Source organism: Pinus tabuliformis, chromosome 4_2 (genome assembly GCF_031772625.1).
Source record: "Pinus tabuliformis cultivar Carrire ecotype Pingquan chromosome 4_2, CPIR1, whole genome shotgun sequence".
NCBI classification, from domain to species: Eukaryota; Viridiplantae; Streptophyta; class Pinopsida; order Pinales; family Pinaceae; genus Pinus; species Pinus tabuliformis.
The window spans coordinates 872,573,327-872,645,415 of record NC_142304.1 but is presented as its reverse complement, the minus strand read 5'-3'; the positions used below and the strand labels follow the sequence as shown (position 1 = coordinate 872,645,415).

Sequence of the window (72,089 nt, the reverse complement as noted above, 5' to 3'; positions counted from 1 at the left end):
TCTTTTTATTCATTGCTTTGGCTTGATCATATTTTTTTGTTCTTTTTTTCTAAAGATGAACAAAACTTGAGAGTTTGAAACATCGATACTAAAACTATTTATGTGATGGATTTAGAAGAATTTCACATATTACAGAGTTCTTGCACCATACCCTTATGTTTAGTACATCCACTTATCCATGTGAACAACAACCAGATATGTCATATTTCTCTATGATCTAGATATCCAGTCAACTATAGAGACAAACATTTGACATATTTTGTTTTAAAGATCAAGATAAAGCATGTTCTACCATAAATCATATAAATGATTTATTGTCACCATCTCATTTTTTTTTTCTTTTCATACAATGTGATCCATGGTTGCATTGACTTTACATTGTAGCTAATGGAATTGTTGATGGCATCATTTACACTTATATTTAATTTTTGGAAGTCCTCAATGTGCTCCACCATTGACCCCTTTTGTTTGAGATTTATCGTTTGGCTAAAGAAGGTGTCTCTCTTTGTATCCTCATAATGTGTTATCATTTCCTTCATAAAAATTGACCTAGTGATAGTTTGTTTACGAGAGAAAAGCCATTGATACCGTACAAACTGATTGGGTTTTAAGTATAAAGTTGAAATGTGTACCTTTTGTGTTTTTTGCACATTATGGAGGTCAAAATATTGCTCCATCTGTAGTATCAATGTTACGGGATCCTTGCCATCAAACTTCGTCATATTGATTTTTGGAATATGGTGGGTCTTCAATACAACGTTAGGGTATGAAATCATGATTCACATTTCTTTTCTTCTCATCATGAGTTTCCTCTACTACCTTTTCACCATTAGGAAGAATTTCTTGTAGCAACTTTATGAAACATTCCTTCAAAGCTTCCATGTATTTCTTCAAATCATCCATTTTGTTTTTCAGTTTTTCTTCTAGACCATCGATCTTAGCTTCCATCTTAGATTCCTTTACTTTTTGTGATAGAAAAATGTGTTGTACTTGGCCTCGTAATATTGATATATCATGTTGCATTTCATCATCTTCTGCATGTGTCATAGTAGAGCTTTCAGGTTGCTTACTCGATGTTTCCATTTTTTTTCTTTGGGGCATCAATTAGTAATAATTATGTTTCACTATGCATTTTGTTAAAATATCTTAGATCTGCAAGAAGGCTAAAACCTTGAAACAAATTGCATCAATGTGTTGCCTAACAAATCATCTACAAGCATATAATAGAGTTATTGTTATATTTTATGGTTTTTATCCATGCAATTGAGTAATGTAAGAATTTTAAGGAGATATGTCACACTTATAGTTGCACCCTTCGAGAAATAAGTGCTAAACGAGCACAAGTAAAAGTTTTGTATAAATGTGAAGGAAACAAAGTGTAATAAGAAACACACATATATCTAGTAAATCTGTAAAGAAATCATCATGGTCAATACACCAATACTTGTAAATTAACACAAACTATTCACAAGATCTACAAACCACACAAAAAATATACAACTAGGGAGGTGTTGAGTTGATTTGGTGTGTCTTACCAGTCCAGAACACATACTATTTTAAAATATTAAATCACACAGAAAAAACTATCATAAAATACCCCAAAAATGAGAAGAAGAACTTGACATTAGAATTCTTCTATTAGTATATCTTGCACCGTCTTTTAAAATATTAAATAACAGAGAAGAAACTATCATAAAATACACCAAAAATGAGAAGAAGAACTTGACATCAGGATACTTGTATTAAAAATAAATGAGTCTTTTACATCAACAACCCTATGCATAAGGTCCAAACCAGAAATATGAAATTAGAATACATCCTCTCTTCCAGCATAGGTGTTTTTATACATTTTACATTACAAATATAGGTTGTAACTACCCATTTTCTTCAAATATGTGCATGATTAAAAAAATTGGAAATTTGTGCATTTTTAACAAATCTGCCTCACAAAATCTATTGCATCTCTGAGATCATGATGAATTTTGGAAAAAATCCCATGCCTTAATCAATTTTCTATACTGGGAGAAAAACCATGTCCCATAATTTTTATAATCGCTCTCATATGCACAAAAGTTGAGGATGAAGTTGGTTGTTTGAAAACTCCTATGAATTTGGGGTTGAACCATTAATTTTTTTCCATAAATCAACACATCCAACATGGTAGCCCTTTGACTCAAATGGGAGCATAAAAACATCACTACAGATAAAACCCATCTTCGGTTTTCTCCAGAAAGTGTGCCAATATATCGATCCCCAAATAAGTGTTGGAACTTCTCATTCATATAAAAATACACATTAAACCCAATCCTTCATGTTTATGTCAAAATGAAAAGGAAGTGCATGGTATAAGAGTTAAAATTGGTGAAAAAAGTGGGTAAAATAATGTATCATGGGGGGAAAACATGTATTAATATGACAATTCTAGGACATGAAAAAGAGATTTATGTCATAACTTAGATTTGAATTCAAGTTGGGAGGTTAATAATTTTCTTGCAATGACTCAAGCTAGACCAATTTGAACCATTTGTTTGCATGATGTATTTCTCAAGGTGGACTGGATTTTTATTTTTATTTTTACATTATATGTTTTTTTTAAGAAACCAACTAGGTATTTATACACTACTGAAGAAAAACAATACTTTTTAGCATAATGTGTTTCCCAAGGAAATCCACTAGGTATAAAACTAGATGTTGTGTCAAGAATCAATAATGATCTCATTAAGAGAGCAAGCATGTTATAAACAGGCTTTGAATTTGTGTAGCGGAGTGTAACACCCTTCCTCCCAACCACTCTAGCTACACCCACTTAATGTCTATATTATTATTATTATTATTATTATCATCATCACCAACAACAACAATAAAAACTATATAATTCATTTATTATTTTCTTAAAATAATTTATTTTAACGTTGGTAAGATGTCAATTCTATCAATAGATATTTAGGCATTTACGTATGACATAGAGGTTGTTTAAATTACTTTGTCTCCCTACAAACATGAAAGTCTACACTCTAGTCTAAGAAAAGCATTGATAAAAATATTAAGTAACTACTACAAGGCTACCCTAATGGAAACTACATTGAATATAATTTACCACTATTAAGGATTGATACATACAAAATATATGAAGGGTGAAATTGTGAAAATGGAAAAAAAACCACTATGAACTCTTAGAACTTATTTACTAGAGGAATTAGGCATGTAAAAAAATGAAATCAATAATTCCTAAAAGGCAAAGAAATAAACCACCAAAACTAAGAAATTAGAGAAGCCAGTTTGGTTGAGTAATTCATTTGGATGTAAATGGGATGTGCTTGTATTTCCATCATTACTCGTGTCACTAAAATTTCACCCTATTTCTTTTACAGTTATGAATAGAGGGTGACAAGAATCCTACCCTCTCTTTCCATCATATTCAATAAACCTAGAGGTCCATATGCTTAGCCTCCTAGCTAGAGAGTGCATGAGATATGAATGACTTTGTATGCTAGTATAATTCTAAAGTGTGGAAACAATTTGTGTCTCAGGCATGATGAATCTCACATCAAGAGAATTCTTCTATCTAAAATCCAATTTCCTCTTCATTTAGTGAAGCTCTATCAACTTTGAGCTCTACCTCTAACATCTTGAGGTTCTTTTGTCATGTTGGATGGCCTCCCTATGGAAGGATCTAGAGGCTTCCACGGTTTTTTTCTAACTGGGGGGGACACATTGGCGGGTAGCCTCTAGAACCTAGGTGTCGGGCCATAAGGGTGTAGTAGAACAAAAAATGGAAGACGTGGAGGTGACAGAGGAAAATATGGACCATTAAATGGAGGAGAAGGTAAGTTGGAAGAGTGGGTATGGATCTAATAGTAAAATCCATATTCCATAGAGAATACCAGGTACATAAAACAAATTACATACTCTAGTGCTAGATGTATCCAATTTCAAACATTAGTGACACACATACAAGAGCTATAGTTTAAAGATTATGTCGTCGTCAAAGTTGGACAGTTCTCAAATGCACAACCCTATTGAATAAAAGCTAGAGTGAGGTATGCATGGGGAGGGGAATGTGGAAGTCGAGTTGTATTTGGCTTATGAATTCCAGGTGATGATTTTTGGTTTTGTATTTTAATTTTAAAATTTTAAAATGGGTTGAGTAAGGGACATGGATACCAACGGACTAAGGGAGGTAAATTGCTTGGGAAGTTCAACTTAATTGTTGTACGAAGACTAGATTGTTTTTAGGAAAACCATTGAAGGTTGGTTGTTGAGATTTAAATGAACCAGTGTGGTGTTTTAAATGGGGCTGATAATGTGAATTATTGATCTGAAATGCAAAAATTAGATTGTTCTCTCTCCTTTTCAAAAATGATTAAAATGATGCTTCATACAAATTTGTTAATTAGTTGTTCATTACAGATGACTTCATCAGAAATGAAATTATTTGTAAAGAACTTTAAACAAAATTTACGCAAATCAACAAGATAGAGAAAACCAATGTTGATGACGGAGTTCACCCCTCCTAGGCTACATCTCTGGGCCCTGCGGAAGAAGGCTAGGCCGCTTCTATTTCAGTGAAAAAGAGGTATGTTACATTTGCTGCGACAGTTGCGGCTATTTCCCTAGAATGGAAATGCTCTAGTGCAAAGAGCTCTCGCAACTTCACATGGAAATTCAACCAATGAATTTTTCAATTGCAGTAAAACAAACGAGTCTTAGAATGCAGACTTGGGCCTCTACTGAAATCAAGAAAACATCAATAGAAACAAGATTACAAATCAAACCTCCCTCAACTTGACGTAAGAGTCAGCTTGTTTCTGTACTGAAATCGAGAATTTTGGCTACTTTATTCACCGAAAGAACCCTGTCAGTGTCTTCGAAGCACCTTGAAAGCTCTATCTAGGCTTTTGAATCACTCCATTTGGTTTTCGTATGACTCCAGAAATGTTGGAGCAATCAGTGCGCAGCAAAAAACCAGAGATAACAACAGCAAAATAAACCATACACAGAAGACACAGAGTTTAACATGGTTCACCCAACCATTCTGGGCTACGTCCACCAAACATAGGCATCAGCAATCTTATTATCAAAATAGGAGATTACAAGAGAATCAATTTCCTCTCAAATGCTCACACTCTCACACCAATCCGTATGGACACCTGCTTTATAGCCAAGAGAATCTAACTGCCTCATAAATCCTCTTACAACAGATATAGGCTGCATTAGCTCTCTCCCAACAAAATAGAGTTAATATAGCAACTCAATCTTATTGTTGTCACCTACTGAGATTTTTGCCTATTTTAATAAAACTGAAAATCTCAACAATCTCCACCTTGACAACAATTAGCTTGATGCCCTGTTTCTTTATTATTTATTTTTTCTGCAAGCCAAGAGAAGCCAAACACCAATGCAACTTCTCTAACAAAACTGGTTTCGTGAACATGTCTGCACAGTTTTCCTTTGTATGCACCTTTTCAAGAGAGACTCCCCTTTCAGTGATAACCTGTCTTACAAAATGGTACTTAATTGGAATATGATTTGATTTACTATGATAGGCCGGATTCTTAGCCAAATGTATTGCACTTTGACTATCACAAAGTAACTTGATGTTGTCCAGTAACCTACCAAACTCACCAAGCAAACCTTTCAACCAAACCGCTTCTTTGCAAGCATGCGAAGCAGCAATGTATTCTGCTTCAGTAGTGGATAAAGCAACAATGTTTTGTAGCTTTGACATCCAGCTAATAGCTCCACCTGCAAGAGTAAAGACATACCCTGAAGTTGACCTTCTCTTATCCAAATCACCTGCAAAATCAGAATCAACATACCCGCAAACAGATTCACTACTCTTATTGTAAGTAATACAATAACTACTTGTGCCTCTCAAATATCAAAGCACCCATTTCACTGCTGACCAATGTTCTTTACCTGGATTTTCCATATACCTGCTGACAACCCCAACTGCATGTGAAATATCTGGTCGCGTACAAACCATCGCATACATCAAACATCCTACTATATTGGCATATGGAATTCGAGACATATAATCCTTTTCTTCTTCTGTATTAGGACATAAACTAGAAGAAAGCTTAAAATGGGAAGCTAAAGGGACTAACACAGGCTTCACATTATTCATACCAAACCTCAAAAGTATTTTCTCAATATACTTCTGTTGTGATAGCCACAACTTACCATTGCTTCTGTCTCTGAAAATCTCCATGCCCAAAATCTGTCTTGCTGCTCCTAGATCTTTCATATCAAATGTCCTTGCCATCTGAGTCTTCAACCTGTTGATTTCTTCAATGCTTTTGCTTGCTAAAAGCATATCGTCAACATACAACACTAAGATAATGAACATGCCATTACTTAACTGCTTAAAGTAAACACAATGATCATATTCACTTCTTATATATTTTTGACTCAACATGAAAGAATCAAATTTCTTGTACCACTATCGAGGCGACTGCTTCAGACCATACAACGACTTCTTGAGCCTGCAGACAAATTTCTTATTGCGATGCTGAACAAACCCTTCCGGTTGTTCCATATAAATTTCCTCATCTAAATCACCATGTAAAAATGCAGTCTTAACATCTAGTTGCTGTAATTCTAAATCAAGCAAAGCAACTAACGCTAACACAATTCTAATTGAAACAATTTTAACAACTGGTGAAAATATCTCATGAAAGTCTATGCCTGCTTTCTGAGAAAACCCTTTTGCAACCAGCCTCGCTTTGTATCTGTCCTCTGTATCATTCACACCCCGTTTTACCTTGAAAACCCATTTACATCCCACAGTTTTCCTACCTTTCGGAAGTTCAACCAGATCCCATGTGCCATTCTTACCTAAGGCCATCATTTCTTCCTTCATGGCTACTTTCCATTTGTCACTCTTTGAACCTTCTACAACGTCCTGATAACACAAAGGTTCATCATCGTTAGCGGTCAAAGAAACTGAAGTAACATAATCATCATACCTTCTCGGAGGGCGTTTGATCCTTGTAGACCTCCTTAAGGATGTTTCCGGTGCTTCCACAATTGGCTGACTACCATCTGTAGGAACTTCTTCATGATCACCATCTGAGACCTGTTCATGACCTACATCTGAACCCTGTTCATAATATTATTCTGAAACCTGTTCATGACTAGAATCTGAACTATGGTCATCATGACTATCATTAGAAGTGCTGTCAAACTAAACGTGCTGAAAATCAGATACATCATCCTGTTTCAATTTATTATCTACATCTAATTGTACAAGAGAGGATTCATCAAACTTTACATCTCTGTTGATGATGATTTTGCGGGTAGTAGGATCCCACAATCTAAATCCCTTTGTTCCATCACCATACCCAACAAAGATATACCTTTTTGATTTCAGATCTAATTTAGTTCGCTGATGTTTAGGTACTAGAGCATATGCATTGCAACCAAACACTCTGAGTTTAGAATAATCACAAGGGTGTCCTTTCCATACCTCTTGAGGAATCTTACAACCTATCGTTGTCGATGGTGACCGATTTATCACATAACAAGTTGTAGCCATCGCTTCTGTCCACAACTCCTTCTGCAAACCAGCGTTACTCAACATACTCCTTGATCACTCCAAAAGAGTCCTGTTCATGCGTTCAGCAACTCCATTTTGCTGAGGAGTTTAAACGGTAGTCTTATGTCTCTCGATCCCTGCATCCTTGCAATAGTTTTCAAACTCCTTGGAGGTAAACTCACCACCATTGTCAGTTCTTAAACATTTTATAGTTCTACCAGTGATGTTTTCTACCAATGCTCTAAACTGCTTGAAAACTGTAAAAACATCAGACTTCCTTTTCAACATGTAGACCCACACTTTCCTAGAAAAGTCATCAATAAACGATACAAAATATGACGAGCCACCATACGAGGTTGTAGGTGTTGGACCCCAAACATCTGAATGGATATAATCAAGTATTCCTTTACTAGTATGTTTGCCTGTTTTAAACTTTTGTTTACTTTGTTTGCCAAACAGACAATGTTTACAGAAATCTAACTTTCCAGACCTTAGATTAGGAAGTAACTTGCGATCAGCCAAAATATTTAACCCTCTTTCGCTCATATGGCCCAACCTTTGATGCCATAGGCGAATGGAACTACTGTCATGTTCAGACACCGTAGACACATGAACTGACCCTGTTCTTCCTTCTAACTGAAACAGATTTCCTACTTTCTTAGCTTTCATTACTAGTAAAATACCTTTGTAAATTTTCATTACTCCACCTTGAATGACAGTTTTATATCCATTTGTGTCAAGTTCCCCTAGTGAAATTAGATTTTTCCTTAAATCTGGTACATGTCTTACATCAGTTAACATTTTGGTTGTCCCATCAAACATTTGCAACTGTATACTCCCTATTCCCACAATATTAGATGTGACATCATTACCCATGTACATGACTCCATCATTCACTGATCTATATGTCTTAAACCAGTCTCTATGAATACACATGTGGTTTGATGCACCGGAATCTAGCAACCAATGTTGATCATGATTTGACAAATTAACTGATAAGACTTCGTCGCTCATACCTGAACCAGATGCCGAACCTGTATCGGTCGTGTTCGCTTCCTTCTTCTCTGTCGATGAAGCTTCTTTAGAAGTTTGTTGTCGCTTCCAGCAATCCTTCTTCAAGTGCCCTGATTTGCCATAGAACCAGCACTTTACTTTACGTAACTACAAATGCTCAATGCAGTGATACTCTCTTATTGCCTGTAGTTTCATGGGAATTGAACAGAACCATGCTTTTATGAAATATGAATAGAACTTTAGATTCTTGTGATTGGTTTTATGTTCTATATATGATTCTTTGGTGTTAGATAGCATTATTTTTATTCTTCACAAAAGTTCAGGTTGCATTTGCCATGCTATTTGCTTTATAATCTGAATCTCTTTAATAAACCATTATTTCTCATTAACTACTAGTTGCATCTGTTTAGTCTGTTGAGCTTGATTTTCTCTATCCAAGTGAAGGTATTCATAGACGTTGGGACAGTGGCTATAGAATAACTTCTATTGATGCAACTTCTAATCAAGCTGCATTCATCCTGAGCAAGCCGAAAAAGAAATTGTCAAGTGAAGTACAGGAAACGCTTCGAACATCTTCTTTTCCCAACACTCATGTAAAGGTTTGATTTATACTACTAAATTTGATTCATCAAAGTCTTTTCGGTTATTATTTCCTCTAGAGAGTGGCCTGGATTGATAGGACCTTGAGGAGTAATCTTGGGTGGCATTGAAGGCCCTTGATGGTGAAAAAGAAGTCCTAATGGAAGGAAATGGACCAGGAATGCATATTTGAGCAACTTTCCTTTCCAACATTTTGCATTGTCAAATGTTCACCATTGGTAAAAATTTCTAATTTATCACATTTTCCTTTTCATATCTAACAACACGTTAAAAAGACATCAAAGAGACACTCACAATGAAAGAAGATGTTGTGTAGCAAAATTTGATCTCTGATTGACATAGTAGCATTTTTCTTTTCTGATTGATCAATAGGTATACAATAGTGACTGTGTAAAAATGACTTGGGATAGATTTGGACAAAAATGACCTATTCGAAAAGTGGGAATTCCAACAAATATCATGATGAACAGGAAACTCAACCTGATTGTACAAGTTCAAATGCAAAAATCTCCAGCAATATATTTGAATTGGTTAGTGAATATGACACGGTAGGTCATCGACAGATTAATGGATCAAAATGTAAGAAGTCCAAATTCTCTTTTGAGCTAGACCAATCAGAATCTTCTAGTTCTGATGAGGAGTTCAGAAAATTTTGTAGACAGAGGCCTACACGAAGGAACAATTTTGAATCATTAGGACTGAAGGTCAGAGCATATCCTTGAACATGAGATGGCCTTGCACAATAGTCTTGTTTACTTTAAATTAAAGGTCAATTATTATGCTCCGTAGGCAATTACAAATTCTCTTTGGGCACCTTGTCTCTCCATTGTACAAGCAATTGGACAACCCAAAACATAAGTCTTTTACTGTATCCGCTGTAAAATCAATCATCTAAGCTTTTACTTTCAATTCTTTCCCTTGAAAAAAATAAAGATTTGTGTTATTCTTACGTAAATACAAATGCTCAATGTAGTGATACTCTCTTATTGTATGTAGTTTCATGGGCATTGAACAGAACCATGCTTTTATGGAATATGGATAGAACTTTAGATTCTTGTGATTGATTTTCTATTCTATATATGATTCTTTGCTGTTAGAGGGGCACCTCTCTCTCTCTACACACACATATATCTATATATTTATGTTTATATTTTTTCCCCCAAAAAAACCTCTGGGGACCCCCTCGCTTCCTTAGAATATCCAGATGGATGATGTGTGTGCGTTTAATCGCCACAAAAAAACTTGGGGATCACCCCTCCCCATTCTTCCCTTGGAATATCCAGATGGAGGACAACTCAATTGCGAGCCACAATGGCAGCTGGTAACCCACCAGGACCCAATCAGACTCAAGACTCATCAGGACTTGAACCAGAGACCTCATGGCAAACTCCACCTTCAAACAGTCCATTTAAACTAATTGAGGTAACCCATTGGACTTGATTAATATTGAAGTAAATTGTTGTGGCCTTTGATCCATTAATGTGTGCATGGGTCATGAAACCATTTAATACAATTCTTCTAGGTGCAGCCACACATTTGATCACAACCTCTAGGTGGCCTCATGATTCCAGGAAAAGTCCTAATGGGAATTGAACTCGCCCATTAGTGGAAAATAAATTCCTTGCTGCTCACCATTGGATCTCTCTCTCTATATATATATTTTCCCTTTGAGAACCTCTTTCTTGGAATCAGAATCGAGGGTTGAATTTACTTAGAATTCAATCAGGAATCAAATCCCTTTCTTGGAACCTCTTTTCTTAGAATCAGAATCTAGAATTGAATTTACATAGATTTTAATCGGGAATGAAAGGAAAATTTGGCTAAAAATAAAGAAAAACATAAGTCTTTTATTGTATCTGCTGTAAAATCAATCATCTAATCTTTTACTTTCAATTCTTTCCCTTGAAAAAAATAAAGATTTGTGTTATTCTTATGTAACTACAAATTCTCAATGCAGTGATACTCTCTTACTGTCTGTAGTTTGATGGGCATTGAACAGAACCATGCTTTTATGAAATATGAATAGAACTTTAGATTCTTGTGATTGGTTTTCAGTTCTATATATGATTCTTTGCTGTTAGAGGGGCACCTCTCTCTCTCTACACACATATATCTATATATTTATATTTTTTCCCCCAAAAAACCTCGGGGACCACCTCACTTCCTTAGAATATCTAGATGGATGATGTGTGTTTGTGTAGTCCCCCAAAAAAACTTGGGATCCCCCCCCGCTTCTTCCCTTGGAATATCCAGATGGAGGACAGCTCAACTGCCAGCCACAATGGCAGCTGGTAACCCACCAGGACCCAATCAAACTCAAGACTCATTAGGACCTGAACCAGAGACCTCATGGCAAACTCCACCTTCAAACAGTCCATTTAAACTAATTGAGGTAACCCATTGGACTTGATTAATATTGAAGTAAATTGTTGTGGCCTTTGATCCATTAATGTGTGCATGGGTCATGAAACCATTTAATACAATTCTTCTAGGTGCAGCCACACATTTGATCACTACCTCTAGGTGGCCTCATGATTCCAAGAAAAGTCCTAATGGGAATTGAACTCGTCCATTAGTGGAAAATAAATTCCTTGCTACTCACCATTGGATCTCTCTCTCTCTATATATATTTCCCCTTTGAGAACCTCTTTCTTGGAATCAGAATCAAGGGTTGAATTTACTTAGAATTCAATCAGGAATGAATTTACTTAGAATTCAATCAGGAATCAAATCCCTTTCTTGGAACCGCTTTTCTTAGAATCATAATCTAGAATTGAATTTACATAGATTTTAATCGGGAATCATAGGAAAATTTGGCTAAAAATAAAAAAAACATAATACACCAATTATAACATGACAAAACTTAATGGTTAAAAGTATGTGTTTCCTTCTAAAAAGTAAATAATAATAATAATAATAATAATTAATTATATTAAATTAAAAATACACCAATTATAACATGACAAAAAAATTATTAAGTTTTCTTAAAACATGCAAATTATTGCTACCAGAAGGAAAAGATATTGCAGACAAAGTGCACTCATTGTTCTCCCAACAGTGAGATTTTACTGCTATATATTTTCCTCGCAATTTTACCAATGATCACCAGTCCAAAGAACACTTTCCCAATCCTCTGATTAAACACGCACTGGTCACTTGGTTTCTTGATTTTTGACCATCCACCCTTGCTTTCAACAATGTCCATTCAGATGTCGCTATTCTTCCCCACTCTATGCCTTACAGCGTTTCCTTTGCAACATCAAGTGAAAATGCTAGTTAAGGATATATGCATGCAATCAGTATCAACTAACAAACCAAATGTCTTATTAGCAATACACAATCTATGATACTGTGATAAATATACAAGAGTAAATATAAAATGAAAAAAATGTTAGGTAGTAGTTAGTACTCACGGCTTAGTTTAAATATAGCTAAAGTAGAGTTTAGATTGTTGACAACCTATAGTCTAAAAATATATTTTACATGGAAATTGTACGCTGAATAAAGTAATAGGAGTGAAAAATAGAGGCTAACAGAGTTGTAGATTCACCATATGCATAGTGGGGAAGGAAAACTTTCCAATTTCCCATAAAGTTTAAAACTTGGATTCAATATGTGATTATTGGAGTAGTTCTCATGAATATTTAAGTTACTGAAAAGTTTAACAGAGTCAGATAAATTTGTCTATATACATCTAATTTTATGTAAATCATTATGAAAAAATTAAATTGAAAAGCAAAATTTTATAAACACAATCTTTTATAAAATTTTAAATGACATTGAAATTTTTATATAGTTAAATAGATTTTATAGCAACTTAATTTTATAGAAACCATTATTGAAATAATAAAGCTAGAATTCGATTGAAGATATGGTTATGTGAGTAGTTACCATGAATATTAAGAAACATAGTCAAATATTTTTTATATACATCTAATTTTATGTAATCCATTAGCAAATTATTAAGGTTTACAAGCAAAACTTTATATACACAATATTTTATAAATTTTGAAACGACATTGAAAATTTTATATAGTTAATTAAATTTTATAGAAACTTAATTTTATATAAACCATTATTCAAATAATAAAGCTAAAGATGAAGTAATTGGAATGAAATTGAAATTTATATAAACTTATATATGATTTTGATATAAAAATTAAAAATATTTAAATTTTGAAACTACATTTTAGAAATGTCCACTGGGGATAGCTCAATCAGCAATGTCAGTGGAAATGAAGTCTTACTAAAGGAAAATAATCAATCTTACTTAAAAATATGTAAACCCTTCATGCATTTGAAATAATTTTTTTCATATTTCTCATTCAAACTAATATTGGAAAGTAATATTCATGTACTTTCCCCTTTGTAAAGGATTAACTTGTGCAAAATGAGTAAGGGAAAAGAAAACTTTCTCTAAGATTAGTAAGAGAAAATCCAACTCAAACTATAGATATGTAATGATCACATAATAAGAATGTAGACATTAAAAGTTCAAATAATAATGTTAAAAAATAACAAAATCTAATTTATAATGTTAAACTATAGACATCATGTAAATTTATTCAAATAAAAAAAACTAAATGCATAATTAGAAAAAGTAAGACAAAAATTAAGGAGTAAAACATTAAATTCTAATAAAAAACACAATTTGTTAGTTTCATGACATGAAATTTAAACTCTCATACAACTAAAATAACTATATCAAAAGTAAAACTCAACTGATCTTAGTTTGGATTTCACCACTAATTTAAGAAATGAGAGATTCCTGGAAGAATGAATGAGTGAATTGAGAAGAAATTCATTGGCAGTCTCGGTGGAATGGAAATTTTCCCAGAACATATATTGCAAAGCATTGGCACACCTCCCTATTTACCTAGAATTGGGCAATATAGTAGTCTCAATGACTCCATCCCCACAACACACTCTCCTCGTCTCCTCAAACCTTGCATTAATGAACCCAAAAACATTAAAAACCAAACGAAACTAATATAGTTACATCACCAATACAATTACAAGGAATGAAATAGTGGTCTTACCATGGTAAGGATGTTGAACCAAGTTATATAATATTTATAAATGTCAAATGCTACAATTTTGACCGCCGGTAAAGTTTTAGCCATGCTGTTTATTGTAGCCAAAATAGGGTGATTGCAGTCGGAAAGAACCCTAGTGAAAGAAGCTAAGTAACATGAACTGTGTGAGCACCTAACTGATATAGCTCCTTAAAAAGATAATCAACAATTTCAACATCATCAAAAATCAATCTTTATGGCGACAATGAGATTGAATGATGGTAAGAATTGTAAAACCCATTTGAGACCAAGGTTGAAAGGAGATACAATTGACATCACTAAATATCTTCTTTTGGGTTTTAGACTTGTCATACAAATGACCGTGGCCAAATAGAGTGATTGCACTCAGAAAGAACCCTAATGAAAGAAACTAAGTTACATGAACTGTGTGAGCACCTAACTGATACAACTCCTTAAAAATATAATCAACCATTTCAACATCATTAAAAATTAATCTCCTTAAAAATATAATCAACAATTTCAACATCATCAAAAATCAATCTTTATGGCGACAATGATTGAATGTTGGTAAAAATTGTAAAACCTATTTTAGACCACTCGTCTTATGTTAGATTCATACTTAAGATGGATCTATGTTGGTATTAGCATATATACACTTTAATATATATGTGTGTGTTTTTTTAATTAATATATATATATATATATATATATATATATATATATATATATATATATATATATATATATATATATATATATATATAATTTTTTATAATTGAATTTATTAAAATATATTTTTAATATAATAATAAGTAATCTTTAATTCATAATAGGATGAAAAATTATAATTCATGAAAATGGAAATAATAGAAAAAAATAAAAGGAAAAAGTTAAATAAAAAGGAAAAAAAACTAAGAAAAATAATAGTAACTAATAGAAATGGAAGTTACTAAACAACCCATAATAAGAGCTTAACCAATCACCTTAAAAATGAATAAATTTAAATAATAATAATAAAAAATTAGACAATTGAATTCTTAATGTTAAACTATGGATAATTGTCATAAATTTTTGGTCTTTGCTTTGACTACTTTGTCTTTGACAAAACAAATTTGTTGCTTATCCATAGCTTAACCTTAGGAATACAATTTTTGTCAATATTTAAATTTATTTAGTTGTAAGGTGATTGGTTGAGGTCTTATTATAGGTTCTTTCATTTCTACTAGTTACTAATTTTTTTTTTTTTAAGTTTTATTTCCTTTTTATTTAATTTCTTGATTTTTTCTTTTCATTTTGCTATTTTTGTGAATTATAATTCTTCCTTTTCAATTCAAGAGAACTTATTACCATATTAAAAACATATTTTAATAAATTCAATATATATATATATATATATATATATATATATATATATATATATATATATATATGAAATGGTATATATCTTAATAGAAACAATATTAGTTAATAATATTTCTTAATTTTTGGTGTTGCCATTCCACAAAAAAACATTTTAATATTTGTTGTTTTATTTTTGTGATGAAATAAGTGTCTATTATTTTTTAGTTTAATTAAACTATATTTAAGCTAAACGCAGGTACTAGCTACTATCTATCCCTTATTTTTTTATTTTAATTTGATTTCACTAGTAATGGCATTGGTACTATCTATCCCTTATTTTTTATTTTAATTTGATTTCACTAGTAATGGCATTGGTACTATCTATCCCTTATTTTTTATTTTAATTTGATTTCACTAGTAATGGCATTGGTATTTGGTATTTTTCCCTCAAATTATTTGTAATATTACTCAAATAAATATTTTAAAAAATATCTCTAGAAGAATTTTTCCTTGTATACATTTCAATGTACTTTTTTGCATAAGCTTTGATATAATTTTATTGTTATCTAAAATCAATTATTTTAAAGCTATGGACACTTTCAAAATAAAAAATATAATCCAAATTTTAAACATATAAATTTTCAATGCAACTTTTTTATTTTAAATAATGATATGTTCACACTTCATTTCAACCATATAAACTAGATGCACACAATTCATGTATGCAAATAAGCACTGACATGCCATCACGTGGCTATTGTTTCATTATGATATGGAAATTTCTCCAAGAGTCCTCCTCATGGAATGAAAGAGGAACTCCACTTATAGATGACATTTGTTTAAAAATAAATAATAACCAATAAATGAGATGCACGGGTTTCACATTTGGTTTGCTAACAATTAGAAAATAATAAATATGTCTCCAGAAGCCACTCACATGATTGGATAATAATTAGTAAACAATAAATGAATCATACATAATTCCAAAATAATTTTCATAACTTAGTTAACCATGAGTAATATTGATCCATTTTAAAATAATGCAATCACAGTTGTGTTACAACATCAATTCAAGTTTCCAGCCATCACAAGGTTCCACTGGCTCATGGTTTTTAGAGTTGCGGCAGTGAGTTGCAATGTAATTCCTAACTTACAACAATGGCGTGAACTGAAGTTATAGCAATCACATGAATCAAAGTTACAACAATGGAAATTATCACAAATACGTGAATTGGAGTTGCCACAACAGTGACAACATGAACTGTATTTGCGGCAATGGGAGTTGCAACAACATCGTGAATTAGAGTTTCAACAATGGGAGTTGCAACAACATTGTGAATTGGAGTTGCAACAATGTCATGAATTGGAGTTGCAATAATGGGAGTTGCAACAGTGACATGAATTATAGTTGTAGCAATAGAGTTCAGAGTTGTAGCAACAACATGAATTATAGTTGTAGCAATAGAGTTCAAAGTTGCAACAACTGTAAACATAACATCCCCTATGAAAACATCATAACTTTCATAACAAAACATTTGGCATGTTGTTTTTGCATATTAAGTCAAAGATAAATGAAAATATGATACCTTTTTAATGTGTAATCATAAAATCATCTAAAATACCAAGGAAATGCAACAGAAAACACCTTATGTCTAAATTTCACATACAAACATTAGAATGGACTAATATACAGTCATAGGAAAGTGAAAAGGAATTAATAATAGGGAAAAGAGTGTATAGAAACATGTCCATTACGAGGCATGTCATCTCTCCCTACTAAAAATGTTGCATGTCCTCATGCAATGTAATACCTCTTATTAGCCATACTAGGGGGACACTTCCTTTCCCCATTGAAAACCTATCCCCATTGTGAAAAAATTTCACTTCCCTCAAATGCTTGTTGGGAATTGTTATATAACATCTTTGAAACTTCAAAATTAACATCCTGGAACAAATTTAATGAGATTGTAACAACCATGTATAAGGCTTTCCATTGACAGTGTTGTAGGAGTAGTGGAAAACTTCTTTTATCCATTATCTACGAAGAAATTTCCTATAAAGTTCTGCAAGCATAATTATCCTATTTTATTATTTTCCCTCAAAACAAATCATGACCATCGGGTGCACAAATTTTGAGATATAGACAAACCCTTCCATGCACATAAAAAGTATAGTAGCAGCAATATTGTTATAAGAGTAGTAACAACAACATCACAATATCTAAATTCTTGTGACATGATGATGTTTCATTTCCTATTCTTAGTTTTGTGTAGCAAGAATAGGTCTTATTTATTTTATTATTGTTTTCAAACGTCCTTGTTGTTGTTTGCATATTAAACACACTAATAAGTTGGATATGCTACTTAAAATAGTAGATCTGAACATCATCATGGATAAACAAGAGATATATCACATTTATAAATGTGGGTTCTCCCTTTCATCTGGTTAATTTTCCATTGTTGGTTAAATTGGAGCAACAACATCTTATTTTTATGGCTACTAGTTCTTGTGTGGTAGTAGTAAGACCTTTTATTGTTCTTACTACTAGTTCTTGTGTGGAACCAATAAGGAATTTTATCATTCTTACTACGGGTTCTTGTGTGGTCGCAACAAATTCTTTTACTATTGAAAATTTTGAACCCTTCTCATGTATGCATATGGGAGTGGAGATTGATAAGAATGGTGAGGGAATGTTATAGAATGAAAAGGTAATGGTACCTCACAAAGTGAAGAGAGTGTCAACCTTTGAGAAAGGAAATGGAAATGGATGAGGAATTAGGATAGAATTATAAGTGTCTTTCCAAATACAAATCCACAACATTGAATGAACTTAGTTTAAATAAAAGAAAAAGAAACTTACCTACACCTACCTAATAGATATTATAACAATTCATTGATAAGTGTTATAGCAACTCACTGGTAGGTTTTGTGGAAACTGGCTGATAGGAACTGTAGTAATTGAAATAGAGCCTATGATGGCACTTGTAACAATAGAAACTCTTGTAATAACCTACATGGAAATTTACAAAAAATGTATATGATCAGGTGATCAGTCTTTAACTCAAAAAATAAAAGTTATTAGAAAGTCTTGAAACTATCGCCAAATAGAAGTGCTTGTCATTATGAATCCAACAACATTTGTTTAACCTCAATTTGACACCGTGTGCTCAAGTTATCTTGAGATGATCATTTAGCGAAACAACTAAAATTGAGAAGGATAGCGGACTCGGATTTTGCATTTCTGAGTTAGCAAGTTGACTCTGTAGGGTATGGCCTAGTGACAAGTTAGAACATGGCAAGTTTTGGTTCGTTGGTTTTTGGGCGTATCTGATTGGTTCATGGTTGATTGAAGTGGACCAATGAATGGGTGTCACGTGGCCCAGTCATGGGATGCAATTTGGCAGCCCAAGGTCACTTAAAAATTTGGTGTGGGTTAGTTGGAGGCTCGACCATATTCGGACCCCTCACCTCCTAGCTATCATTCTAATGCTCTACCAACTTTTCTCACTCTGGTGCTTGTTATATTCTGGGCAGAACCAATACTTGAAACTTTATGTCTCCGTCATTTGGAAAGAGGGGTCAGGATGGTAGTCCCAACCCCCAGTCATGTTATTGCCACACAACCCTCGATTTAGTTTTGGAAGGAACTCACCAAAGAGGGTTGTGGTAATGACCCTTAGCCTCGGTCGTGTCCACCACATGCAACCATGACACTGAGCAAAAGGAGCTATCGATGGTGGGGCTAAGGAAAGGCCTTCATCCTTGATCTGATGCACACCCATAGGACCATTGTTTGCAGATTTAAGTGCCAACGATAGGAGATTGAGGCAAGGGGCCAGCCCCAACTCCTATGGACCATCACATCACTGCACGCCAGGAGATACGGAGCTCAATGGGAAGACTAGGCTTTTAGTCCGACCTTGAGTTTGATGGCACTAATATGACCACATGTATGACATTGAGGGGATTAAGTGGCGAGGGTATGAAATCATGATTCACATTTCTTTTCTTCTCATCATGAGTTTCCTCTACTACCTTTTCACCATTAGGAAGCATTTCTTGTAGCAACTTTATGAAACATTCCTTCAAACCTTCCATGTATTTCCTCAAATCATCCATGTTGTTTTTTAGTTTTTCTTCTATACCATCGATCTTAGCTTCCATCTTAGCTTCTTTAATTTTTGTGAGAGAAAAATGTGTCGCACTTGGCCTTGTAATATTGATATATCATGTTTCATTTCATGATCTTCTGCATGTGTCATAATAGAGCTTTCAGGTTGCTTACTCGGTGTTTCCAATTTTTTTCTTCAGGGCATCAATTAATAATAATTATGTTTCACTATGCACTTTGTTCAAATATCTTAGATCTGCAAGAAGGCTAAAACCTTGAAACAAATTGCATCAATGTGTTGCCTAACAAATCACCTATAAGCATATAATAGAGATATTGTTATATTTTATGGTTTTTATCCATGCAATTGAGCAATGTAATAATTTTAAGGAGATATGTCACACTTATAGTTGCACCTTTCGAGAAATAAGTGCTAAACGAGCACAAGTCAAAGTGTTGTATAAATATGAAGGAAACAAAGTGTAATAAGTAGCACACATATATCTAGTAAATCTGTAAAAAAATCATCATGGTCAATACACCAATACTTGTAAATTAACACAAACTATTCACAAGATCTACAAATCACATTAAAAATATACAACTAGGGAGGTGTCAAGTTGATCCGGTGTGTCTTACCAGTCCAGAGCACATCCTCTTTTAAAATATTAAATCACACAGGAGAAAATATCATAAAATGCACCAAAAATGAGAAGAAGTTGACATTAGAATTCTTCTATTACTATAGCTTGCACCGTCTTTTAAAATATTAAATACCAGAGAAGAAACTATCATAAAATACACCAAAGATGAGAAGAACAACTTGACATTAGGATTCTTGTATTAAAAATCAATCAGTCTTTTACATCAACAACCATATGCTCAAGGTCCAAACCAGAAAAATGAAATTAGAATAACATCCTCTCTTCCAGCATATGTGTTTTTATACATATTACATTACAAATTTAGGTTGTAACTACCCATTTTCTTCAAATATGTGCATGATTAAAAAAATTGGAAATTGTGCATTTTTAACAAATCTGCCTCACAAAATCTATTGCATCTCTGAGATCATGATGAATTTTGGAAAAAATCCCATGGTAGCCCTTTGACTCAAATGGGAGCATAAAAACATCACTACAGATAAAACCCATCTTCGGTTTTCTCCAGAAAGTGTGCCAATATATCGATCCCAAAATTAGTGTTGGAACTTCTCATTCATATAAAAATACACATTAAACCCAATCCTTCATGTTTATGTCAAAATGAAAAGGAAGAGCATGGTATAAGAGTTAAAATTGGTGAAAAAAGGGGGTAAAATAATGTATCATGGGGGGAAAAATGTATTAATATAACAATTCTAGGACATGAAAAAGAGATTTATGTCATAAGTTAGATTTGAATTCAAGTGGGGAGGTTAATAATTTTTCTATAGTGACTCAAGCTAGACCAATTTGAACCTTTTTTTGCATGATGTATTTCTCAAGGTGGACTAGATTTTTATTTTTATTTTTACATTATATGTTTTTTTTAAGAAACCAACTAGGTATTTATACACTACTGAAGAAAAACAATACTTTTTATCATAATGTGTTTCCCAAGGAAATCCACTAGGTATAAAACTAAATGTCATGTCAAGAATCAATAATGATCTCATCAAGAGAGCAAGCATGTTAGCAAGAATGTTTGAAGCTAAGTTACATGAACTGTGTGAGCACCTAACTGATACAACTCCTTAAAAAGATAATCAACCATTTCAACATCATCAAAAATCAATCTCCTTAAAAAGATAATCCACAATTTCAACATCGTCAAAAATAAATCTTTATGGTGACAATGAGATTGAATGTTGGTAAGAATTGTAAAACCAATTTGAGACCAAGGTTAAAAGGTGATAGAATTGACATGACTAAATATTTGCTTTTGGGTTATGAGACTTTTCATACAAATGAATACTCTTTCAGTTTGTAGAGAAATAGCTGTAAAAGTTGTGGCATATAGATAAGCTATTTTGGGTTATCCATAATTACATGTAAAAATGGGTTTTTCACAATTTCAAAAAAGGAAAATGGCTCCTTCGCTGCTCGCAATTCTCTGGTTAAATGTGGTGATATAAAAAAATCCTCGGTAGTGGTCACTGGCCCTGAGTAATACTAATCAGCTAAGCTTGTGGAATCGATAATTAGGTTTTCCTCTAGTAATGAGTAGTTGCCTTCCTAGACAAGGTGTATCATAGGTATGTGAGAGCAAGAAAAAAAACTAATTAATGTAAATAGATTTTAATCTTCTTAACCGCATGACACACCCAACGAGAAGACACACCCCACCAGAGGGAAAATAGGGAAAAATATTAGCGTCATGCCCGCCATTATGAATGCTGGCCTGAAAAATTCAATGTGACAACCTCCATTACAGATTCAATGCAAAAACCTCCCCTCCATACCACTACCCTTGACTTTAAAGTGACTCTACATGATAGTCAAAGAACAAGGCATCGAGGCAAGTTGCAACTAGAGCCCAGCGCCGACAACCGGCCCAAAGAACCATGGTAATAGGTAACTAGAATTTTCACATTTGGTTTGCCAACAATTAGAAAATAATAAATATGTCTCCAAAATCCTCTCACGTGATTGGATAATAATTAGTAAACAATAAACGAATCATACATAATTCCAAAATAATTTTGATAACTTAATTAACCATGAGTAATATTGATCCATATTAAAATAATGCAATCATAGTTGTGTTACAACATCAATTCGAGTTTCCAACCATCGCAAGGTTCCACTAGCTCAAGGTTCTACTATCAACTCATGGTTTTGGGAGTTGCGGCAGTGGGTTGCAACGTAATTCCTAAGTTACAACAATGGCGTGAATTGAAGTTATAGCAATCACATGAATCAGAGTTGCAACAATGAAAGTTATCACAAATACGTGAATTGGAGTTGCCACAATAGTGACAACATGAATTGTATTTGTGGCAATGGGAGTTGCAACAACATCATGAAATAGAGTTGCAACAGTGGGAGTTGCAACAACATCGTGAAATAGAGTTGCAACAGTGGGAGTTGCAGCAACATTGTGAATTGGAGTTGCAACAACATCATGAATTGGAGTTGCAGCAATGACATGAATCATAGTTGTAGCAATAGAGTTCAGAGTTGCAGCAACAACATGAATTATAGGTATAGTAATAGAGTTTGGAGTTTGCCCAACGACATGAATTATAGTTGTAGCAATAGAGTTCAGAGTTGCAACAACTGTAAACAGAACATCCCCTATGAAAACATCATAACTTTCATAACAAAACATTTGGCATGTTGTTTTTGCAGATTAAGTCAAAGATAAATGGAAATATGATACCTTTTTAATGTGTAATCATAAAATCATGTAAAATACCAAGGAAATGCAATGGAAAACACCTTATGTCTAAATTTCACATACAAAAATTAGAATGGACTAATATATAGTCATAGGAAAGTGAAAAGGAATTAATAATAGGGAAAAGGGTGTATAGAAATATGTCCATTACGAGACCTGTCATCTCTCCCTAGTAAAAATGTTGCATGTCCTCATGCAATGTAATACCTTTTATTAGCCATACTGGGGGGACACTTCTTTTGCCCATTGAAAACCTATCCCTATTGTGAAAAAAATTTCATTTCCCTCAAATTCTTGTTGGGAATTGTTATATAGAATCTATGAAACTTCAAAATTAACATCCTGGAACAAATTTAATGAGATTGTAACAACCATCTATAAGGAGTTGCATTGACAGTGTTGTAGGAGTAGTGGAAAACTTCTTTTATCCATTATCTACAAAGTAATTTAGTATAAAGTTCTGCAAGCATAATTATCGTATTTTATTATTTTCCCTCAAAACAAATCATAACCATCCGGTGCACAAATTTTGAGATATAGACAAACCCTTCCTTGCACATAAAAAGTATAGTAGCAGAAATATTGTTATAAGAGTAGTAATAACAACATCCTAATAGCTAAATTCTTGTGACATGATGATGTTTCATTTCCTATTCTTAGTTTTGTGTAGCAAGAATAGGTCTTATTTATTTTATTATTGTTGTCAAATGTCCTTGTTGTTGCTTGCATATTAAACACACTAATAAGTTGGATATGCTACTTAAAATGGTAGATTTGAAAATGATCATGGACAAACAAGAGATATATCACATTTATAAATGTGGGTTCTCCCTTTCATCTGGTTAATTTTCCATTGTTGGTTAAATTGGAGCAACAACATCTTATCTTTATGGCTACTAGTTCTTGTGTGGTAGAAGCAAGACCTTTTATTGTTATTACTACTAGTTCTTGTGTGGAACCAATAAAGACTTTTATCGTTCTTACTATGGGTTCTTATGTGGTTGCAACAAATTATTTTACTGTTGAAAATTTTGAACCCTTCTCATGTATGAATATTGGAGTGGAGATTGATAAGAATGGTGAGGGAATGTTATAGAATGAAAAGGTAATGATACCTCACAAACTTAAGAGAGTGTCAACCTTTGAGAAAGGAAATGGAAATGGATGAGGAATTAGGATGGAATTATAAGTGTCTTTCCAAATAAAAATCCACAGCATTGAATGAACTTAGCTTAAATAAAGGAAAAAGAAACATACCTACACCTACCTAATAGATATTATAACAATTCATTGATAAGTGTTGTAGCAACTCACTGGTAGGTGTTGTGGCAATTGGCTGATAGGAATTGTAGTAATTGAAGTAAAACCTATGATGGCACTTGTAACAATAGCAACTCCTGTAATAACCTACATGGAAATTTACAACAATTGTATATGATCAGGTGATCTATTTTTAACTCAAAAATGAAAGTTATTAGAAAGTCTTGAAACCATCGCCAAATAGAAGTTCTTGTTATTATAAATCAAACAACGTTCGTTTAACCTCAATTTGACACTGTATACTCAAGTTATCTTGTGATGATCATTTAGTGAAACAACTAAAATTGAGAAGGGCAGCGGACTCGGATTTTGTATTGCTGAGTAAGCAAGGTGACTCTGTAGGGTACGACCCAATGACAAGTTAGAACATGGCAAGTTTTGGTTCACTAGTTTTTGGGCGTATCTGATTGGTTCATGCTTAATTGAAGTGGACCAATGAATGGGTGCCACATGGCCTAGTCCTGGGTTTCTATTTGGCAGCCCAACGTCACTTAAAAATTTGGTGTGGGTCAGTCGAAGGTCCAACCATATTTAGACCCCTCACCTCCTAGTTATCATTCTAGCGCTCTACCAACTCTGCTCACTGTGGTGCTTGTTATATTATGGGTAGAGCCAATACTTGAAACTTTATGTCTCCATCATTTGGAAAGAGGGGTCAGGATGCTAGTCCCAACCCCCAGTCACTTTATTTCCACACAACCCTTGGCTGAGTTTTCGAAGGAGCTCACCAAAGAGGGTTTTCGTAATGACCCTTAGCCCTCGGTCATGTCCACCACATGCAACCATGACACTGAGCAAAAGGAGCTATCGATGGTGGGGCTAGGGAAACGCCCTAATCCTTTGTCTGATGCACACCCATAAGACCATCGTTTGTAGGTTTAGGTGCCAATGATAGGAGATTGAGGCAAGGGGCCAGCCCCAACTCCTATGGACCATTACATCACTGCACGCCAGGAGATACGGAGCTCGATGGGAAGACTAGGCTATTAGTTCGACCCTTAGTTTGATGGCGCTAATATGACCACATGTATGACATTGAGGGGATTAAGTGGCAGGGGTAGGCATTAAGGCAGAACCCTCAACCCTGTGTGCCAATATGACTGCAATTTTTGGACTTGTGGGGTGGTTGGAAAATTTAATCATCCAACAGAATGCATCAGTGGAAAGCGAAATTCTCACTCATTTAACAAATTTTGGGGGGAAATTGTAGAACAGTTACACATAAGGTCCAATTTGTAGGATGATTGACAGTCTTGTTCGCGACAGAGGTGAAGAGCTCATAGATTTTAGAGTTTTAGGCCAAATTGAGCTCAGAAAGAGTCCACTTAGCATTTTCTCGATGTTTTGAATCCATTGGTGACCTCTAATGTCTAATTTAGGCACATCTAAGTAGCCTTTGTGCATGCTTTAGAATAAAGGTGTATTGATCAGTCAAGGTTTGGAAGAATTTCTATAAGGTATTTGGGCTTGGAGAACACCTTGTAGGGGTATTCTCACCTTCATAAGTCTACTACAACAATTGTAACTTACAGGGTTCAGCTTAGGTTTAACTTCTCTCAACATCAAGTTTTATTTATGTGCTTCAATGTGGAATTGAAGCGTTCACATGCATTTGGAGTATGTCATATTTGTAGGAGATGTGTTGTGTTGTTGTTTGTGAGAGTTCTTTGCAGGAGGACATTACCTTTTAGGGGTAATAGCCACCTATTTACTTGTAGAAAACATTTATGTACTTCATTTGATACTAAATATTTGAGTGGTGTACTCATGTTGACAGGCCCAGAGATGTAGCCCAGGAGGGGTGAACTCTGTCAACAAAAATTTTGTTATGCTCCTTATTATGATTACATGGATTATGTGTTTTTATGTTCATTATGTTAAGTTACATATGAATATTAATTCATGACTTCAAGAGACATTGGAAAAACTTTTTGTTTCAAGGCCCATTTTTACCTTGTAAAGTGTCAACATGGTCCTAATTTTTTTTTATTCAATTTTGGAAAAAAAAGAAAAAAGTTAACTACTCTAATTTTAGCTCAGTTTGGTATTAGAGCACCACTTGACCAAGTTGAAAAAATGGGCAGCCAAGAGTCTCCAAGAGCTACAGGGTGTATATGAGTGACCAAGTTGAAATACCAACGCTAGAAATCAAAGTCCCTGAAATAGCTGCGTACAGGGTGTATATGCAAGAGCATGTCCTCATTTGCAACTTTATGAGCTTTTCGCAGGAAAAGAAGGCTCTCAACTGGTGGATACAACAAACATGGCGCCTAGCAAAAGAAAGAATCAAGCTGCGGCGATCCAAACTCTAAATTTATTCGTGCAACAATACTCTAAATTTACCCAATTCATTCGTGCAATAATAATAGCAAGGAAATTAAAAATATAAAAGCCATTCAGGGCACATAAATTCAAAACTGAGGCAATTCATTCGTGCAATAATCCTCTAAACTGAGGCAATTCATTCGTGCAATAATACTCGGCGCATTCATTCTTGCAATACAAGGAAATCAAAAATGAAAAAGCCATCCAGTGTACATAGATTCAAAAAAATTCAAAATGTTAAAACCAGTGCACATACGTTCAAAAAAATTCAAAACGTTAAAACCATGCAATTGGAGCCCATTTCACTACACAGTTGACAGAAAAATAGTTACAATATTTATTAGAAATTCGACAAGCCCAATACTACTGAAGGAGTTGCTCCGAGATCCTTACAAAATTATTCAACCAGAACAAACCATTGGCCTTAAAGTTTCAAAGCCGGTCCAGTATTAGAAATTGACGAATCCAAACAGAAAAAAGTATACCACTACAAATGCTCGACTAATTCTCGACTACAATAAAAGCAAACACCAATTCCCTAGAATCATTCAAAGGCCCACTAATTTTCACGCCTGACCTCCGCCTCCTCTTCAGGAGTAAAATCATTCCTTATGTTGAAAGTTCTACGTATTTCTTCTGGCGTTTTCCCTTTTATCATGTCAGCAACAGTCCGACATGCAAGATCTAGCAGATTTTTTATGTTTAGGTAATTAGCAGCCTGCAAAAACCCAGAAAGCTTAATAAGCTTGAAAGTTCTAGCATTGAAGGATCTCAGAAATTAAAAAAACAATTAATTGATGGAACATTGATTTACTGGAGAAGCCATCGGTAACTGTACTCAGAGGTTCCAAACAATTTGGTTGGGGTAATTCAGGTAGATTAGACCCCTCAAAACAACAAATAAGAAAAGCGATAGTTTGAACCATCAAATAAGAGTTTGGGATAAGGTCGAACAAAGTCGCCTGATCGACTTTTACGAATTCTTCATCCCAAGTCTGATTTCTCATGTGCGCGGTTCTGAGCATCGACATGGTACTTGCAGTATTGGATGACCTTCGAGAGTATCTCACTAGAAACGTTTGGCAACGGAATAGCATTGGCGGTGCCAGTGTCCTCGATCATGTACTTGATGGTCTGAGATTCAAATGCCACAGCCTCAGTGACATCAAACAATTCGCCATCTGAGCTCTTCAAACTCACCTTGCTTTCAGAGGCCATGGCTTCCCAACTAAAAAGTTGATCCGAATCGAATAAAAGATGATCTGAATAAAAGGAAAGGACTGAATTTCTGTGTATAAGCGAAGAGAACTCGAGAAAGTATGAACGAACTTTTGCTCGATCAATATGAGATGAGCGATATGTGGTAAGGGCAATAAGTCCATATATTTATAGCCTGATTGATTACCCAAATAACCATGCCATGGGCCATTCGCTGCCTTTTTTAATTATTTTTTCTTAACTCTAGTTAACATAACCCAAATCTGGAGCTTTTAGGGTTTTCTTATTTTATTGTTTTATAGCCGCTAATTGTTTTCGATTCATGCTCCACCTATTTTATTTTAGTGTATTAGTGGGCCAAATTGCATCTGAAATTACTCTTTGCTAAAAATAGCTAGTATGTCCCATTTAGCTTAAATGTAGTTAATAAAACAAAAGAATTAACAAAGACAAAAAATCATCATAAAAATAAAACAAATAATAAAATATTATATTATTGAATGTCATCACCAAAAATAAGAAATATGATTAACTAATATTATTTATTGAGCCGAGGGGATGTGTAAGTTTATCCGCCATTTGTTCCCTTTAAAATAAAAATAAAAATTATATTGTAAATAGAAAAATAATGTTGGCTATAATAAGTAAAAAAAATGTGTTTTCAAAAATATTTCAACAAGAAATTTAAATAAACTAATTGAAGATCTATGTTAACTAATTTATGTTCATAAAATTGTTAAAATAAAATATTTTTGTGTTTTATATAAAAAGAATAATCAATGTGGGTTATCAATAAAATATTTTAATACGAATTAATATTGACATATACTTAAAAATACATTATTAATAATCAAGAAACATTTTAACTTGAATGTACATGTTGTGGAAATTATTTTAATGTCAATTATGTATATATTTACGCCGTAAGGCATTTCCCTTCGAAATCAACTCCCCCCTTATTGCACCGTAAGATTATTGCACCGTAAGATTATATGTTAGACGATTTTTACTAGTTGTAGTTCTTGTAACTTTATCTATCTTTCCTAAATTGCTGATACAAACAAACTGCTTCACTAAAAGGCAGTAAAACATTTTAAACAGGCTATTTAAGGGATGGGGTCCCAGCTTTCGTCTCCATCTCTTAGGAGCGCTCCTGGGGGGAGAAGCACCGCTTTGTTGGCTTCAGCATCGACTTCTTTATTGTTTTCTCTCTTAACATGAAGGAACTCCAGATTCTGGAAAGTGTTTGTGAGGACTCTAATTCTGCTCAGGTGTCTTGATAATCTTAAATCTAAGGGAGAGGATTTATCCACCATGACCTTAATTATGGACTGGGAGTCCCCAAAAATAATTGCATCTTTGATGCCCAGAGAGATGAGCATCTTGAGTCCCTGGAGGAGAGCCAAGGCTTCAGCTTGAATGCTAGAGTTGAAGCCCACTCCCCAAGCATATCTAGATTCGATTCTGCCATCTGCATTTTTAATGACACCACCTGCTCCAAAACTGCCGGGATTTCCCTTTGCGACTCCATCAAAGAAAAGAGTTTTTCTTGCCTTATTTTTGCATAACTCAACGAGTTCTTCAGTCTTGAGACGGATTTGCCAATGCTTTAGGGGAGGAGGAAGCCTGACTTTGTCAACGAACTGGAGGCCCAGAGAATCTCCCCAAGCTGCGTCTTGATCGCTAAGATCTTCCCTGTCCAAATGATCTCCCACACAGTCCTTCAGGTGACTTTTAATTTTAATCCAGATTATTTTAGGATCACTCTTTTTATCATTAAAAATCCTTTTGTTTCGTTCCAACCAAATGTGTCAGCAGGTAATTTTAGGCAGGGCGAGCCAGGCGGTTTTGATATGAAAGTTCTGAGTGCCACCAGGATACATGCACATCCAATTTGCAAATAGGTATGAGCAATGATTAGGAGTAGTGAAGTCAGTGTTCAGGGGACTTAACGCCTCCTTCCAAAGAGCAGCTGCGAATTTGCAGGAGAGCATCAAATGAGTGGCTGTTTCTTCATGGTCTTCACACAACGAGCAGCGTGAGGGACCGTTAACGCCTCTTTTGCGAAGTCTGTCTTCAGTCAATATCCTGTGATGGCAAAGAAGCCAGCAAAAGATATCTATCTTGGGGATCGTTGAATGGGACCAGATCCCCTGCCAAGGCCTCGGATCAGGCGGCACGTTCGGATGCTGAGTGAGCTGTTTGTAGCCCTGCGAGACTGTGTACTTACCTGGGATCGATCCCCATCCTCATGCGTCTGCTTTGCTGATGTTTAATGGAGCTTTGCCTTTTAAGTGGATGAGGAGGTTGGAGTATTCTTTGGACAGATGCGATGGCACCTTAAGGTTTCCCCAGCTCTGCCAATTGTTGTTTTCCCATTGAGATAAGTCCCACAACATTTTGACGCCAGCTCTATCCATCCAATCCTTTAACAGGATCAGACGATCATCAACGATGGGGTCGCTGCCCATAATGCGGTCCTCCCAAATGTTAATACGCTTCCCATTTCCAGGGATCCAGTGCATGTGTTGTTTGATTAAGGCAGAGGCTCTGTCACACAACTTATGAATCATAGTTCCAGGGGTGGTGATAGGATTGTCAAGGCAGCGGGCTCTCTGCCCACGGAAGTACTTTTTCCATAACACAAGCTGAGCCCAACCCGGATTTGGAGCAATTATCCTCCATAACAGCTTTGCGCCCAAAGCAATATTTTGCTTGTTGATATTCTTGAATTGCAGTCCCCCTTCCATTCTGGGCAAGGAGATTGTGTCCCAGCTTACTAATGGAATTCTCTTCTCATTAGCTTTCCCACCTTTCCAAAAAAAATTCCTGATATACTCCTCAATTTTCCTTGTGATGCTAAGAGGAGCCATCATCACTGCAACCTAATAGATGGGAAGGCTATTTAGAACAACTTTTATTAGCACAGTCTTAACTGCTAGGTTGAGCCAGTTATATCCCCAAGAACAAATTTTAGACTTGATTTTTTCCAGCAGAGGCAACCAATCTTTACTGAGGGCTCTTTTTTGGAAGACAGGTAGACCCAGATATTTGAAGGATGACCAAGCAGAGGAGGTTGCAAAACCAAAGCAGTTAGAAATGGCTTAGATCATTCTGGCCTTTATATTCCAGCAGAAAATGTGACATTTTCCTTTATTGAGATTACTTCCTGAGTCCTCACAATAGACATCCAGTACTTCCTTGAAATTTTTAGCCGAAGGAAGGGAGGCAGCGCCTAGGAGAAGAGTGTCATCTGCAAACAGTGGTTTATGCTTTTGACGCCTCTTACGATGCTTATTCCCATTATTTCTTGATCTGCCTGGTTTTTATTCAAAAGGAAACTAAGGACGAACGCTTGGAGGACGAAGAGCAAGGGTGATAGAGGGCACCCTTACCTCAGCCCTCTAGAGGCTTTGAAAAAGTCTGTGGTCCTCCCGTTCACCAAAGGAGCGATCCAAGGCTCACTGATACATGCCTTGATCTAGGTGGTGAATTTGGGGCCAAACCCAAATTTGTGCAAGACATCCAACAGAAATATGTTCCTTACCCTATCAAAGGCGCTTTCAAGGTCCAGTTTGACAACCATACCTTTCTCTTTCCGGGTCAAGATTGAGTGGATCACCTCTTGGACCAGGATAAAGTTGTCCATTATCTGTCTTCCTTGAATGAAACCTCCTTGATTCTCTGGAATAATGGAAGGAAGAATAGATTTCAACCTGTTGGCAATCACTTTTGTTATCAGTTTGTAACCTATGTTACAAAGGGAGATAGGGCGAAATCTAGAGAAAGTGTTGGCTCCTTTTTCCTTAGGGATAAGGGCTAAGAAAGCCGAGTTGGTATTTCCTCCTATTTTCTGACAAGCTTGAGATTTTTAAACCATTCTGCCTAAATCTTTTTCCACAATCTGCCAGCAAGTTTGCAAGAATCTGGCAGTGAATCCATCTGGGCCCGGAGCCTTATCAGGCTCCATGGCGAATAGAGCAGATTTATTTTCATGATTAGTGACATCTGCTTCCAAGAATTGGTTCTTTCTGGCCGAGATCAGAGTGGGTACCTCATTCACTAAGGATGAGGTCTACCCGTGGCCCTCTTTTTCACTATACAGACTTTTGAAATGAAGGAAGGCAACATTTTTTATGCTTTGGATATCTCTGTGGGTGTTGTTCTCTTCCTTGATTTCAGATATGGAGTTGAAATTTTTTCGAGCTTGGGATTGCTTGTGAAAGAAAGCAGAGTTCTTATCTCCTGCCTTGAGCCAAAGCCTACGAGATTTAACCCTCCAATACTCTTCCTCGGCCAAGCTTTCTTTTAGAAGCTTTTGCTGGAGCTCAGCCTCCTTATCAAGGACTTCTTTTGTGATCACTTCATTTTCCGCATTCAGATGGTGGTTCTCGAGGCATTCTTGAATCTTTTTCCTTTCCACTGCTGGATTGGGAAGGGATTTAGCCCAAGTTTTCAATGCATCCTTCACTCTCCTAAGCTTTTCTTCCCAAACGAAGAAGGCAGAGTCGTTGACAGGCTGCTTCCATGTGTTTTTTACTAGTTGCATAAAGGTCTGCTCCTTGACCCATAGGGGGCTGAATTTAAAAGGAATAGGGCCTTGATCCATATGGGCCACGAGATCAAGTTTGATGGGTCTGTGATCAGATACGCTGCAAGGGAGAATATGCATTCTAGATTCTAAACCAAGAAGAAGAAAAGAACTTTGAACAAGAAATCTGTCTAACCTTGCAGCAATGTGACTCGGGCCGAGCCTTCTGTTGGACCAGGTGTATTTGCCCGATGAGGGTTTGAATAAAATATTTTTGTGTTTCATATAAAAAGAATAATCAATGTGGGTTATGAATAAAATATTTTAATACGAATTAATATTGACATATACTTAAAAATACATTATTAATAATCAAGAAACATTTTAACTTGAATGTACATGTTGTGGAAATTATTTTAATGTCAATTATGTATATATTTATGCCGTAAGGCATTCCCCTTCGAAATCAACTCCCCCCTTATTGCACCGTAAGATTATATGTTAGACGATTGAGAAAATCTAAACCATTCGATCATGAGAAAGTATTTATGAATTCGTTGAACACTAGTATTCAATTCGCATAGGTAAAGACGTCATCTACGAACTACTGAACTTTGGCAGTGAGCTCTTCGGCAGTTGATTAATGTGGTTGATTTCTACCACAATCGATGTGTATCACCTAGATTTGAAGATGTAGAACCTGTTATTAGAGGAAAATCGTGATATGAAGGGCACCGTCTTCGACCTCAGTGTGCTACTGAAGCAGTTCAGACATGACTACCTTCTCTAGATGGCGTGCCCCACACTGGCATACATTTTGCCAGAGGTGATTATGAAGAATGGATCTGACGGAGCCAAGGCCAACATCTGGTCTTGCATGGTCATATTGTTTGTGCTCCTCACGGGGTACCTGTCGTTCTAGGATGCGAATCTGATAGTAATGTATAAGAAGATCTACAAGGGGATTTCAAATGCCTGCCTCATTTTCCTCTGAAGTTCGATGTCTGGTTATCTCGCTGCTAGACCCTAACCCTATGACGAGGATCATTGTTCCACATCTCATGGATGTTTCTTGGTTCTACCAGAGCTTGAAGCACCCGTAGGCCGACAATGATGTGGAAGTTGGACAACTGGAAGATGTTGGCTCAGCTTGCCCCGACCCCAAGCCGACCTACCTAAAAGCCTTTGACATAATTTCCCTCCTGTCAAGGTGTAATCTCTCGAGGTTCTTCAAAGATGATGTCGTAAAGAAGGAGGAGTCAAGGTTCACTTTGACTCAGCTGGCATCGAGCAAAATGTTGAAGTTGGAGGAGAGAAGTTGAGTGTATGAAATGGTCAGATTCAAGCATTTGGAAGAAAAACCTCAAAATTTAGAAGAAAGGGTTTGGGTAAATCCATGGATCTGATAACAAGAGTGAGTGATTAGGTCTCGGAAAACCTGATGTTGGTGCTACTGGAATGCTCTAAATGAGTGCCTTCGAAAAATGAAGATACTGAGAAATCTGTACCAGAAAATCAATGTAGAGAAGAGATTCCAATCGTTCCCTCTATATAGAAGAGACTTCCTAAGGAGATATTAGAGCTGGTCTTAGCCAGATTGCCACTGAAGAGAATCCTCAGATTGAGAACAATATGTCACAAGTGGAACATATCATCATTGAGCAAGAGGTTTACCATACTTCATTCTATTCTCTAAGCCCTAAGTTTCAAGAAATGTGTTCTTGTTTGATGTCCTTGATGGTTAATGCAAAGTGAGCTATTAATAATGGAAGTGCAAAGAAAGGCGAAACCCATTCTTCTGTTTATGCGAATATGACATCTGAAAGTAATGTAATGGGAAAGGGGAGCTCCAAATCTGACCATGAAGGTTGCAAGGGAATTCCATGGACCGAGGAAGAACACAGGTAAAAATTTAAGCCCTGGATACCTTTTCTCTCCAATAATTTTATTTTCGGCAATAATTGTACAGACCAATGGTATTCACTTGACTTCAGTCCATTGCATAGTTTGTTCCCCTGTTTTTATCTTATATATCAATATATTAAATTACTCTGACAACTCTGTATTGATTTGGATTTGTGTTTCTTTGGGATTTTTAGAGCTTCAAAGTTTTAGTTGTTTGAGATTCTTTATCATTAGTTTATTGATCTGACCTATAAATTTCCTCTAGGTTCTATTCTTGTGGGCCTGTTATTAGAAAAACATTATGCTGCAAGTTTTCTACCTTTATCTCTGTGAAAAGGAAGTACATATTTATATTCGTTTGGATTTTTTGATGTTATTGTTTTCTTTCACAATTTTTTTGACTGCGATTCCAATTTTTGAATGAAAATAAACAAATTGGATTGAACCATTCAATTTTTGTGATGGTTTTCTTTATGGTGAATATTTTGAAACTTTTTAAAAGGATAATGCTTATGTTCCTCCTATCTGGTTAATTTCTTGAGGACCTATCCTAAAAACTTAATAAACAAATTTTAGGCCACCTAACTAAGGTTGTCACAACTGATAATTAAAATAAAAAATCGTTGCCAAAGTAAAAACACTTAAAGTAGGTTTGAGGCACTCTAAGAGCATGCATACATTAGTTGGAGTTGATCAAATGTGTTCAGGGTGGAGACACTCTATATCTTCTCTTAATGATCCAGGTGGCTCTAGGGACACACACAGGACAAAGAGGGCTTATGAACACTCGAAAAGAAAAATGGTCAGAATGATTTCAAACTAGGACTTGAGTGTATATATCATCATCTTGATCACGGTAATGTGAATAGTTCGTCAATCCGAGCTCGTATGAGGGAGAACGAGCCAGTCAAAGTTCTGGTCAAAGTTGGGCTGTGGGCCAAGTTTGAGTGTCCTACAATTTGATTGGCCCCAAGGCATGAAACTTAGCTCTCGAAGTGGGCTAAATTGTTGCCTCTTTAATTTGTCTAATAACCCTTATGTTAGACAAATTTGAACAAATTTCCCTATTATTAAATAAATAAATAAATAAATAATATATATATATAATATATATATATATATATATATATATATATATATATATATATATATATATATATATATATATATATATAAAAGCTATGTTTAAATATGGGCCGGTGGCCACGACCCTGCCGGACCCTCCATCGACCACCATACAATGTTTGTATTAATGGGGTGAGCGGGCCACCTCCGGTGAACCCGGCCCACATCCCTATCCACAAATGTACGCACAGTTAATGGGAGGTCTGTGGGTATCGAGCCTGTGCCAGCCACGTCGGCTGGCCCGCGACCATGCGGTGGCAACATGGCATGTCAAATAAAACAACGCGACTCCCTTTTAATGCACACCACGCTGCCTTTAATACCATGTGGAACTGATGGCAAGAAATGTAACACAGGCCACCAAAACAGTGGAACCACCGCCCAATAATAAAATCTAAAAAAAAAAGATTTTGCATGTTAATTTGGGAGGGGTGGAATTTGATCCCCCAACCCCTCCTCAACCATTTTCTAAACTCTACCTTTGCGCCAACCAACCCCACAAGGGTTAATCCACCCAGGATTTACATATAAACTCATTTTTGTCAGTGCACCCAGGAGTAGATGGAGGAACCAGGAGCGGACATAGATTTTGAGACAGAGGAGGCATGATATTCTTTGATGCCCAAAGATTCTCTGGGGAGGTAAAAAAAAAATTGTCAGAACATAGTCAAGTTTATAGTCGTTTTTCACGGTTTTCTGTAGTGATCGCAATGGCGAGGTCAAATTCACCTTTTGAGTTGTGTATTTCTAGTCCACCCATGGAGCAGAATCTTTGAGGAATCTAGGGGGAATCTAAAAGATTCCTTGAGTCCGAGATTCTCAATTTCTCAGAATTCTGAAATTTGACAATTGATTTTGCACTATTCGATGCCACAAATCTAATGATACATTCAGATTTTTCATTTTCACATTATATTCTTCAGCCACGTTTCTAAGTGGAATGTAGGTGTTAGCATTCATGTGTGAGCAACAATTTCCATGCGATTGATGCCATCCAATTGATGGCACAAACAGCTTCAGCAGTTTGATATCCGCTTCTTCAGATGGCCCTTGGTTGTGAAAATGTATTTCACCTTGATCTGCCAGCTTACATGCACAATGGGTTGCCATTTGGCAGCCCAAGGTCAATTAAAAATTTTGTGTGGGTCAGTCGGAGGCCCGACAATATTCGGACCCCTCACCTCCTAGCTACCATTCTAGCACTCTACCAACTCTACTCACTGTGGTGCTTGTTACATTATGGGCAGAACCAATACTTGAAACTTGTTATTTTTGTGGCTTTATATTATTATTGTTAGGTCGGCTTGGTTATATTGTGTCCCCTTAGACTCCTATATATAGAAATGATGTTTTGTCATTTGTATCATTCGAGAATATTTCATTTGTGTAATGTAAAGGAGGTTGCCCCCTCAAAGAGGCTGAATTCTAAGGCGTTCAACTATCTTTTCTATCTTTCTGTGAGCTGGTTTCATAACATTTGGTATCAGAGCTTTGGATTCTAGGGTTTCTCTGCTCCAAATAGGTTATCGTGGAATTTGCGCTATAACTTTAACTTTAAATTATTCTTCTTCATCTTCTTCTTCTTCTTCTTCTTCTACTTCTTCTTCTTTTTCTGCAACGTTTCAGACACTTAAAAAAACCCATTTGGGTTGAAATCGTTCTGAACCTTGGGTTTGAATTTTTGAGCTTTTCACGCTATATTTGCGGAGTTGAGCTCCTACAAAGTGAAAAAAGAAGTGTAGATTTTTTAAAATTTTTGCATAAGTTTGGTTTGAAAAATTAGTTTGAAGGAATTCAAAGGGAATAGTGAAGAATTATTAGCATTAATTAATGCCCCGAAGAAAGAAAATGCAAACACCTAGTAAGCAACCTGAAAGCTCTAGCATGACTCATGAAGAAGAGGAAGAAATGCAACATGATATATCAAAAATAAAAGACAAAGTACAACAAATTTCACTCTCACTAAAGGTAAATGAAGCCAAGATGAATGCGGTGAAAGCTAATATGAATGGCATGCAAGTTAAGATGAATGGTGTGGAAGCTAAGATGGATGGCATGGAAGCTAAGATGAATGGCATGGATGATAAGATGGAAGAATTGAAGATAAATTTGAATAAGTTGCTACAATAAATGGTCACTAATGGTGAAAGGGTAGTAAAGGAAACTCATGATGAAAACAAAAGGAATGTTAATCATGATTTCATAGACTCTAATGTTGGATTGAAGACCCACCATATTCCAAAAATCGATATGAGGAAGTTTTATGGCAAGGATCCCGCAACGTGGATACTACAGATGGAGCAATTTTTCGATCTCCATAATGTGCAAAACACACAAAAGGTAAGTATTGCAACTTTATATTTGGAACCAAATCAGTTTGTATGGTATCGATGTCTTTGGTCCCGTAAACAAATTGGCACTTGGGAAATTTTTACGGAAGAAATGACAGCACATTCTGAGGATACAAAAAGCAACACCTTTTTTAGCCAATTGATAAGTCTCAAACAAAAGGGTTCAGTGATGGAGCACATTGAGGACTTCCAAAAATTGAACATAAGGGTAAAAGATATTCCAGAGGAGCATAGGATTGATGTGTTCATAGGGACTTTAAAGGATAATATCCAACATGAGGTTTGCCTTTGGGACCCTATTTCATTGGAGAAGGCATTCAGGTTAGCAAGAAAAATGGAAAGCAAAATTATGGCAACGAGGAAGCCTACCACTCACAACTATAAAGATGGAATTGTTATTGCCCCTAGCCTTCCACAACCTATAAGGTTGACACCACAACAATTGGAAGAAAAAAGAGAAAAATGGCTTTGTTACAGTTTTGATAGAAAATACACTAAAGGTCATAAGTTTGCTGAGAAGAAATTATTCTACATAGATTGTGAAGAGGAGGAAGAAAAGGAACAAGAAATGTCAAAAGAAGAGGATATTCTCCAGGAACAAACCCTAGATAAAGAAGAAATGAATCCGACCATATCTTGTAATGCATTAGTTGGAATTACCACTCAAACTATCAGGATAGAAGGACATATCAAGAATAAAAAGGTAATAATGTTGATTGATTCAGGAAGTACCCACAATTTTATTCACTGTAAGATAACAAAAGAATTGAATTGCTTCCTATATCCAGCACCAGAGTGTCAAGTGATGGTTGCAAGTGGAGGAACCATAAATTTCTCTAGAAAGTGCCATAATATCAAGCTATCCATGGGAGAATATGTATTGAATAGCCCAATGCTTTCCATTCCAATGGGAGGTGCTGACGTTGTACTAGGAGTCCAATGGCTACAATCCTTGGGTACAATAGCTTTTAATTTTCAAGAACCTTTCATGAAATTTTCTGTGGAAGGAAAGGAAGTTGAATTAAGGGGTATTGCAGGGAAACCGAGAAAGATAATAAGCTCTAACAGTATGACAAAGCTTATAAAAAAGGAACAACGACCTCGAGTAATTTCACAATTATGTTCACTAGATATTTCCACATCGTAATCATATATTTCTCCAGATCTCCAAAAAGTCTTGGACAATCATTCCAAGGTATTTGAGACTCCCAAACGTCTCCCACCTATTCGTGATCATGATCATGCTATACATTTGATTCCAAGAAGTGTTCCTCCAAACATCAGGCCGTACATATATCCCTATGCCCAAAAGAGTGAAATTGAACGTATGGTTGCAAAAATGCTAGAGGCTGGTATAATTCAACCTAGTCAAAGTTCTTTCTCCGCTCTAGTAGTATTGGTGCACAAGAAGGATGGATCATGGTGCATGTGTCCGGATTATAGGGAGCTCAATAAGCTCACTATTAAAGATAAATTTCCCATTCCTGTCATTGATGAATTATTCGATGAATTGCATGGATCAATTTACTTCACCAAGTTGGATCTTCGTTTAGGATATCATCAAATCAGAATGAAGACTGAAGACATTCCGAAAACAACATTTAGAACTCATGAGGGTCAATATGAATTTTTGGTCATGCCTTTTGGCTTACCGATGCACCTTCTACATTTCAAGGTTTGATGAATTCCATTTTCAAACCCTTCATTAGAAAATTTGTGTTAGTATTTTTTGATGATATACTACTCTACAACAAGTCTTGGAAGGATCATGTTGAACATGTTGACAGGGTGCTACAACAATTGGAGGAGAAACAATTATATGCAAAAAGCTCCAAAAGTTTCTTTGGAATACAAGAGATGGAATATCTGGGTCATATTTTATCTCATGAAGGTGTTAAGGTAGACTCTAGCAAACTTAAAGCCATTAAGGAATGGAAAATCCCCACATCCATCAAGCATCTGCGAGGATTTCTTGGGTTGATAGGGTATTATCGCAAGTTTGTTAGGAATTATGGGAGAATAGCAGCACCTCTAACAACATTATTGAAGAAAGATGCATTTTCATGGACTCTGGAGGCAACAAAGGCCTTCGAACATCTTAAAGAGGCAATGTGCCAAGCACCGGTCTTAGCTACACCGGACTTCACAAAAACCTTTATTATGGAATGTGATGCTTCAGGAAATGGAATTGGTGTTGTTTTAATGCAAGATAAAAGACCCATTACTTTCGAAAGTCGTCCAATCAAGGGAAAGTATTTACACAAAGCTATTTATGAGAAGGAAATGTTGGCAATACTACATGCACTTAAGAAATGACGACCCTACCTAATGGGAAGACACTTCAAGGTAAAAAAGGATCATGATAGCCTTAAATAATTTTTAGAACAAAGATTATCCTCTGAAGAGCAACAAAAATGGGTCACAAATATGTTGGGTTATGACTTTGAAATCATCTACAAAAAGGGAAGCAAAATGTTGTGGCAGATGCACTCTCAAGAAAGGATGAGGATGTGGAAGCATTATTGTGTGCCATTTATATTATCCAACCAAATTGGATAAACGAAGAAAGGGAAGAATGGAAGAATGACAAAGAAGTGTGGGCACTTATTCAAAAGTTACAACAAGATTCCAGTACATCTGATACATTTAGCTGGAAAAATGATTCGTTATGGTACAAAGATCGCTTATACCTCTGTAAGAATTCCCAACTCAAACAAAAGATTCTTATGGAATTGCACACTTCTCCCTTAGGAGGGCACTCAAGATTTTTAAAAACTTACCACAGGGTTAAGAAGGAATTTTTTTGGTATGGCCTTAAATAAGATATTCAAAAGTTTGTGGAGAAATGTTTGGTTTGCCAACAAAATAAAGTTGAAACAATCAAGACCTTGGGTCTATTACAACCTTTATCCATTCCAAGCCAACGTTGGGAGGAGGTTTCAATGGATTTTATCACAGGTTTACCCAAGTCTGAAGGAAAGAGTGTCATCATGGTGATAGTTGACAGACTTACCAAGTATGCACAATTTTGTGCATTATCACATCCATTTAAAGCCAGTACAGTTTCTACTGCATTTATGGAAACAATTCAAAAGCTACATGGAAACCCAAAGATTATTGTAAGTGACAGAGATCCCATTTTCACTGGAAATTTTTGGACATAATTATTTTCTTGTCTTGGTACTCAGTTAGCTCATAGCTCATCTTATCATCCTCAATATGATGGGCAAACTGAGATAGTAAACAAATGTTTGGAAGGATATCTTCATTGCTTTGTATCTAATAAACATACGCAATGGGTCAAATGGTTTCCTCTGGCTGAATGGTGGTATAGCACTCCATTCCATACTGCAACAAAAATGACCCCATTTATGCCACTTTATGGATATCAGCCACCATCCATCACATCATATTTAAGAGAAAATTCTAAGGTTCAAGCAGTGGAACATCACATCGAGCATCAACAACAAGTTCTCCAACTCTTAAAGGATAACCTCGTGTTGGCGCAGAATAGAATGAAACAACAGGCAGATCAACATCACAGCGAAAAAAGTTTTGATGTAAGTGACTGGGTATTCCTACGGCTACAACCATATAAACAAATGTCCCTCAATCAAGCTAAGAAGGATAATAAATTATAACCAAAGTATTATGGTCTGTACAAGGTGTTGCAAAAGATTGGTGCCATGGCATACAAATGGAGCTTCCTGCAGCTTCTCGAGTGCACCCAGTTTTCCATGTTTCATGTTTAAAGAAGGTTATAGGCGACAAGCTCCCAGTTCAAACAATATTGCCAAAACTTGACGAGGAAGGAAAAATTATATTGAAACCAGAAGCAGTCACAGAGACAAGAACTCGACAGCTACGAAATTGATCAATTTCGGAGTATCTCATCAAGTGGAAGAACTTATATGCTGAAGATTCCACATGGGAGGATGAGAATTTTATACAGAAGCATCCAGAACTACTCAAGCGTTGAGGACAACACTTTTTTGAAGGAGAGGGGCATGTTAGGTCCCTATAATACTAGTGATTCCCCCATTACTATTGTCATTGTATCCCTTATTATTATTTTTGTGCCCCTATTGTCCCCATATTGTTATTATTGTGCCCCATAGAATCCCTCTATTGCTATTTTTGTGGCTTTATATTATTATTGTTAGGTCGGCTTGGTTATATTGTGTCCCCTTAGACTCCTATATATAGAAAGGAGGTTTTGTCATTTGTATCATCCAAGAATTGTTCATTTGTGTAATGTAAAGGAGGTTTCCCCCTCGAAGAGGCTGAATTCTAAGGGGTTCAACTATCTTTTCTATCTTTTTGTGAGTTGGTTTCATAACATGAACGGACATGACTAATTGGAAGATGAATGGCGGAGATCTTATTGCAGGAGGTTAAGTTAAGAGATGGATGAGCGAGACTAATCAGAAGATGAATGGTGGAGATCTTATCGCGAGAGGTTAAGTCAATAGATGGATGAGCAAGACTAATGGGAGATGAATGGCAGAGATTATCGCGGGAGGTTAAGTCAAGAGATGGACGAATAGGACTAATGGGAGATGAATGGCAAAGATCTTATCGCGGGAGGTTAAGTCAAGAGATGGATGAACAAGACTAATTGGAAGATGAACGACGAAGATCTTATCGTGGAGATGAAATGAATAGATGGATGGATCACATCAAGTCACGTGGCGAAAAAATAAATAAATAAATAAAATGGTGCGGAATGATGGAGCGGGTTTCCGTATGCGGTAAGCAGTTTCTCACGCACCCTCAAACCCTCAAAGCTGTAAGTTGTATTTCTAAATTTTCTGTGATTAGCCTAAGTGAATGACACATAGCACAGGAAAACCAAATTCTCGCATGCTCTGGGGCGGATATCGATCATGCAAGAATCCACACGAGATTGCGGGATAGCCGTCAAATCATGCGGGTTTGATTAACGGTGGATATTGGGAGCGCATAAAGTATTGAGACAACACAATAGCCATTGGATCAAGCTAGATATATTGATGGTGGAGATCTGGAGCGAGTAAAGTCAAGCGTTGAAATGAATCAGCCGGTGATTGGTCAGGTTTATTGTGGATCGGACGGTAAGGAGATCTACGAGTATAATCTGACTAAGACGTTGTTTATTGGCTTCCGCTTAAGCATTTCGTGCTGAAGGAAATGAGAATATGAGTGAGATCTATTACAGAAAGAGAGTGATTAAAGATGATAACGATGAAATGAACCAAGTACTGAATTAAGAAAACAAACTCCAAAACTCATTCGATAACTAGAAAACTGAAACACAACCAATCTACTTGACAATGTTGTAATGGAAATGCAGCGACTTAAGCAAACAAACAATTAAACCATGAATCTATGCTAGCATACATGGACAATAAAGAGGAGCCTTAGCTGCTAGGGTTGGGCCCTAACCCAAGAGCTTCACCCCTCTGAGTTAACTCATTGTTGGCTCAAAACAAAACTCATTCTTATTATCAAAACAATGGATTACATAAAAAACTGTCACAAGTCTCGCAACTCGAAAATAAAGTAGAATTTTACAATCAAAAGTCTGAATCCTACTGAGGTCCCAGGCATCTATACTTATACGGCTGAAGTCTCCAATGACTTCCTTAAAATTAGGAAGGCTCAACTTCCAAACTTGAGATAACTGGTGCTTTGAATTTCACTTGCTTGGCTGCCTTCTAGTCCTCATGATTTGGCTAGTTGCACTCCGAGATGATGAAGGAATATTTGAATGGAGGGGTAGTAAATGAGGAGGATTTAACTCCTATAATTCCTCTCCCTTGTCCCATTCGACTTTTGACTAAGGCCTTTGGTAAAATTCCTTGCTTTTATCATTTATTCCCGTGTTACATGCACATTAGACCAAAAGCAAAATATCCAACTCTAACTCATCTCATAAACAAAATATAATCCAAAGTATGCAATAAGTTGTGAGAATAGTTGGTTTGACTAATCTAGGAGGTGAATTAAGGGCCATATAATTACCCAATGATGAGGCTCATTATCACCCCCCTACTGAAAGTGTTGCTCATCCTCTGAGAAACTTAGTCAATGTCCATGTCCTTCATGGCTCTGGTAGCATTTCTGACATCCCATGCCTCTGTTGTGGTCTCTTCTTCTTGTGCATAGAAGCCTACTTTCCTTTCTACTTCTTCCCACTGCCTCTTTTCCTCTTCTTATTTTCTCCCTTCTAACATTCCTAGTAGTAGTGGTGGACTGAGTTTTAGGCCTATCCAATTGACCTTCAACCTTTGCATTGATTGCTTATACATATGTGTCATGTTGAGTTCCTCTCTCAACCTTTGGGGGGAGTGATATTCTCTGATCTTCAAGCTGTGTGGAAATGTGTTCCATCTCCTTGAGCAGGCATGTATACTATCATTGCCTAGTAGCTTAAACATATCCTCAAAATGTGAAATTGCTTGCTCTTGGGCAGCAAGATATCTAGGTGCTAACCGAGGATCATTTGCAATTAGATTATGGGTGCTGATTAGGGCCTTGGTATATGATTGTTCATCTCTGATGAAAAGAGGTTCATTATGCTCTCTGGCCAATATTATTTTCATCTCTGTAGCCCTTGACTCCTCATTGTTCATCCATGATGCCAAAGCCATTAATTGCATATCTCCTAGCTTGGCATTAGGATCCCAAACATTCTTGTCTGTGAGGGCCTTGTTGTGCAAGTAAAATTCAGCCATTTTGGCCCTATCCTCTAGTGTACTTTGATCACAAAGATCAATAAACTGCCTGTAGTCCTGAAATGGCATGGTGCCCCTTTGTGCTAGTGTTTTAATCTGAAATTGCAGCCATTGTTCTCTGAGGTAAAGAACATAGGATTTAGCTGGCATCCTACATTGGATGGCCTCCAAGGAGAGGCTAGCCATACATGCTAGTTGGTTTTCCCTTTCATGCAGATGTCCTCTCAGCCATGCATTTTCCCTCTCAAGTTGATCTCTCATTATTGCTTCTTTGTCCCTTGGTGTAGGGGAACCTTCAATCTTAATAGGGATTTTTGTTGATATTTGTGGCTACCCCTGTTTGATTCTTGTGCTCTTTCTTGTTCTGAAATATATAGGGGTTAGAAATGAAGTGAAAAAACAATGGAATTGATGGAGAGATGCATGGTAAGGAGTGGAGGAGATGAATATATGTGTAGCAGGGTTCCCTTTGGATCTTCTCTTTGCTCCTTGATTGTCTTTCTCGCCACCTGCAAATAACAATTATGTCTTTTTTTCTTTTTTCGTGAAAAACACCTAGGCTGCCTCAGAGTGGTTTCACCCTAGATGTTTTCCCTAGGCTCCTTAAGGAAGGTTTTCACCTAGGGATCTTCTTATTCTTTTTTTTATTTTTTTCATCATTGGGCCGCCTCATGAGGTTTTCAACCCAAAGATGGGACTCAGGCGCCTCATGGAGGTTTTCACCTGAATCTGTATTCTTTTTTCTTTTTTCTTTTCTCAGTGATCTGATGAGGGAGGAGCTGGAAATTGCTCCACCATCATCACTGTCTTATTGATATTGTCAATGAACTCTTGTTTTGATAAAGGCCTCTTGTACATTTTCAATCGGTGTCCATAAACAAGCAATGGAATGGCTTCTTCATCTATAGTTCTGATTTGCACTGAACCATTATCATGGCATCTTTCCACCACATAAGTTCTGAGCCATCTTGTCGTTAGCTTGCCCTTGAAGTCTTTATACCTAGAATCATATAACAATGCCCAATCGCCCTCTTGAAATTGATTCTCCTTAATATGTTTATCATGCCATATCTTCCTCTGAAGCTGAACTATCTCTGTATGTAGGAGGGCATGCATTCTGAATTCATCCAAGCCATTCAATTGGAACAATCTTTCTTTCTGTGCATGACTGAGATCCAAATCTAGTTGGGCTGCCATCCTCAATGTGTGATATTCAAACTCAATGGAAAGCAAAGCCTTTTTCCCATAAACCAGCTCATAGGGTGTAAATCCAATGGTGGTCTTCCATGTTGTATTATAGGTCCAGGTGGCCTCAATTAGTCTCTCTGCCCAATCCTCCCTGTTGCTGCTCACTACCTTGGTTAAGATGCTCTCCAGTGCCCTGTTGGTCACCTCCACTTGCCCATTAGCTTGTGGATGATAAGGAGTGGAGGTCCTATGCTTGATTTTGTGGTGGCTGAGCAGTTCTTCAATCATGTTGGAGGTAAACTAACTGCCTTGGTCTGTGACTGGCTCTCTAGGGTACCCAAATTTGTAGAATACATTCTCCCTTAGGAACTCAACCACCTTCTCTTCTGTTGCTGCCTTAATTGCCTTGGTTTCAACCCACTTAGTCAAATAATCAGTGCACACAATAATGTACTGTTTTTTATTTGAAGGAGGGTTGATAGGCCCAATGAAGTCCATGCCCCACTTGTCAAACAATTCGAAATTCACTTGAGGTTGTAGGGGAATTTCATCTCTTGGAGTAGGCTTTCCCATCCTCTGGCACCGATCACACTAACTAATGTACTTTTTCACATCATGATGAAGAGTGGGCCAATAATAGCCTACTTGTAACACTTTGAATGTTGTCCTCTTTGTTGCAAAGTGACCTCTACAAGGCCCGTCATGATAGGTCAGAAGGATGTCAAAAGCTTCCTCTTCCCTTACACACCTTCTCAAGATTTGATCTAGGCCAAGTTTGAAAAGATTTCCCCCAATCCAAGTGAAGGGGGTGCTTTTTCTGACTATCTTTCTCTTTTCTTTGGAGGGCGAGTTTGGTTGGAACTGTGCTGATACCAAATAGTTTGCTATATCAGCAAACCATGGGGAGAGAACTAAAATAGCAAACAAATGCTTGTCTGGTAACTGGTCATCCACCATTCCTTCTTCACCTACAGGCAGATTCATCCTAGATAGAAAGTCTGCAACAACATTTTCCTTACCAGGCTTATCAACAATAGTTAGATCAAACTGTTGTAATAAAAGCAACCATCTTATAATTCTAGCATTCACATCTGGCTTGTTCATTAAATATTTGATTGCAGCATGGTCAGTATGCAGGTTGATTAGACCCCTCAAAAACAACAAATAAGAAAAGCGATAGTTTGGTTCAAAGAATACCAAACCATCAAATAAGAGTTTCTGACAGAATACCAGGATAAGGTCGAACAAAGTCGCCTGATCGACTTTTACGAATTCTTCATCCCAAGTCTTGATTTCGTCCTCCGAAATGGCCGATTTCTCATGTGCGCGGTTCTGAGCATCGACATGGTACTTGCAGTATTGGATGACCTTCGAGAGTATCTCACTAGAAATGTTTGGCAGCGGAATAGCATTGGCGGTGCCAGTGTCCTCGATCATGTACTTGATGGTCTGAGATTCAAATGCCACAGCCTCAGTGACATCAAACAATTCGCCATCTGAGCTCTTCAAACTCACCTTGCTTTCGGAGGCCATGGCTCCCCAACTAAAAAGTTGATCTGAATCGAATAAAAGATGATCTGAATAAAAAGAAGGACTGAATTTCTGTGTATAAGCAAAGAGAACTCGAGAAAGTATGAACGAACTTTTGCTCGATCAATATGAGATGAGCGATATGTGGTAAGGGCAATAAGTCCATATATTTATAGTCTGATTGATTACCCAAATAACCATGCCATGGGCTATTCGCTGCCTTTTTTAATTATTTTTTCTTAACTCTAGTTAACATAACCCAAACCTAGAGCTTTTAGGGTTTTCTTATTTTATTGTTTTTTACCCGCTAATTGTTTTCGATTCATGCTCCACCTATTTTAGGGTATTAGTGGGCCAAATTGCATCTGAAATTATTCTTTGCTAAAAATAGCTAGTACGTCCTGGTTTAGCTTAAATGTAGTTAATAAAACAAAAGAATTAACAAAGACAAAAAAATCATCATAAAAATAAAACAAATAATAAAATATTATACTATTGAATGTCATTATCAAAAAATAAGAAATATGATTAACTAATATTATTTATTGAGCCGAGGGGATGTGTAAATTTATCCGCCATTTGTTCCCTTTAAAATAAAAATAAAAATTATATTGTAAACAGAAAAATAATGTTGGCTATAATAAAAAAAATAAGTAAAAAAAATGTGTTTTCTAAAATATTTCAACAAGAAATTTAAATAAACTAATTGAAGATCTATGTTAACTAATTTATATTCATAAAATTGTTAAAATAAAATATTTTTATGTTTTATATAAAAAGAATAATCAATGTGGGTTATCAATAAAATATTTTAATACGAATTAATATTGACATATACTTAAAAATACATTATTAATAATCAAGAAACATTTTAACTTGAATGTACATGTTGTGGAAATTATTTTAATGTCAATTATGTATATATTTACGCCGTAAAGCATTCCCCTTCGAAATCAACTCCCCCCTTATTGCACCGTAAGATTATATGTTAGGCGATTGAGAAAAGCTAAACTATTCGATCATGAGAAAGTATGTATGAATTCGTTGAACACTAGTATTCAATTCGCATAGGTAAAGACGTCGTCTACGAACTCCTGAACTTTGGCAGTGAGCTCTTCGGCAGTTGATTAACGTGGTTGATTTCTGCCACAATCGATGTGTATCACCCAGATTTGAAGTTGTAGAACCTGTTATTAGAGGAAAATCGTGATATGAAGGGCACCGTCTTCGACCTCAGTGTGTTGTTGAAGCAGTTCAGACATGACTACCTTCTCTAGATGGCGTGCGCCAGTACCGGCATACATTTTGCCAGAGGCGATTATGAAGAATGGATCTGAAAGAGCCAAGGCCAACATCTGGTCTTGCATGGTCATATTGTTTGTGCTCCTCACGGGGTACCTGTCGTTCTAGGATGCGAATCTGATAGTAATGTATAAGAAGATCTACAAGGGGATTTCAAATGTTTGCCTCATTTTCCTCTGAAGTTCGATGTCTAGTTATCTCGCTGCTAGACCCTAACCCTATGATGAGGATCATTGCTCCACATCTCATGGATGTTTCTTGGTTCTACCAGAGCTTGAAGCACCTGTAGGCCGATAATGATGTGGAAGTTGGACAACTGGAAGATGTTGGCTCGGCCTGCCCCGACCCCAAGCCGACCTACCTAAAAGCCTTTGACATAATTTCCCTCCAATCTCTCGAGGTTCTTAAAAGATGATGTCGTAAAGAAGGAGGAGTCGAGGTTCACTTTGACTCAGCTGGCATCGAGCAAAATGTTGAAGTCGGAGGAGAGAAGTTGAGTGTATGAAATGGTCAGATTCAAGCATTTGGAAGAAAAACCTCAAAATTTAGAAGAAAGGGTTTGGGTAAATCCATGGATCTGATAACAAGAGTGAGTGATTAGGTCTCGGAAAACCTGATGTTGGTGCTGCTAGAATGCTCTAAATGAGTGCCTTCGAAAAATGAAGATACTGAGAAATTTGTACCAGAAAATCAATGCAGAGAAGAGATTCCAATCGTTCCCTCTGTATGGAAGAGACTTCCTAAGGAGATATTAGAGTTGGTCTTAGCCAGATTGCCACTGAAGAGAATCCTCAGATTGAGAACAATGTGTCACAAGTGGAACATATTATCATTGAGCAAGAGGTTTACCATACTTCATTCTATTCTCTAAGCCCTAAGTTTCAAGAAATGTGTTCTTGTTTGATGTCCTTGATGGTTAATGCAAAGTGAGCTATTGATAATGGAAGTGAAAAGAAAGGCGAAACCCATTCTTCTGTTTATGCAAATATGACATCTGAAAGTAATGTAATGGGAAAGGGGAGCTCCAAATCTGACCATGAAGGTTGCAAGGGAATTCCATGGACCGAGGAAGAACACAGGTAAAAATTTAAGCCCTGGATACCTTTTCTCTCCAATAATTTTATTTTCAGCAATAATTGTACAGACCAATGGTATTCACTTGACTTCAGTCCATTGCATAGTTTGTTCCCCTGTTTTTATCTAATATATCGATATATTAAATTACTCTGACAACTCTATATTGATTTGGATTTGTGTTTCTTTGGGATTTTTAGAGCTTCAAAGTTTATAGTTGTTTGAGATTCTTTATCATTAGTTTATTGATCTGACCTATAAATTTCCTCTAGGTTCTATTCTTGTGGGCCTGTTATTAGAAAAACATTATGCTGCAAGTTTTCTACCTTTATCTCTGTGAAAAGGAAGTACATATTTATATTCGTTTGGATTTCTTGATGTTATTGTTTTCTTTCACAATTTTTTTGATTGCCATTCCATTTTTTGAATGAAAATAAACAAATTGGATTGAACCATTCAATTTTTGTGATGGTTTTATTTATGGTGAATATTTTGAAACTTTTTAGAAGGATAATTCTTATGTTCCTCCTATCTCGTTAATTTCTTGAGGACCTATCCTAAAAACTTAATAAACAAATTGTAGGCCACCTAACTAAGGTTGTCACAACTGATAATTAAAATAAAAAATTGTTACCAAAGTAAAAACTCTTAAAGTAGGTTTGAGGCACTCTAAGATCCTGCATACATTAGTTGGAATTAATCAAATGTGTTCAGGGTGGAGACACTCTAGATCTTCTCTTAATGATCCAGGTGGCTCTAGGGACACACACAGGACAAAGAGGGCTTCTGAATACTCGAAAATAAAAATGGTCAGAATGATTTCAAACTAGGACTTGAGTGTATATATCATCATCCTGATCACGGCAATGTGAATAGTTCGTCAATCCGAGCTCGTATGAGGGAGAACGAGCCAGTCAAAGTTCTGGTCAAAGTTGGGCTGTGGGCCGGGTTTGATTGTCGTACAATTTGATTGACTCCAAGGCATGAAACTTAGCTCTCGAAGTGGTCTAAATTGTTGCCTCTTTAATTTGTCTAATAAGCCTTATGTTAGACAAATTTGAATAAATTGCCCTATTATTAAATAAATAAATAAATAAATATATCTATATCTATATATATATATATATATATATATATATATATATATATATATATATATATATATATATATATATATATATATATATATATATATATATATATATACACTAGCTATGTTTAAATATGGGCGCCGGACCCTCCATCGACCACCATACAATGTTCGTATTAATGGGGTGAGCGGGCCACCTCCGGTGAACCCGGCCCACATCCCTATCCACAAACGTACGCACAGTTAATGGGAGGTCGGTGGGTATCGAGCCTGTGCCAACCACGTCGGCTGGCCCGCGACCATGCAGTGGCAACATGGCATGTCAAATAAAACAACGCGACTCCCTTTTAATGCACACCACACCGCCTTTAATACCACGTGGAACTGATGGCAAGAAATGTAGCACAGGCCACCAAAACAGTGAAACCACCACCGGATAATAAAATATATATATAAAAAAAAAGATTCTGCATGTTAATTTGCGAGGGGTGGAATTTGATCCCCCAACCCCTCCTCAACCATTTTCTAAACTCTACCATTGCGCCAACCAACCCCACATGGGTTAATCCACCTAGGATTTACATATAAACTCATTTTTGTCAGTGCACCCAGGAGCAGATGGAGGAACCAGTAGCGGACATAGATTTTGAGACAGAGGAGGCATGATATTCTTTGATGCCCAAAGATTCTCTGGGGAGGTAAAAAAAAAATTGTCAGAACATAGTCAAGTTTATAGTCGTTTTTCATGGTTTTCTGTAGTGATCGCAATGGCGAGGTCAAATTCACCTTTTGAGTTGTGTATTTCCAGTCCACCCATGGAGCAGAATCTTTGAGGAATCTAGGGGGAATCTAAAAGATTCCTTGAGTCCCAGATTCTCAATTTCTCAGAATTCTGAAATTTGACAATCGATTTTGCACTATTCGATGCCACAAATCTAATGGTACATTCAAATTTTTCATTTTCACATTATATTCTTCAGCCACGTTTCTAAGTGGAATGTAGGTGTTAGCATTCATGTGTGAGCAACAATTTCCATGGGATTGATGCCATCCAATTGATGGCACAAAAAGCTTCAGCAGTTTGACATCCGCTTCTTCAGATGGCCCTTGGTTGTGAAAATATTTTTCGCCTTGATCTGCCAGCTTACATGCACAATGGGTTGCCATTTGGCAGCCCAAGGTCAATTAAAAATTTGGTGTGGGTCAGTCGGAGGCCCGACAATATTCGGACCCCTCACCTCCTAGCTACCATTCTAGCACTCTACCAACTCTACTCACTGTGGTGCTTGTTACATTATGGGCAGAACCAATACTTGAAACTTGTTATTTTTGTGGCTTTATATTATTATTGTTAGGTCGGCTTGGTTATATTGTGTCCCCTTAGACTCCTATATATAGAAAGGAGGTTTTGTCATTTGTATCATCCGAGAATATTTCATTTGTGTAATGTAAAGGAGGTTGCCCCCTCGAAGAGGCTGAATTCTAAGGCGTTCAACTATCTTTTCTATCTTTTTGTGAGTTTGTTTCATAACATTTGGTATCAGAGCTTTGGATTCTAGGGTTTCTCTGCTCCAAATAGTTTATCGTGGCATTTGCGCTATAACTTCTTCTTCTTCTTCTTTTTTTTTTTTTTTTTTTGGCAACATTTCAGACACTTAAAAAAACCCATTTGGGTTGAAATCATTCTGAACCTCGGGTCTGAATTTCTGAGCTTTTCACGCTATATTTGCGGAGTTGAGCTCCTACAAAGTGAAAAAAGGTGTGTAGATTTTTTATAATTTTTGCATAAACTTGGTTTGAAAAATTAGTTTGAAGGAATTCATAGGGAATAGTGAAGAATTATTAGCATTAATTAATGCCCTGAAGAAAGAAAATGCAAACACCTAGTAAGCAACCTGAAAGCTCTAGCATGACTCGTGAAGAAGAGGAAGAAATGCAACATGGTATATCAAAAATAAAAGACAAAGTACAACAAATTTCACTCTCACTAAAGGTAAATGAAGCCAAGATGAATGGCGTGAAAGCTAATATGAATGGCATGCAAGTTAAGATGAATGGTGTGGAAGCTAAGATGGATGGCATGGAAGCTAAGATGAATGGCATGGATGATAAGATGGAAGAATTGAAGATAAATTTGAATACGTTGCTACAAGAAATGGTCACTAATGGTGAAAGGGTAGTAAAGGAAACTCATGATGAGAACAAAAGAAATTCTAATCATGATTTCATAGACTCTAATGTTGGATTGAAGACCCACCATATTCCAAAAATCGATATGAGGAAGTTTGATGGCAAGGATCCCACAACGTGGATACTACAGATGGAGCAATTTTTCGATCTCCATAATGTGCAAAACACACAAAAGGTACGTATTGCAACTTTATATTTGGAACCAAATCAGTTTGTATGGTATCGATGTCTTTGGTCTCGTAAACAAATTTCCACTTGGGCAATTTTTACGGAAGAAATGACATCACATTCTGAGGATACAAAAAACAACACCTTTTTTAGCCAATTGATAAGTCTCAAACAAAAGGGTTCAATAATGGAGCACATTGAGGACTTCCAAAAATTGAACATAAGGGTAAAAGATATTCCAGAGGAGCATAGGATTGATGTGTTCATAGGGACTTTAAAGGATAATATCCAACATGAGGTTTGCCTTTGGGACCCTGATTCATTGGAGAAGGCATTCAGGTTAGCAAGAAAAATGGAAAGCAAAATTATGGCAACGAGGAAGCCTACCACTCACAACTATAAATATGGAAGTGTTGTTGCCCCTAGCCTTCCACAACCTATAAGGTTGACACCACAAAAATTGGAAGAAAAAAGAGCAAAAGGGATTTGTTACAGATTTGATAGCAAATACACTAAAGGTCATAAGTGTGCTGAGAAGAAATTATTCTACATAGATTGTGAAGAGGAGGAAGAAAAGGAACAAGAAATGTCAAAAGAAGAGGATATTCTCCAGGAATAAACCCTAGATAAAGAAGAAATGAATCCGACCATATCTTGTAATGCATTGGTTGGAATTACCACTCCTCAAACTATCAGGATAGAAGGACATATCAAGAATAAAAAGGTAATAATGTTGATTGATTCAGGAAGTACCCACAATTTTATTCATTGTAAGATAACAAAAGAATTGAATTGCTTCCTATATCCAGCACCAGAGTGTCAAGTGATGGTTGCAAGTGGAGGAACCATAAATTGCTCTAGAAAGTGCCATAATATCAAGCTATCCATGGGAGAATATGCATTGAATAGCCCAATGCTTTCCATTCCAATGGGAGGTGTTGATGTTGTACTAGGAGTCTAATGGCTACAGTCCTTGGGTACAATAGCTTTTAATTTTCAAGAACTTTTCATGAAATTTTTTGTGGAAGGAAAGGAAGTTGAATTAAGGGGTATTGCAGGGAAACTGAGAAAGATAATAAGCTCTAACAGTATGACAAAGCTTCTAAAAAAGGAACAACGACCTAGAGTAATTGCACAATTATGTTCGCTAGATATTTCCACATCGAAATCATCTATTTCTCCAGATCTCCAAAAAGTCTTGGACAATCATTCCAAGGTATTTGAGACTCCCAAAGGTCTCCCAGCTATTCGTGATCATGATCATGCTATACATTTGATTCCAAGAAGTGTTCCTCCAAACATCAGGCCATACAGATATCCCTATGCCCAAAAGAGTGAAATTGAACGTATGGTTGCAGAAATGCTAGAGGCTAGTATAATTCAACCTAGTCAAAGTTCTTTCTCCACTCTAGTAGTATTGGTGCACAAGAAGGATGGATCATGGTGCATGTGTCTGAATTATAGGGAGCTCAATAAGCTCACTATTAAAGATAAATTTCCCATTCCTGTCATTGATGAATTATTGGATGAATTGCATGGATCAATTTACTTCACCAAGTTGGATCTTCGTTCAGGATATCATCAAATCAGAATGAAGACTGAAGACATTTCGAAAACAACATTTAGAACTCATGAGGGTCATTATGAATTTTTGGTCATGCCTTTTGGCTTACCGACGCACCTTCTACATTTCAAGGTTTGATGAATTCCATTTTCAAACCCTTCCTTAGAAAATTTGTGTTAATATTTTTTGATGATATACTACTCTACAACAAGTCTTGGAAGGATCATGTTGAACATGTTGACAGGGTGCTACAACAATTGGAGGAGAAACAATTATATGCAAAAAGCTCCAAATGTTTCTTTGGAATACAAGAGGTGGAATATCTAGGTCATATTTTATCTCATGAAGGTGTTAAGGTAGACCCTAGCAAACTTAAAGCCATAAAGGAATGGAAAATCCGCACATCCATAAAGCATCTGCGAGGATTTCTTGGGTTGACAGGGTATTATCGCAAGTTTGTTAAGAATTATGGGAGAATAACAACACCTCTAACAACATTATTTAAGAAAGATGCATTTTCATGGACTCCGGAGGCAACAAAGGCATTCGAACATCTTAAAGAGGCAATGTGCCAAGCACCGGTCTTAGCTACACCGGACTTCACAAAAACCTTTATATGGAATGTGATGCTTCAGGAAATGGAATTGGTGTTGTTTTAATGCAAGATGAAAGACCCATTACTTTCGAAAGTCGTCCAATCAAGGGAAAGTATTTACACAAAGCTATTTATGAGAAAGAAATGTTGGCAATACTACATGCACTTAAGAAATGACGACCCTACCTAATGGGAAGGCACTTCAAGGTAAAAATGGATCATGATAGCCTTAAATACTTTTTAGAACAAAGATTATCCTCTGAAGAGCAACAAAAATGGGTCACAAATGTGTTGGGTTATGACTTTGAAATCATCTACAAAAGGGGAAGCAAAATGTTGTGGCAGATGCACTCTCAAGAAAGGATGAGGATGTGGAAGCATTATTGTGTGCCATTTCTATTATCCAACCAAATTGGATAAACGAAGAAAGGGAAGAATGGAAGAATGACAAAGAAGTGTGGGCACTTATTCAAAAGTTACAACAAGATTCCAGTACATCTGATACATTTAGCTGGAAAAATGATTCGTTATGGTACAAAGATCGCTTATACCTCTGTAAGAATTCCCAACTCAAACAAAAGATTCTTATGGAATTGCACACTTCTCCCTTAGAAGGGAACTCAGGATTTTTAAAAACTTACCACAGGGTTAAGAAGGAATTTTTTTGGTATGGCCTTAAATCAGATATTCAAAAGTTTGTGGCGAAATGTTTGGTTTGCCAACAAAATAAAGTTGAAACAATTAAGACCTTGGGTCTATTACAACCTTTATCCATTCCAAGCCAACGTTGGGAGGAGGTTTCAATGGATTTTATCACAGGTTTACCCAAGTCTGAAGGAAAGAGTGTCATCATGGTGATAGTTGACAGACTTACCAAGTATGCACAATTTTGTGCATTATCACATCCATTTAAAGCCAGTACAATTTCTACTGCATTTATGGAAACGATTCAAAAGCTACATGGAAACCCAAAGATTATTGTAAGTGACAGAGATCCCATTTTCACTGGAAATTTTTGGACATAATTATTTTCTTGTCTTGGTACTCAGTTAGCTCATAGCTCATCTTATCATCCTCAATATGATGGGCAAACTGAGATAGTAAACAAATGTTTGGAAGGATATCTTCGTTGCTTTGTATCTGATAAACATACACAATGGGTCAAATGGTTTCCTCTGGCTGAATGGTGGTATAGCACTCCATTCCATACTGCAACAAAAATGACCCCATTTATGCCACTTTATGGATATCAGCCACCATCCATCACATCATATTTAATAGAAAATTCTAAGGTTCAAGCAGTGGAACATCACATCGAGCATCAACAACAAGTTCTCCAACTCTTAATGGATAACCTCGTGTTGGCGCAGAATAGAATGAAACAACAGGCATATCAACATCGCAGCGAAAAAAGTTTTGATGTAAGTGACTGGGTATTCCTACGGCTACAACCATATAAACAAATGTCCCTCAATCAAGCTAAGAAGGATAATAAATTATAAACAAAGTATTATGGTCTGTACAAGGTGTTGCAAAAGATTTGTGCCATGGCATACAAATGGAGCTTCCTGCAGCTTCTCGAGTGCACCCAGTTTTCCATGTTTCATGTTTAAAGAAGCTTATAGGCGACAAGCTCCCAGTTCAAACAATATTGCCAAAACTTGACGAGGAAGGAAAAATTATATTGGAACCAGAAGCAGTCACAGAGACAAGAACTCGACAACTACGAAATTGATCAATTTCGGAGTATCTCATCAAGTGGAAGAACTTATATGCTGAAGATTCCACATGGGAGGATGAGAATTTTATACAGAAGCATCCAGAACTACTCAAGCGTTGAGGACAACACTTTTTTGAAGGAGAGGGGCATGTTAGGTCCCTATAATACTAGTGATTCCCCCATTACTATTGTCATTGTATCCCTTATTATTATTTTTGTGCCCCTATTGTCCCCATATTGTTATTATTGTGCCCCATAGAATCCCTCTATTGCTATTTTTGTGGCTTTATATTATTGTTGTTAGGTCGGCTTGGTTATATTGTGTCCCCTTAGACTCCTATATATAGAAAGGAGGTTTTTTCATTTGTATCATCCAAGAATTGTTCATTTGTGTAATGTAAAGGAGGTTTCCCCCTCGAAGAGGCTGAATTCTAAGGCGTTCAACTATCTTTTCTATCTTTTTGTGAGCTGGTTTCATAACATGGACGGAGATGACTAATCGGAAGATGAATGGCGGAGATCTTATCGTGGGAGGTTAAGTTAAGAGATGGATGAGCGAGACTAATCAGAAGATGAATGGTGGAGATCTTATCGCGAGAGGTTAAGTCAATAGATGGACGAGCAAGAGTAATGGGAGATGAATGGCAGAGATTATCGCGGGAGGTTAAGTCAAGAGATGGACGAATAGGACTAATGGGAGATGAATGGCAAAGATCTTATCACGGGAGGTTAAGTCAAGAGATGGACGAACAAGACTAATTGGAAGATGAACGATGAAGATCTTATCATGGAGATGAAATGAATAGACGGATGGATCACATCCAGTCACGTGGCGAAAAAATAAATAAATAAATAAATAAATAAATAAAAATAAAAATAAAAATAAAAATAAAAATAAAAATAAAATGGTGCGGAATGATGGAGCGGGTTTCCGTATGCGGTAAGCAATTTCTCACGCACCCTCAAACCCTCAAAGTTGTAAGTTGTATTTCTAAATTTTCTGTGATTAGCCTAAGTGAATGACACATAGCATAGGAAAACCAATTTCTCGCATGCTCTGGGGCGGATATCGATCATGCACGAATCCACACGAGATTGAGGGATAACCGTCAGATCATGCGGGTTTGATTAACGGTGGAGATTGGGAGCGCATAAAGTATTGAGACAACACAATAGCCATTGGATCAAGCTAGATATATTGATGGTGGAGATCTAGAGCGCAAAAAGTCAAGCATTGAAATGAATCAGACGGTGATTGGTCAGGTTTATTGTGGATCGGATGGTAAGGAGATCTACGAGTATAATCTGACTAAGACGTTGTTTATTGGCTTCCACTTAAGCATTTCGTGCTGAAGGAAATGAGAATATGAGTGAGATCTATTACAGAAAGAGAGTGATTAAAGATGATAATGATGAAATGAACCAAGTACTGAATTAAGAAAACAAACTCCAAAGATCATGCGATAACTAGAAAACTGAAACACAACCAATCTACTTGACACTGCTGTAATGGAAATGCAGCTACTTAAGCAAACAAACAATAAACCATGAATCTATGCTAGCATACATGTACAATAAAGAGGAGCCTTAGCTGCTAGGGTTGGGCCCTAACCCAAGAGCTTCACCCTCTGAGTTAACTCATTGTTGGCTCAAAACAAAACTCATTCTTATTATCAAAACAATGGATTACATAAAAAACTGTCACAAGTCTCGCAGCTTGAAAATAAAGTAGGATTTTACAATCAAAAGTCTGAATCCTACTGAGGTCCCAGGCATCTATACTTATACGGCTGAAGTCTCTAATGACTTCCTTAAAATTAGGGAGGCTCGACTCCCAAACTTGAGATAACTGGTGCTTTGACTTTCACTTGCTTGGCTGCCTTCTAGTCCTCATGATTTGGCTAGTTGCACTCCGAGATGATGAAGGAATATTTGAATGGAGGGGTAGTAAATGAGGAGGATTTAACTCCTATAATTCCTCCCCCTTGTCCCATTCGACTTTTGACCAAGGCCTTTGGTAAAATTCCTTGCTTTTATCATTTATTCCCGTGTTACATGCACATTAGACCACAAAGCAAAATATCCAACTCTAACTCATCTCATAAACAAAATATAATAAAAAGTATGCAATAAGTTGTGAGAATAGTTGGTTTGACTAAGCTAGGAGGTGAATTAAGGGCCATATAATTACCCAATGATGAGGCTCATTATCACCCCCCTACTGAAAGTGTTGCTCATCCTCTGAGAAATTTAGTCAATGTCCATGTCCTTCATGGCTCTGGTAGCCTTTCTGACATCCCATGCCTTTGTTGTGGTCTCTGCTTCTTGTGCATAGAAGCTTGCTTTCCTTTCTACTTCTTCCCACTGCCTCTTTTCCTCTTCTTCTTTTCTCCCTTCTAACATTCTTAGTAGTAGTGGTGGACTGAGTTTTAGGCCTATCCAATTGACCTTCAACCTTTGCATTGATTGCTTATACATATGTGTCATGTTGAGTTCCTCTCTCAACCTTTGAGGGGAGTGATATTCTCTGATCTTCAAGCTGTGTGGAAAAGTGTTCCATCTCCTTGAGTAGGCATGTATACTATCATTGCCTAGTAGCCTAAACATATCCTCAAAATGTGAAATTGCTTGCTCTTGGGTAGCAAGATATCTAGGTGCTAACTGAGGATCATTTGCAATTAGATTATGGGTGCTGATTAGGGCCTTGGTATTTGATTGTTCATCTCTGATGAAAAGAGGTTCATTATGCTCTCTGGCCAATATTCTTTTCATCTCTGTAGCCCTTGACTCCTCATTGTTCATCCATGATGCCAAAGCCATTAATTGCATATCTCCTAGCTTGGCATTAGGATCCCAAACATTCTTGTTTGTGAGGGCCTTGTTGTGCAAGTAAAATTCAGCCATTTTGGCCCTATCCTCTAGTGTACTTTGATCACAAAGATCAATAAACTGCCTGTAGTCCTGAAATGGCATGGTGCCCCTTTGTGTTAGTGTTTTAATCTGAAATTGCAGCCATTGTTCTCTGAGGTAAAGAACATAGGATTTAGCTGGCATCCTATATTGGATGGCCTCCAAGGAGAGGCTAGCCATACATGCTAGTTGGTTTTCCCTTTCCTGCAGATGTCCTCTCAGCCATGCATTTTCCCTCTCAAGTTGATCTCTCATTATTGCTTGTTTGTCCCTTGGTGTAGGGGAACCTTCAATCTTAATAGGGATTTTTGTTGATATTTGTGGCTACCTCTATTTGATTCTTGTGCTCTTTCTTGTTCTGAAATATAGAGGGGTTAGCAATGAAGTGAAAAAACAATGGAATTGATGGAGAGATGCATGGTAAGGAGTGGAGGAGATGAATATATGTGTAGCAGGGTTCCCTTTGGATCTTCTCTTTGCTCCTTGATTGTCTTTCTCGCCACCTGCAAATAACAATTATGTCTTTTTTTTTTCTTTTTTCTTTTTCGTGAAAAACACCTAGGCTGCCTCAGAGCAGTTTTGCCCTAGATGTTTTCCCTAGTGCCTTAAGGAAGGTTTTCACCTAGGGATCTTCTTATTCTTTTTTTATTTTTTTCATCATTGGGCCACCTCACGAAGTTTTCAACCCAAATATGGGACTCAGGCGCCTCATGGAGGTTTTCACCTGAATCCGTATTCTTTTTTCTTTTTTCTTTTCTCAGTGACCTGATGAGGGAGGAGCTAGAACTTGCTCCACCATCATCACTGTCTTATTGATATTGCCAATGAACTCTTGTTTTGATAAAGGCCTCTTGTACATTTTCAATCGGTGTCCATAAACAAGCAATGGAATGGCTTCTTCATCTATAGTTCTGATTTGCACTGAACCATTATCATGGCATCTTTCCACCACATAAGTTTTGAGCCATCTTGTCGTTAGCTTGCCCTTGAAGTCTTTATACCTAGAATCATATAACAATGCCCAATCACCCTATTGAAATTGCTTCTCCTTAATATGTTTATCATGCCATATCTTCCTCTGAAGCTGAACTATCTCTGTATGTAGGAGGGCATGCATTCTGAATTCATCCAAGCCATTCAATTGGAACAATCTTTCTTTATGTGCATGACTGAGATCCAAATCTAGTTGGGCTGCCATCCTCAATGTGTGATATTCAAACTCAATGGAAAGCAAAGCATTTTTCCCATATACCAGCTCATAGGGTGTAAATCCAGTGGTGGTCTTCCATGTTGTATTATAGGTCCAGGTGGCCTCAACTAATCTCTCTGCCCAATCCTCCCTGTTGCTGCTCACTACCTTGGTTAAGATGCTCTCCAGTGCCCTGTTGGTCACCTCCACTTGCCCATTAGCTTGTGGATGATAAGGAGTGGAAGTCCTATGCTTGATTTTGTGATGGCTGAGCAGTTCTTCAATCATGTTGGAGGTAAACTAACTGCCTTGGTCTGTGACTAGCTCTCTAGGGTACCCAAATTTGTAGAATACATTCTCCCTTAGGAACTCAACCACCTTCTCTTCTGTTGCTACCTTAATTGCCTTGGTTTCAACCCACTTAGTCAAATAATCAGTGCACACAATAATGTATTGTTTTTGCTTTGAAGGAGGGTTGATAGGCCCAATGAAGTCCATGCCCCACTTGTCAAACGATTCGAAATTCACTTGAGGTTGTAGGGGAATTTCATCTCTTGGAGTAGGCTTTCCCATCCTCTGGCACCGATCACACTGACTAATGTACTTTTTCACATCCTAATGAAGAGTGGGCCAGTAATAGCCTACTTGTAACACTTTGAATGTTGTCCTCTTTGTTGCAAAGTGACCTCTACAAGGCTCGTCATGATAGGTCAGAAGGATGTCAAAAACTTCCTCTTCCCTTACACACCTTCACAAGATTTGATCTGGGCCAAGTTTGAAAAGATTTCCCCCAATCTAGGTGAAGGGGGTGCTTTTTCTGACTATCTTTCTCTTTTCTTTGGAGGGCGAGTTTGGTTGGAACTGTGTTGATACCAAATAGTTTGCTATATCAGCAAACCATGGGGAAAGAACTAAAATAGCAAACAAATGCTTGTCTGGTAACTGGTCATCCACCATTCCTTCTTCACCTACAGGCAGATTCATCCTAGATAGAAAGTCTGCAACAACATTTTCCTTACCAGGCTTATCAATAATAGTTAGATCAAACTGTTGTAATAAAAGCAACCATGTTATAATTCTAGCATTCACATCTAGTTTTTTCATTAAATATTTGATTGCAGCATGGTCAGTATGCACAAATGTTTGGTAGCCTGTAATGTAATGCCTAAATTTGTTTAATGAATGCACAACAGCCAGGAGTTCCTTTTTGGTCACAGTATAATTTAGCTTAGCCTTTGACAGGTTCTTACTGATAAAATAGATGGCATAGGGCATTTTCTCCTCTACTTGACCTAAGGCTACTCCTATGACTTTGTGTGAGGCATCAGCGTGAGTATGAAAAGGGAGGGCCCAGTTTGGGCCTCGAAGAATTGGTGTAGTGATTAACTTACCCTTTAAAATGTCTAAGAACTCTTAACAACTCTTTGACCATATAAACTCAGAATCTTTGGCCAATAACCCAAATAAAGGAGAGGCCAACTTGCTGAAGTTATTTATGAACCTTCGGTGGTATCCATCTAACCCCAAGAAATGCCTGACATCCCTCTGCTTTTGAGGAGGTGGGACCCTTTGGATGATTGTTATTTTGTTTGGGTCCACCTGCAGTCCTTGCTGAGATATTGAATGACCTAGCACAGTCCGTTCAGTCATTAAGAATTGACATTTTTTCTGGACTGAGAGACAGGTTCATTTCAATGCATTTGTACAATACTTTGCCTAGGTTAGTCAGGGCTTCTTGAAAATCACAGCCATAAGGTGTAAAATCATCCATATAGATTTGTACTAATTCAACAAAAATACTCAAGACTTCTCTCTGGAAAGTGGCAGGAGCATTGCATAGGCCAAAAGGAAGGACCTTATAGGCAAAAGAACCCCAAGGACAGGTGAATGTGGTCTTATCCTGGCCTTCTGGGCAAATTTGGATTTGGTTGTACCCACTAAATCCATCTAGGAAAGAAAAGAACTTCTTCCCTACCAGGCCATCTAGCACTTGATCAATGAAGGGTAGGGGGAAATGATCCTTCTTTGTGGCTTTGTTCAACTCCCTATAGTCGACACAAATCCTCCACTTACTATTTTTATTGGGAACTAACACTAAAGGAGAGACCCACTCACTGTTGGAGATAGGGTAAATGAATCCTGCATCTAGCAGTTTTTGCAGTTCTTCTTTGACTATATCTTTAAGAGTTGGATTCATCCTCCTTTGTGGTTTCCAGACTGGCTTGCAACCTTCTTTGATGTATATGTGGTGAGTACACACTGAGGGGTGTACTCCCTTCATTTCCTTGTAACTCCAAGCAAAGGATTCTAGGTTTTCTCTCAACATGTTGTATAACTTTTCCTCTTCAAGAGCAAAGAGAGATGGATTAATTTTCAAAGTTTTCTCTGGGCCAAATTCTATGGTCTTGATTCAGAGTGGGTTGGAATTGGCCAAGTATAAGTCAATTGGATGATTGTTCTAGGTATCCCTTACTTCTTCTTCTAATGGTAATGAACTAGGAGTTGGTCTTTGGAGCAGGTGTTCAATTAAGTCATCCTCATCTTGTTATCCTCCTCCTATGGTTGCTTCCAAAGCATAAAGTTGGGCTGAATAAGCCTCGTCTTCTTCCTCCTCCTCCAACCATAAAGGTAAATCATGCTCTAGAGAAGGTTGAGCAGGAGGGTATAGGACTAACTGTTTGAACATATGCCCATTCTTGATGGTCATATTCCCAGCTCTGTAGCTAATGTACGCATCAGTTGTGGCCAACCATGGCCTCCCAAAGATGAGGGGGTAACCAGTAATCTTAGCCTTAGGCTGGAGAACTAGGAAATATGTAGGGTACTCCCAAGAGTCAATGGAGACCATCACATCCTCCGCAACTACCTCAGGGGTAATTGTGGAACGGTCTGCAAGTTGCAGAACTGTTGTGGTCTTCCTCAATGACCCTTGGAGGTTGAGCTTGAGCATGGTGTCCTTGTTCATCACACTAATGGCAACCCCAAGATCAATCAGAGTGTGTGGGACAATGGTGCCATTGATGTGCACATCTACTACACGGCTTCCAGGGTCCAAATATTTTGGACATATTACCTGCCCCAACATTAAGTGAGACAGCTGCCCAATGACATTAATGGTAGGGGCATCCCTTTTTCTTCTTCAAGGATGCTTGAATCACTTCTCCTTAATCAACTTATTGTAAATGGGAACATCTTTTATTGCTTGGAGAAGGGGGATATTTACACATAGATTTTTCAATTCTCCCAGAAGTTCAAGTTCTTTTGGGGTAGGCTGGAGTGGTTGGGCTAATCTCTCAGGAAAGGGTGGATTTACTTCAAGGTTGATTTCCTCTCTTTCTTCCTCAACCTCCTTATGTGGAGAGGGAGGTTGGTTATCTAGGATAATTCTCCTAGATCTTAGGTTGATCTCCTGGATTTCTACAGCATAAGCTAGGTATGATGTCTCTCCAATATATACTTGTTGAGCCTGCCTATTGTTTGGGTTCAGATTTGGTTGGGAGGGCATTTAGGGTTGCTTGGGTGGAGCAGAGTGTAGGAGTTGTGGTTGGGTTGGAGGCAATAGAGCTGGAGCATTGTTGTATTGGGGCCTCCACCCCTCATGTGGGGTATTCCACTGAGGTTGTGGTGGAACATAAGCTTGAAATGAGTAGTTGGCTGGCTGGGAATGATACTGAGATGCATAGGACCAAGGAGGGGGTGTAGACCGGGAAGGATAAGTAGGGGGTCCCCAAGAAGGTATAATTGTGGTTTGGTTGGGGTTGTAATATGCATGGGATGACCCTTGCGTACCCTGCTAGTATGGTCTAGGCCCAAGAGGTCTCCTTTGGTTGATGTAGCAAAGCTGCTCAGTGACCCCTTCAACTCCTTGATATACAACTTTGAGTCTAGGTAAAGAAGGGCACTTGTCTGTGGAGTGGTTTTCTTCATAGACCAAGTAAATCTCAATGCAGTTCAATGGACATTCGTTCCTAGGATGCCTCTTGGTGCATCTAGGACAAAAGATGGCCAAGGCTTTCTCTGCTTCATCTTGCTTCCTCTTGATATTCATGGTGTCCAATTGCAAGGAAAGGGTTTGCAGCATCTCACTTTTGAAATCTTCCAACATATTTCCAATTTCACCCTTGATGGATGAGTTGGAAGATGATGTACTGGTTATAGGTTGACTACCCCTACCTTTTTTCATGGCTTCCCTAGAATGGTTTCTAAAGACAGTCTTGATATCCTCATAGGATAATTGGTAGATATATCCTCCTACTAACAAATGTAGGGTATCCAAAAGATCTTCCCTTACTGCTCTGAGCAGGACCAACTTTAGTGACTCAGGGTCAAGTGTGCACTTGGCCCTTTTGTAACTGAGCTGGAATCTTTCTTCATAGTCTTCTAAGGATTCATCCTGGCCCATGGTCATCCTTAAAATCTCTTCTTTAGTATCCTTTGACCTACAACAGTCCCTGTATTTGTTGTTAAAAGCCTGTTGCATCTAAGCCCAAGTTGTGATGCTATCTCCAGGTTAACCCATGAACCAACCCAATGTTGCATCCTTAAGGGTAGATGGAAACAATTTTAACTTTTTCTCATCATCTGTATAGTCATAGGTTCAGCATATAACAACAAACTCAAATAGGAAAGTGTCATGGCCCTCTGTGGTCAGGCCATGGAAATGAGGTAGAGCAGAGGGGCTTATATTCTTCATCTTAGTGTCCCCATTAGTTTCCCTAATGGGGAAGGCACCCTCAACTCTCTCTCTTTTCCCTCTGTCATTTCGATTTTTAGCCATTGGTTCAGTAGGAGTGGGTTCTTCTTCTTCTTCTTCCCCTATAGGTTCTTCAATTATGTTAGGTTGCTCACCTAAAGGTTCCTCCAGTTCACAGCCACCGAAGAAGAGAGAAGGTTGGATGTTGGATCCAGTGGGGGTATTTGGCAAGAATTTTCCTAGATTATCCCTACTCCTACGAGGCATGAAAGGAAATGTTTTTGAGTTGGTTTTTGGAAGATTTTTTAGCAAAAAAGTACTTTTCAGAAATGAAATTGTTGATTGAATGAAAACTACTAACAGAAAGAAACTACTTGCTGAATTGAGATTCTACTTGCAGAATGGAAAGGAAAGAAAATAATGACAACTGAAAGAAAGGAAGCTACTAGATTACCTTTCCAGAAATAAACTAATGGAAGAACGTTGAAGACTAGAAATAGAAGAAAAGAAAGCAGTAATCACATTCTACTCTGACACCTCCCCGGCAACAGTGCAAAAAAGTGATGAGCGCCAGTATTGCAGCAAGGATGCTGCAACTCTTGGGCTACCAGCTTTACTTATCAACTTGGGGTTCGTACAAACTTGGAGGTGACAATGCTATATGCACAAGTAGAAGTGAAGGTCCTGCCTGTTGTCACTTGTTCATCTGGCAAGCGACCCCAGGGGTTCCAAGCCAAACTTCTATAGAGTTAGAAGAAGCTTGATTCTTTGATGGAAGAAGAGCAAATCTATTCTAAGAGAGCTACTCTACTGCAGTGATGTAGGAAACAACATGTAATTCTAAATCACACCATATCCTACTTAATCATTTAAACAACTAAACTAATCAGAATTGCTAAATCAATACTAACCTAACGCTGCTATCTAAGTTACAGAAGTAAAGAGCATCAAACCAAACTAATGTGTAAGCAAGGAAACTAAACTAAGTCCGTTTTTGCGTTTTTGGTGTTTTGGTAAAATCAAGCATGCAAGGAGTCGAGCAGAAGAGCAAGTGAAGATCGAAATCAGTGAAAGGAGGACGTAACGAAGCAGAAGTGCATAGGAACCGTTGGATCGATCAACGAATCGTAAAAATGGAAGATGAGCAGCGGAGATCTTATCGCAGGAGATTACGTGAATAGATGGATGAACATGACTAAAGGGAGATGAATGGTGGAGATCTTATCACGAGAGGTTAAGTCAAGAGATGGACGAACAAGACTAATTGAAAGATGAATGGCGGAGATCTTATCGCAGGAGGTTAAGTCAAGAGGTGGACAAACAAGACTAATCGGAAGATGAATGGCAGAGATCTTATTGCGGGAGATTAAGTCAAGAGATCGATGAACAAGACTAATCGAAGGATGAATGGCAGAGATCTTATCACGAGAGGTTAAGTCAATAGATGGACGAACATGACTAATGAGAGATGAATGACAAAGATCTTATTGTGGGAGGTTAAGTCAAGAGATGGACGAACATGACTAATCAGAAGATGAGAGGCGGAGATCTTATCATGGAGATGAAGTGAATAGATGGATGGATCACAACAAGTCACATGGCGACAGAAGGAAAAAAACGTGCGGAATGATGGAGCAGATTTCCGTAGGTGGTAAGCAGTTTCTCGCGCGCCCTCAAACCTGTAAGATGTATTTCTAAATTTTGCATGATTAGCCTAAGTGAATGACACGTAGCACGAGAAAACCACTTTTATCGCGTGCTCTCGGGCGGATATCGGTCGTGCAAGAATCTGCGTGAGATTGCGCGATAACCGTCAGATCATGGGGGTTTGATCAACAGTGGAGATTGGGAGCGATAAAGTATTGAGACGATGCGATAGTCGTTGGATCAAGCTAGACAGATCGACGGTGGAGATCTGGAGTGCATAAAGTCAAGCGTTGAAATGAATGGAACGGTGATTGGTTAGGTTTATTGTGGATCAGATGGTGATTGGTCAGGTTTATTGTGGATCGGACGATAAGGAGATCTATGGGTATAATCTGACTAAGACGTGATTTATTAGCTTCCGCTTAAGCATTTTGTGCTGAAGGAAATGAGAATACGAGTGAGATCTATTACAAAAAGAGAGTGATTGAAGATGATAACAATGAAATGAACCAAGTACTGAATCAAGACAACAAACTCCAAAGCTCATGCGATAACTAGAAATATGAAACACAACCAATCTACTCTACACTATTATAATGGAAATGCAGCTACTTAAGAAAACAAACAATTAAACCATGAATCTATGCTAGCATACATGTACAATAAAGAGGAGCCTTAGCTACTAGGGTTGGACCCTAACCCAAGAGTTTCAGCCCTCTGAGTTAACTCAGTGCTGGCTCAAAACAAAACTCATTCTTATTATCAAAACAATGGATTACATCAAAAACTATCACAAGTCTTGCAGCTCGAAAATAAAGTAGAATTTTACAATCAAAAGTCTGAATCCTACTGAGGTCTTAGGCCCCTCTACTTATGCAACTAAATACTCCAACAAATTCCTTTAAATTAGGGAGGCTCAGCTCCCAAACTCGAGATAACTTGTGCTTTGAATTTCACTTGCTCGGCTGCCTTCTAGTCCTCATGATTTGGCTGGTTGCACTCCGAGCTGATGAAGGAATGTTCAAATGGAGGGTAGTAAACGAGGAGGATTTACCTCCTATAATTCCTCTCCCTTGTCCCATTCAAGTTTTGACCAAGGTCTTTGCTAAAATTCCTTGCTTTTATCGTTTAATCTTGCGTTACATGCACATTAGACCACAAAGAAAAATATCCAGCTCTAACTCATCTCATAAACAAAATATAATCAAAAGTATGCAATAAGCTGTGAGAATAGTTGGTTTGACTAAGCTAGGAGGTGAATTAAGGCCCATATAATTACCCAATGCTGAGGCTCATCAATCATAACTGTCGATATTCCCTACGTGCGTCCTTATCCCTCGAATACCGTAGTCAATCTACTGTGTGACATATGTCTTCATGGCACCCCATATCCTACATCAACCTTGTGTTGCGTTTCACTTCCTATGTCAACCCTATGTTGCGCTCTACCTTGTCCTTTTCGTGCCACCCATTCCTATTGTGTGATCCCACTATGCCAAAAAAAAATTAAAAACAATTATGGGCTCCAACATGGCCTCCACATCATCTGAACCTTCTCCATGCTGTAAACCCTACGACACCATCCTGATACTTGTCATCCCAGGGGCTTCTCTTGTGTGACCTTCTGTAGGCTTCCAGGATGTAACCTTTGGGCATACGTCATCATGGGCTCTCTCCTAGTCGTCAATCTCTCATGTTAAATCTTGTCCATTCATTACGCTGGCCTTGCGCTAGGTTATGACTTGTGGTCATATGGCTAGTGACTTGGATTTCCATCCAACCACCATGCGGCCCAATAAACTTATCCAAGCTCGTGGATAAGGTTGAAAGGATAAGCATATGAGATAAGGTCTTTCCTCTACTTTGTTCTATGCGCCATTCATGAAAGGGTTCATCCATGGTTCACCCATAATGGTTTTGTAAATGTCTAGACTCACGCCAGAGTCTAACCATAGCCATTAAAGGCTTATGAAGCACACTTGGATGTTATCCCTCTTGAGCTTTCCGCAAGAACACCATTTCAGGTTTCTTGATGACAAAAATACAAGGCATGGTTCATGGAATTGACCATCCAGCCTCTTATAGATTTGTGGTCCCTTGGGTCCTTAATATCTTACAAGGGACAAACAAATCTCGTCTTAGAGATCCACAGGTCTCTTTCAATAATTAAATTAGCATAACAAGCTCATAGAAACAATCAAAGAACCTACGATGTTGAGAAGACCACAAGGAGACCATCATTCCACGAGTAAACATGAGTCTCCCCTTTATGGCTCGATTTCAGGCGGAAACCATAAATATAGGCACATAAGCAACAATAAAACAAGCCTGTATGCTTTTCATTCATATGGACAGGAATTTTGGGCATGGGTTGCACATATGATCATCATATACCCCTTGCTATAGTCTTGAAGCCTCATGAAGAGCCTCTAATTCTCATACCACACACAACAGTTTTACCAAGCATGTATTGCACCCACCCAGGTGGTTACACGCACACACACACATATATTTATATTTATATTTATATCAAAGTTTTCTATAGAAAGAGAAATGCTATAAATTCACAATAATAGTGCACACATGCATCAAAGTTTCATTATGCAAATCTTAGCAAACCATGAGCCATTCTTACCGTAAATACAACAATGATTTACAACTCAACATGAGCTCAATAATAAGGGGGTGCAATTACAAATACTTATATGGAATTAATACTAGAGTTGGAAACTTAGATTGGGACAACGGCTCTCCACCCACCCATAGACAATTACTTGCAATTGTCACCCTCGAATCATATTACAAAGGTTGAGGTGAGGTGCTTCTGTGTGTTTTTCGCCAACCGACATAGCTAAGATAGGATGTAAAAGGGCCATTGTTGCCTTCATCCACCAGCTAAGCTCATTATGACTCACATTGTTCAGATCTGCATCCAATTATGCCAACATTTCACAATGCATAGAACTTGTTATCACTCAGGTTGTCCTTCTGGTCAGCTCAAAAGGATACGGCCGAGGTAACCACAGACCAATCTTTGGACTGCAGGTTCTAGCCCACCTGCAATCAGAGAGGGCTCTCTCTTTTTGATTTAGCTTTGTTGATAAGGTTTTTAGGCTAGTTATTGAGTTCAAGGGGTTTTGTTTTGATTTTTTGGTGGGAAGGATGATGCTTTCAGGTAAAGAGGCAGGGATAGCATGAAAGTTTTAGAACCATTGGGCGTGGAGTCAAGGAGTAGGACTGCTGGTGCGTTTTCTTGGTCACAAGAGGGAATTATGGAGCAAGACAGCTACATATGAAACAATCATTCAAGGTAAAAGAGCTGGATTAAAGGCTAAGGAATGAGGGGCAATTAAGAATCTCTCATTCAAGTTAGCAGAAGGAAGATAAATGAGCCCTATCTAGGAGCAGCTAAGAATTCCTAGATAACAGTCATTCATATGTGAAATAGATCAAACATGAGCCATAACAGAATTCATATTTATGCCTAAATCAAGAGGAAAACATTAAGAAGCCACAGAAATTTAGCATATAGTGCAGCTAAGCAAATTCTAAACCAATCCTTTGTTCTGTGACTTGAGCATATGTGAAATTGAAATAACAGAGGTAGGGAACACTTATTGATTCATATTGCAGCACAAGAATTCCACATTCAATTCTTCAAACCATTAGACACAGAGCAGACAGTCATTTCTCCAAAGCTTTTCAGCAATCTTTGATTAGGTAAAACATCTCAGATCTCCAGTGCGAGTCTCTAATGAAGATTATCAACCAACCACCCCTTAAACAGTGAATTAGGGTTGTTTATATAAGCAAGATATCTACCTAATCAGATCTCAGACAGATCTGCTGTAATAAATGTTTTAAACCTAACACATGTCTGAAATAAATGCAGGAAAATATCCTCGAGCTGCGCTGGGTGCAACTGTAACAAAAAGGAATTAATGTGTTGTCTTTATGGCTCTGTGCTGATCACTTAGCCATAACTATGCTTTGGGTTTTGATCCACCAATCTCATGTGGCTTTAAATGCTTTAGTCACTGATCTGAGAGCTTTAAATGGCTTAGCGCCATTTCGTTGACTTTGCTGGGGGGCTCTTTAATGTTTTCCTGCTTCAGGCCGCTAACATATCTTCACTGATACACTTTGCTGCTTCCTGATACTCTTTGGCGCTGAACCTGGCCTCTTTAATGTCTTCTGAGTGCTTTAGACTGTCTCATCGACCTTTCATGGCAGCTGTTCAGCCCTCTGTTTCTTTAAAAACTGTGTTTTCCCCTTTCTGAATGCTTCGCAAAGAAATTCTGGTCATTTTGCACCTTTCGGGCTTGCTGGAGGCCGAGTCACGAAGGGGCTTTCCATTTTGGCCTATTTCCCATAGCCATGCGCGATTAGCACTAGGCGCTAATCACGCATGAAAAACTGCCTTAGATTCTGATTCCGGGCTTCCTAGGCTGTGATTTGCGCCTTTCGCACTTTTTAACGGTGACGTCAGCAGGCGGGTCCCAGTACGGTGGTGACGTGGCAGGATGACGTCAGCAGTACGGTGGATGACGTGGCAGTGACACGGTGGCAGGGATGTGGCAGGATGATTTGGCGGTACGGTGGCAGGAGGCCAACGCAGTTTGATGACGTGGCAGGATGACGTCACTTGGCAGAGGCGGTATCCGGTTTCATGGTGCACCGCCTTTCCGCATAGGTGGTATTGGAGGAGGGGGCTCCGT

The 72,089-nt window shown here is 37.3% G+C and overlaps 1 pseudogene; it reads right to left on the bottom strand.

Moving 5' to 3' along the window:
• Positions 1-27,209: 27,209 nt before the first annotated feature.
• On the bottom strand, positions 27,210-47,232 carry LOC149172460 (SKP1-like protein 1B; annotated as a pseudogene).
• Positions 47,233-72,089: the final 24,857 nt, after the last annotated feature.